The 72,089-nt window shown below is 42.0% G+C and overlaps 1 protein-coding gene and 1 long non-coding RNA gene across 2 annotated transcripts; one reads left to right on the top strand and one right to left on the bottom strand.

Annotated features, from left to right (window-relative positions):
* Positions 1-18,715: 18,715 nt before the first annotated feature.
* Positions 18,716-19,395, top strand: LOC311113071. Its single transcript, XR_014610955.1, has 4 exons — positions 18,716-18,808; positions 18,975-19,025; positions 19,130-19,213; positions 19,333-19,395. It is a non-coding gene; the product is annotated as an uncharacterized lncRNA (long non-coding RNA).
* Positions 19,396-28,236: 8,841 nt separating this feature from the next.
* On the bottom strand, positions 28,237-50,143 carry LOC311112649 (C-type lectin domain family 12 member B-like; the record flags this gene model as incomplete). Its single annotated transcript, XM_084155792.1, has 8 exons — positions 28,237-28,374; positions 28,650-28,819; positions 42,751-42,834; positions 44,113-44,175; positions 44,464-44,508; positions 44,751-44,897; positions 44,996-45,082; positions 50,059-50,143. The coding sequence occupies 8 exons, from the start codon at positions 50,141-50,143 to the stop codon at positions 28,237-28,239; spliced, it is 819 nt and encodes a 272-aa protein (XP_084011918.1).
* Between the last annotated feature and the right edge of the window lie 21,946 nt (positions 50,144-72,089).

Below are 72,089 nucleotides of genomic sequence, written 5' to 3'. Positions count from 1 at the left end.
AAGCAGTAGTGTGTGTGAAGAGAAGGGGTGAGGAGGGGGAAGGAGGTGGGGGTGAAGATGTCTATTTATGGGCAGTGGAACAACTGAGGTTAGCACCCTAGGCTTGCAGGGAGGCCTACACTCAGTAAGGGATATCTATCTATCTATCTATCTATCTATCTATCTATCTATCTATCTATCTATCTATCTATCTATCTATCTATCTATCTATCTATCTATCTATCTATCTATCTATCTATCTATCTATCTATCTATCTATCTATCTATCTATCTATCTATCTATCTATCTATCTATCTATCTATCTATCTATCTATCTATCTATCTATCTATCTATCTATCTATCTATCTATCTATCTATCTATCTATCTATCTATCTATCTATCTATCTATCTATCTATACATTGTGGGTGCAAAAATGAAACAACCATCTGCACATTCTGATATCTAACTACAAGCTCTGATCTCATCTCAGATCTCTATTCTTATTTCATCCTCCTTTTATCCAATAAAGAGGAAGGAACCAGTGTGAGGCCATGTAGCTAATCATAAGAGGTTGATCAGAAAATAAACACGCAAGCAACTGTTACTCTTTTTTTCTCACAGTCTTTGTACATGTCTGTAGAATATTTCTCTCTCTATTTCTCTGTGTGACGGTAAAGAGGCGTGAACTAATCGGTCTGTCATCTTATAGGAAGTAGAGGGGTTTGTCAGAAGAACTGTAGTTCAGAGATCGTTGGCAGGACAGAATGGAACACACCTTGCTCTGTGTGCTACTCTGTAAGTACTGAGTTAGTGTGTTTGTGTATCAACACTAATTACCTGATTTACTAAGGCTTTGATGGAACAAAGGAATTAGACAATCATGTAAATGAAGACACTTATTAGTAAATGGTACTAAAGTGGGATTGCAGGACATTGTACATCAGTGGCCATTTAAAGCTGCAGTCCGTAATTGAAACTACCACAAAATGGTCACCCTGCCACGTTGTGGTATACGGCTGAGGAACGGGTCCAGGGGAATTCATTCATGTATATTGTTTGTTTCTACTGACATTTTAAACAAGCATTGTCATAAAATAACAGTAGATTTTGTGTTATGATGGGATATGACAGTTGTACTACCCTTAAGGAAAAACGACATGAAATTCACATGATCACGTGTTTCACAGCTAAAAGTTAAACTGTTCAAGAAGTGATGGCTATTATTAATTTAAAAGCGCAAAAATCTATAAATCACAAATGCAATATTTTTTGGATGTGTCGTAGCATAAATGTGTTATTATGGTAAATGGCTGAGAGTTCCTTCGTTACAGTTAAAGTAAACTGTGCTAAGAGATTGAGTGTTGTTTTGATGTTTTTGGTCTCTGTACTCTCTCTCGATTGATTCACCGGTGTGTCAATCTAAGTTACATAACAAAAAAATCCCCATCAAAATCTGTCAATTTAAGCTAGAGATATCTGTGTCATACTTCCGTATCTGCGGTGAAAGGTGGCAGAGCTAGATCGGTGTTTGTCAGACCATGAGACATCCTGAAAATTGGTATTCTCACATAAACATCTGTAGTGTATGACCACTATGGAAAGGGGAGACTCTCATGAACATGATGGTGTTCTCCATTTTGCTCTTCGACCCCCACAAGTGCCTTGATACTCGTCTAAAGTCGGTACCGTCAATGTGCCAACTTCTGTTTGGTAGCGTACGAACCGTTTGGGCTAAAAACGTATGGGACCCCACTGTGGAAAGGGGAGATTCTCACAAACACGGTGGTGTTCTCCGTTTTGCTCTACGACCTCAACAATTGTCACGGGACTGGGCACTGGGCTTTAGTAGTAAAGGCCAAAATCAATATTTTTGGGATGTGTCGTAGTATAAAGTTTTGATTATTGTAAATGGCTGAGAGTTCCTTCGCTACAGTTATAGTAAACTGTGCCAAGAGATTATTGAGTGGTGTTTTGGTGTTTTTGGTCTCTGTACTCTCTCTGTGTGCAGAACATGGGAAGTCAGTGGACATTTACTAAAGCTTCAGTCTGTAATTCAAACTATCACAAAACGGACACCCTGCCACTTCTTGTGGTATAATGCTGAGGCATGGTGCAAGGGAAATTCATTCATCTACGATGTTTATAATAATTGTAATAAAATAGCCTTATATTTTGGGTTCTCTTTCAATTATTTATTTCGGTATCTCTAAATGGGAATTGATAGGAACACCTACTCTCAGAAAAACCTCAAGGGTCTGTTGGAGACAGACAGGTGGAGTGGCGAGTGAGGTGAGCCACTCAACTCCATAAAAGGAGCCACTCTCCCTCCCTCTGAGTTCTCACTTTTCCTCACGAAGAGTATTATTCTCAAGCTCTTCTCAGTTCGACTGGATCCCTGTTTCCTGCAACCCCCTAGAGTCGATTGACTCACCGGTGTGTCAATCTAAGTTACATAACAAAAATATCCTGATCAAAATCTGTCAATTTAAGCTAGACATATCCGGGGTTTTTTTGCATTGGATGCGTCTCAGTCCATTGCATCCGCCAGTGTCACACGTCCGCATCTGCGGTGAAAGGTGGCAGAGCTAGAGCGGTGTTTGTCAGACCAAGAGACATCCTGAAAATTGGTATTCTCACATAAACATCGGTAGTGTATGACCACTATGGAAAGGGGAGACTCTCATGAACATGATGGTGTTCTCCATTTTACTCTTTGACCCCCACAAGTGCCTTGATACTCGTCTAAAGTCGGTACCGTCAATGTGCCAACTTCTGTTTGGTAGCGTACGAACCGTTTGGGCTAAAAATGTATGGGACCCCACTGTGGAAAGGGGAGATTCTCACAAACACGGTGGTGTTCTCCGTTTTGCTCTACGACCTCAACAATTGTCACGGAACTGGGCACTGGGCTTTAGTAGTAAAGGCCAAAATCAATATTTCATCCCAAAAAAAGTTGTTGACATTTAAATTAAAAATCAAATCGCTAAATGATAAGTGGTAAAAGCATCTTAAAACTATTCCATATGTAATGTTAGCACTTAACCCTAATTGCTCTTGTAAGTCGCTCTGGATAAGAGTGTCTGCTAAATGACTAAAATGTTAATGTGTTAATGATATAGAAGCGTGCGTCAATCAACTCTTAAGAATTGACTAGACTGACTATCTCAGCCTCACAGCTCTTTCTGTCGCGTGGAGCACACTATCTGAAGGCTAATTCTGCCCCCACACGGTTTCCTTCAGCCAGCACTGAGCTAGCCGAGCAAGCTACCACCTTCAACACGAGGTAGCTGCTAGCTAGCTAGCTAACGCCCCAGACAAGCTAACCACACCAGCATTACTACCTGCAAGACAGTAATATTGTTAGCTTCCTTCTCTCGTCTAGTTTAACCTACGCTTATTTTTGTGTATTTCTATATTGACTGGCTAGCCTTACGGCTCTGCGGTTGTGGGAGAATACCTACCGGAAATCGAACTGCCCCCATGCGGTTCCCTTCAGCTAGCACTATGCCAGCTACAGCCACCGGATGTTGGTGGCACCTTAATTGGGGGAGAATGGGCTCGTGGTAATGACTTGAGCTGAATCAGTGGAATGGTATCAAATACATCAAACACATGGTTTCCAGGTGTTTCATTCCATTCCATGTATTATGAGCTGTCCTCCTCTCAGCAGCTTCCACTGGCTACAGTAATACCTAAGCTGCTTACCAGCTTACACGTTACTATGCTCACTAGCTAGCTTATGGTGGAAATCAAGCTAACCACACTAGCATTCCTACCTGCACATACAGTTGCATTAGCATGGCTAGATAAATCGGAAATGAGTTCCCTACCTGCCCAGACTGTATTATTGCTAGCTCCCTTCTCTCGTTTAATACAACTTACATTCACTTGTTTGTGATGACTAGGCTGACCGGTTTAGCCTCACGCATTACGGTCGTATGAGATTTTGAGTCCGAATTTGAACACTGCACCCACGCTGTTCCCTTCAGCTAGCACTGTGTTAGCTATAGCTTATCCTTACTCTCACGAGGTGGCTGAGAGCTAGCTAACGCTTACACTAGCCTCCCGGCTATAGCGTTCATAAACACTGCTTACTTCAGCTAGCCATTAGCCACAAGGCATCTAATGAGCTAGCTCATGCCTGTCAAGGCTAATTCACAGCAATGCTGAAAAGCTAGCTACTACTGGCCATCTTGCTCCTCTCATTTAGTACACCTAATGTTTACTAGTTTTCGTTGGCTAAACTAACCAGATACACCTAATAGTGCTATGGACAAAAGAGACTCTCAAGACTGAAGAAAACAATGTTATTCATATGGTTGTCTTCGGCTAACGTGGTACTATCTAGCTAGGCTATTAGCCAACTAGGTGAACACTAGCAAGCTAACAACAAAAGCTCACGGCTAAGCGTCGACTTGCACACGCAAAACCCGTCAAAGCAATGTGTTTCCCCCAGAGTTATTATTGGCCACTGTATGGTTTTGCAAGGTTTTACTGATTACCGGCCTGTGCTGAGATTAAGCCAGGTTTTACTAATAGCCGGCCTGTGCTGAGATTCAGCCACACTCCAAGTCCTCACGACTAATGCCAGATAGCTAACCACCGTCTGGGTATAACTATCTTAGCTCTTGTATTTAGTTCACTTTGCATTGAGTTGCTTTGTGCCTATTAACTGAACCAGCCCCACTTTGTGGTGATTCGGTCCACGTCAGTTATATAGCTAAAAGTGTCTCTGTTTGATGCCACCTCTTTGACGCAAATACCTCTAGTGAGCACGAGTCACCAGACTTGTGGACAACACTAACTCACAGCGGAGAATAGATGTGCGTGCGCAGTTACTCACTAAATGCTGTCCACTATTATGAGGGCATACAAGCTTCAGTTCGATATGAAATACCTTTTCTACTGGATTCTATTTTCAATAGCCAATGGCAACAACCAAAGTCTTGGCAATGCAGCAGAAGTGTGACATTCGCAAGAACAAAGGTGAAGCCTTCTACTGCTGCCTGCCCCACAGACCTGGGCCCAATGGCAGCCTTTTTGTTCTTTGTTCCTGCATCTCGCCCCAGCCTCACAGCTCGGAGGTAGCAAGAAGCTGGCCTTGGGGACTGAGGTCCCGGCGATGCAGAGGTCTGCTAATACTCAGGCTGAACCAGGCCAAACCTGTAGGGAAGCAGTCCTACGCTGCAGCCGCATCAAGGACCAGCCCCTCTAACTCTCCTAAGGGCGGTAAGAAGGGTCGGCCAACCTAGGCCCCAGTCCTGGCAGCTGAGTAGGATAGAGTGCAGAGCCTACGGCTCCCTGCCCTACACTTTCTCTTCGGGTTTAAATGTTTGCCACTCCTTCCCCTCTCTGAGTTTCACAGCAGTGGGATGGAAGGGCTGTGTTAAGACAAAACCCTATTCTCTGTGCAGCAGCTGACTTTAGTGGCTGTGCTGTGCTCACATCAGAAAATGTAGGAAACACACTTTTTGTTCCCCCGAGTGTCCCCCTCCCTCAGGCTTTCCCCCTGGAACTTTCTCATGTTTTCAGCCAGGGGTGGAAGTCAGCCCTCCCTCCTGTCTCTCTGACACACGGAACAGGATGGCAATATGTCTATCGCCATCCACAGTGGCCCTTTTTGCCTCTAACTGTTGGCGGAAGCAATCACAATCAATGGGCTGCCTAGTCAGTTGCAGAACTGAATGCATTAAACTGAAATGTGGCTTCTTCATTCAACCCAAATCCTCTGAATCAGAGCAGTGGGGAGGGCTGCGTTAATCGACATCCATGTCATCGGCGCCCGGGGAGCAGTTGTTTTGGGGGTTAACTGCCTTGCTCAAGGGTGGAACGCCACATTTTTCCACCTTGCCGGCACAGGGATTCAAACAACCAACCTTTCAGTTACTGTCACAACGCTCTAACCGCTAGGCTACCTGCCGCCCCTCATTTTTCTCATCAGAGGACGCTGCTACTCTATACTACAAGGCAGGGGAAATCTAACCATATTGGCTTCCTTGTTCTACAGTTTAACAGGTTTCCAGCGATCACTGTGAAAACCCCTCAGCCCTTTTAAGGATTATGGGATATTTTTTTGGCAAAGGCGACTTGACTCTGTTATGGATAACACTCTCCAGCTAGAGATCAGTCAGTATAGTAATTCCTTACTTTACTTTCTGGGTCTTAGGGAAGAAGTGTGGTGGGGGTTTGCTTCGCCCTCATCAGTCAGAGCCCCACACAGCTATCTGTAACTCCCAAGTCCACAAAGCTTCAGCTCTTCCTAGTCCATTTTTTACTGTGATTGGTTCACCCAGCCGGGCCACTGCCTGCTTTGCTTCCCCATCTTACAGGAGCGAGCGGCTGAGGAGATCTCTCTGCACTTGACTACCCTCCTCCATGGATCAGAGCAAGACCAATTACGTAGCTGTCCTACTGCAATAATTTCCTTCTTCCTCCGGCTATGTTGCCTGATGTCTTAAGTCATGGTACTGGCTGCTCTGTCCCCATAGAGGCCGCTTCCCGCATCTATCCAGACTGACTTGCTGCAACCTGGTAGAAGTGACAACCCCATGTGGGTCCTGGGAGACCCCATCCCGAATGCGACAAAATATTTTGCTGTGTGAAAATTAGTTTTATATTGGAAGCACTGTGCGACTAGGATAAAAATCTCCCAGATAATAACTTTTGTAATGATAAGGATTCCCTAGAGTGCGTTAGAGAAACAAGCGAGTGCAGACTTGTCAACATCATGGTTGTACCATTACTGCAGCGAGAACGGTTAGCTTCTAGCCCAACCAGGTCAAAAGATCTGACCCATATTACCGGCCCGACATTTTTATCTTCCAATAGCGGATCGCCGGAACCACATTTTATACTCATATATCATGTCATGAGCCGTTCTAAAACTACTCTCAAGTCATTAACCATTTGTTTACACTTTGTTCAGTCACCCGACGTTTTAAAGAGACAGTGTACAATTTTCTATGTAATGCATCTCAATAGGAAAATAGTGCCTTTACACAATGTAGAAACCTAATATTCCACCAATTACTGTAATTTCAATGACAGGTATTCGTATACACATTTTAGCTTTTATTATAAACTAATGTCTTTACAGTGTTACATATTAGTTTCTAGGGCACAACATATGCTTCAAAAGTAGCTAGAATTAATGTAGGCACAATATACACTGTATCTCAATCAATATAACAAATATTATTTTCTGGTGTTCCTACATTTCATGTGGTGCTCCTAACTTTAAATGTTGGGAGCACCAGTGTTACCAATGAGAAATGTTATTTTAGAGCCCTGCGATAGGTCCTGGCCGCTATCGTCATGCAGGGTTTATATCCTAGCCAACAAAGCAATTGTCTATCCTCACCCGGATGCTTTAGCCCTCGGGGCATAGCGGGGAGAGAGGGAACAGAAAAGAGAACAGAAAGAAGGGAAAGAGACAGGCCCTTGGAAAAGAGTGCCAGCCCCTTCTGCACGCTCTCTGTTTTACAGTTGTTTACTTCCTCTTGGAGAAGTGGTATGACTAAACAGCTTGTTCCTTCCTACTCTCTGTTTTCCATGGTCCTATGCTCCTTGCTGGATCTTTTGGACGGAGAGAAAGTTCACCGTTGTTAAGGTCCTTTAGTGAAAGACAAGTGCTAAGGGGGGCACGTTGCTTACACCCAGTCTTTAAGCCTTTACGTACGCTTGCAAGTATGCGTGTGTGTATGTGCGGGAGCGTGCATGTGTGTGTGTTTGTTAAGTGAGGGGGTGGCTGAAGTTGTTATATGTCCTTTGTGGGCAGTGGAACAACTGAGGTTAGCTGGCTAGGCTTGCTACCTGACAACTTAGCAAAGGGCCTACAAGCATCTATTCTAATCTCATTCCATCCTCCTTTCCTCCAATAAAGAGGAAGGAACCAGTGTGAGATTTTGCAGTGTGGGGCCATACAGAGAAGTTGGTCAGAAAATAAAAACGCCTTTAACCGCTACTATTTTTTTCTCACAGTCTTTGTACATGTCTGTAGAATGCTTCTCTCTCGTTTTCTCTGTGTGACGGTAAAGAGGCATGAACTAATCGGTCTGTCATCTTATAGGAAGTAGAGGGGTTTGTCAGAAGAACTGTAGTTAAGAGATCGTTGGCAGGACAGAATGGAACACACCTTGCTCTATGTGCTACTCTGTAAGTACTGAGTTAGTGTGTTTGTGTATCAACACTAATTACCTGATTTACTAAGGCTTTGATGGAACAAAGGAATGAGACAATCATGTAAATGAAGACAGTTTCAATGCTTTAGCTTGATTGCGTCTTTCATCCCTAATTGATAAAACAGTGCACATGCTTATTAGTAAATGGTACTAATGTGGGATTGCAGGACATGGTACGTCAGTGGCCATTTAAAGCTGCAGTCCGTAATTGAAACTACCACAAAATGGCCACCCTGCCACTTGTTGTGGTATACGGCTGAGGAATGGGGCTAGGGGAATTCATTAATGTTTGTTTACACTGACATTGTTAACAAACATTGTCATAAAATAACAGTAGATTTTGAGTTATGATGGGATATGACAGTTGTACTACCCTTACGGAAAAACGACTTGAATTTCACATGATAACGTGTTTCACAGCTAAAAGTTAAACTGTTCAAGAATGAATGGCTATTATTCAGTAACATGTATATGGCATGTTGTTATTAATTTTAAGCTAATATTGGTGCAATGTGACTTTCTTTGTTGTAGTGCTGAGTACACTCATCAACTCTGGACACTGTGAACATGATGATGGTAGATATTTGTTCACTTCATCAAGCCTCCATCTCTTAATGCTTCATTCTATTTCATAATTTGTGATTTTTAATGCTGCTTTTGGCTGGACATATTTTGCGTTTTTAATATCTCAAAATAACGTGTGTAAGTCAATTGTATCATGCTGGTTTGATTTTGATCAGGAGCGGCAAAGGCTGTTCTGACCATACACCCCAACAGCTCCCAGATATTCAGTGGAGAGTCTGTCACTCTCAGATGTGACGTACAGGGGGGAGTGACTGATTGGAAATACACATGGCACAATAATGGTAATTACGATTACTCCAGTTCCAAAAATGAACATACGATCAGTGCTGCTAAGATTTCTGACAGTGGTGACTACGAATGTCTGGGTACACATATTGAAGAGCAGCGATATTCTGAGTGGAGTGATGTAGTCACACTGACAGTGACAGGTAAGTCATCTTATCTCTCATTCACATCAATGCCTCCATACTAATAACCACTTCATTGGGCACAATTTTAAGGATGTTATTTAGTTGTTTTAAAAATGTCTGTTGTGTGTTTTTTCAGCTCTGCCCAAAGCTACACTGACAGCAGAGCCAAACCCTGTGTTCCCTGGAGAGACAGTTACTCTGACGTGTTCAGTAGGGTCTGACAGTAGCTGGAGCTATCAGTGGTACAAAGACAGGAATGATAATGTAGTATCCCAGTCTGTCAGACACACTATAACAGGAGACACCCTCACCATCAGTAGAGCTGGTATGTCTGACCAGGGTCAGTACTGGTGTGAAGGGAACACAGTGTCTAGACCCACATCTTCACTACCAAGTGATCCTGTCACTCTCACTGTAAAAGGTGAGTTACTTTGTGGGGTTTTTTGTCATACAGATGGCCACTATTTATATTGAGTCAATCATGGTCTGCGTGTCAGAATTCTTAGTTAAAGTATTGGGACAGAGACAAATTTTTTTGTTGTTCTGTTAAGTCTCCAAACTCCAAAGCAATAGCAAACATATTGTTAAATTAGTATAGTACAGAGCAATTGTTTATACACCTATTTCTATTGAGATGTGTCTGTCCCAAACACTGACTCCTAAACGTCATGTTTGAAACTAAAGGAAATAGAGCATTTATATAGAGGTTTCATCTTTGTATCTGTGCCATTATGGCGTCTGTTACAACACGGGCAGCACCATTGAGAATAACTACATTTTAAAGTTGCATGTGTCATGTTCTACCAACTGAGCTACAGAGGACCACCATGTGGGTAGTGGACAAGTGCACACTTCAGGAAAAAGTGTAGAGTATTGAGATGTATAGCTAACGGGGGGCTCCAACCCTCCAAGACCCCAAACATTGACATCTATTTGACCAAAACATTACTACTAATCTATTGTACTGTACCATACTCTACTGTACTGTACCCTACTCTATTGTACTGTACCCTACCCTACTCTACTGTACTGTACCCTACTCTACTGTACTTTACTGTACTGTACCCTACTCTACTGTACTGTACCCTACCCTACTCTACTGTACTGTACCCTACTCTACTGTACTGTACCCTACCCTACTCTACTGTACTGTACCCTACTCTACTGTACTGTACCCTACTCTACTGTACTGTACTGTACCCTACCCTACTCTACTGTACTGTACCCTACTCTACTGTACTGTACTGTACCCTACTCTACTGTACTGTACCCTACCCTACTCTACTGTACTGTACCCTACTCTACTGTACTGTACCCTACTCTACTGTACTGTACTGTACCCTACTCTACTGTACTGTACCCTACTCTACTGTACTGTACCCTACCCTACTCTACTGTACTGTACCCTACTCTACTGTACTGTACCCTACTCTACTGTACTGTACTGTACCCTACTCTACTGTACTGTACTCTACTCTATTGTACTGTGCTCTACTATACTGTACCCTACTCTACTGTACTGTACTCCCTTGTACTGTACCCTACTCTACTGTACTGTACCCTACTCTACTGTATTGTACCCTACTCTACTGTACTGTACTCTACTCTATTGTACTGTGCTCTACTATACTGTGCTCTACTCTACTGTACTCTACTTTAGTGTACTTTACTGTACTGTACCCTACCCTACTCTACTGTACTGTACCCTACTCTACTGTACTGTACCCTACTCTACTGTACTGTACTGTACCCTACTCTACTGTACTGTACCCTACTCTACTGTACTGTACCCTACCCTACTCTACTGTACTGTACCCTACTCTACTGTACTGTACCCTACTCTACTGTACTGTACTGTACCCTACTCTACTGTACTGTACTCTACTCTATTGTACTGTGCTCTACTATACTGTACCCTACTCTACTGTACTGTACTCCCTTGTACTGTACCCTACTCTACTGTACTGTACCCTACTCTACTGTATTGTACCCTACTCTACTGTACTGTACTCTACTCTATTGTACTGTGCTCTACTATACTGTGCTCTACTCTACTGTACTCTACTTTAGTGTACTTTACTGTGCTCTACTGTACTGTGTTCTACTGTACTGTACTGTACTCAAGTTTACTCTACTTGAGTTTCTTATCATTTAAGAAAGGTCCCATGAACTCTTAATCTAGTTGTCTTGTTCTTGAGACCACTCAAGACCACATACATTCGTCTTTAACTTATCATGGTCTCAACTCACTGGGTCTGGATCGTGGGACCAATGTTCTGGTATAAATCTTTGTCTTGGTTCCTGGATATTACCATAGTCTTTGGTTTACAAACCATAGGCAACCCATGGATTTATATAGACATCACATCATTGTATCTGTCCCATTATGAGAGCATGGGCAGGTTCATTGAGGCCAACTCCATATTGAAATAGTCAATTTTCTTCTTCTACTACTTCTATGAGTTGGTAAACAAACTGAAAGGGTACACACTGCCACCTAGTGTGTTGTTTGAACAGGTATAAAGACAAGGTTGGTGATTTACTGCCACCTGCAGTTATGAAATGTTTGCTCACAAGTATAATTTGTTGGCTGATCCCTCCTGATGACCTGGATGGAATTATGTGATCCCTTCCTTACCCATCGGGAGTCCAACCCAGTTGAATACTTAAAAATTGTGAAAGTCCTCAATGGTGCAGCCCATGGTAAAACAGGCTTTTGGGCACTAGAGTCCTCTATCTTTCTCTATGAGGCAACACAATTGGAAGAAGACAATACTCTCTGATCATTGGCTGATCACTCCCAAACCATAGGAATCCCCACCCAGTTGAATAGTTTTAAATGGTGGAAGCCCTCAATGGCAATGTTGACAGTAAAATTAGTTCTATCCATCTAGCGTTGTCTATTTATTTCTGTTATTGACACTTGACACCGAAACACCTGTTATTTTGCCAAAACAATGATAGGAAAAGTGATCATTTAAACATCTAACAACATAATTAATTACATGCATAAGTAATTAAATCAACAAGTTCCAGATTCATACAGTCAACATTGAACATTTTACAGAGAACAGTAGAGAATATGTTTTTCTAAATTCAATTTAAAGGTTTTGAAAATTGGTTAAAATCAAGTTTTTACTATTTTCTCTCAGCTCTGCCTGAAACTACAGTGACCGTAAATCCAAACCCTGTGTACACCGGAGAAACAGTCACTCTGAAGTGTTCAGCTGGGTCTTACAGTAGATGGAGTTATAAATGGTACAAAGACAACAGTGAGATTAGCTTGTACCAGTATAAATACCTTAATACTAGATACACCATCAGTAGTGCTGCTGAGTCTGACCAGGGTCTCTACTGGTGTCAGGGAGAGAGAAGATCCAGACCCACATCTTCATCCATCAGTGATGCTGTCACTGTTACTGTGAATGGTGAGTCATGTTGTTGTTGTTGTTGTTGTTGTTGTTGTGTTTGTTGTTGTTATCTTACCACTCAAACCTATTGAAATACCAACAGATTATCAGCCAACAGCCACACTGACTTTAGACCAAGCGAACGTATTCACAGGAGACAGTGTGACACTGACCTGTACAGTAGAGTCTTATGGATGGGAGTTTTACTGGTACAGACACAGACCAGACTCTACACCAGTAACTTCAACCTCTGGATACTCCTACACACTCAGCAGGGTCAGTGTCTCTGATGGGGGACAGTACTGGTGCAGAGCTGGGAGAGGAGACCCAGTCTACTACACCCTGTACAGTGACCCAGTCCAGATAAACATTACTGGTGAGTCTAAAACAGTTTTATGATAAATAGCTGCTATTTTATATGGACATAAAGTAATCTAGGGTAAAATATTTTGTCTGCTTACTGTATCATAACACTTGTAGCTAACTTGAATTTATAGTCATGAGTAGAAAATAAATAAATACATTCATAACTGTATATTCAGTTAGTTGTCTGTGTTCTGTCTCTGCAGAGAGACCTGTTGCTGTTCTGACCCTCCAACCCAACTGGACACAGATATTCATTAGAGAGACTGTCACTATGAGATGTGACATACAGGGAGGAGGAGACACTGAATGGCAGTATGAGTGGTATAAGAATGGTCATCCAGTCTACTCTAATACAAAGTCTGAGTACAGAATCAGTCCTGTCTACATGTCTATCAGTGATTCATATACCTGTAAGGGTGTAAAGGGAAGCAAGTTCTCCAAGACCAGTGATGCTGTACAACTGACTGTGTCTGGTGAGTCTAACTAATCATGTAAACATCTCCATGGCTATCAAGAATCATTGCTAAGACTGAAAGTTTCAAACCTGTCCTCTGCCTGATCACAGATCAACCCAAGGCTGTCCTGAGTATCTCTCCTCAGTGGCTGAACCCTGGAGACTCAGTAACTCTGAGCTGTGAAGTTGACAAGACGTCTACAGGCTGGAGGTTCTCCTGGTACAGGACTGTTCCAAATTTAACAGAGCAGTCCTACTCTTTTGAGCGTCTACCAGAAGCAGGCAAAGTGACTACTGAAGACTCCTACACTCTGATCCCTGCTGGTCCTAATCACACAGGAGGATATGTGTGTAGAGCTGGGAGAGGAGACCCAGTCTATGACACACTCTACAGTGAACCTCTGTTTCTCTGGTCAGGAGGTAACTAACTGCATTGAAACTGTATTGAATCATATTTAAGTCACCCTCATGTATATATAACTATAGGTTTGACTCTGTCTCTCTTTGTTTCAGATCTGCAGCCTTCAGTGTCTCTCAGAATAAGTCCCAACGCAACTCAACACTTTACATCAAAGTCTCTCTCACTGAGCTGTGAGGAGAAGGGGAACTCTACTGGATGGAGACTGATGAGCTACAGAGAGAGAGGAGTGAGGTCAGGGTGTGTCTCTAACTGGGGATCAATAACAGGGTCCACATGTACCATCAGCTACACATACACAGGGGACAGTGGAGTGTTCTGGTGTGAGTCTGGATCAGGAGAGTACAGTAATGCTGTCAACATCACAGTAAATGGTACATCTATTGTACAACCCTCACTAACATTTCTACATATATATGATGGGATGTTCAATTCTCTAACTGAATGATTGCATCTCATAAATGCAAGCTCATAAGATGTTGATGTATTGTGAGGGATGACTCCAGATTTACAGTATTATTTCTATATTATGTTACACAGATGGTGATGTGATCCTGGAGAGCCCTGTCCATCCCGTGACTGAAGGAGACTCTCTGACTCTGAGCTGTACATTTAGATATCAGGAAACAAATCTTAACCCCAAGGCTGATTTCTACAAAGATGGAGTACTCATCAAGAATGAGACCACAGGAGAGATGACCATCCCTACAGTATCCATGTCAGATGAAGGATTATATAAGTGCAAATCTGGTCAAGGAGAATCACCAGAGAGCTGGGTGACAGTGAGAGGTATGAAAATCTTTATGATCACAAGTTAGTTACCTTTTTATTATCTGTGTGAAAAACATGTGATTTAAGTGTTGATGTTAATATAGTTTTGGATTTGCACTCCCCTAGAAAATATGATCTCTCTACTAAATTGTCAAAAGATGGGCCATCCTACTTTCTTTTCATGCTCTATACTCTAAACCTATATAACCTCTATCAGAGTCTGTGTTCTCTCTCCAGTCTCTCCAGTCGTAGCTCCTGGATCCTCTACATCAGTCCTAGTAGGAGTGGTTGTGGGTCTGGTTGTTGCTGGTGTTCTACTGGTCATTCTCCTGGTCCTGCTGTGGAGATATCAAAACAGCAAAGGTGAGACTTTTACTATTCATCATCTAATACAAAACATTCTGTTACATGTTCAGGAGAGAAATGTCTAAATATATTATACAGTTGGGAAAAAAGTATTTAGTCAGCCACCAATTGTGCAAGTTCTTCCACTTAAAAAGATGAGAGAGGCCTGTAATTTTCATCATAGGTACACGTCAACTATGACAGACAAAATGAGAAGAAAAAAAATCCAGAAAATCACATTGTAGGATTTTTAATGAATTTATTTGCAAATTATGGTGGAAAATAAGTATTTGGTCAATAACAAAAGTTTCTCAATACTTTGTTATATACCCTTTGTTGGCAATGACACAGGTCAAACGTTTTCTGTATGTCTTCACAAGGTTTTCACACACTGTTGCTGGTATTTTGGCCCATTCCTCCATGCAGATCTCCTCTAGAGCAGTGATGTTTTGGGGCTGTCGCTGGGCAACACGGACTTTCAACTCCCTCCAAAGATTTTCTATGGGGTTGAGATCTGGAGACTGGCTAGGCCACTCCAGGACCTTGAAATGCTTCTTACGAAGCCACTCCTTCGTTGCCCGGGCTTTGTGTTTGGAATCATTGTCATGCTGAAAGACCCAGCCACGTTTCATCTTCAATGCCCTTGCTGATGGAAGGAGGTTTTCACTCAATCTCACGATACATGGCCCCATTCATTCTTTCCTTTACACGGATCAGTCGTCCTGGTCCCTTTGCAGAAAAACAGCCCCAAAGCATGATGTTTCCACCCCCATGCTTCACAGTAGGTATGGTGTTCTTTGGATGCAACTCAGCATTCTTTGTCCTCCAAACACGACGAGTTGAGTTTTTACCAAAAAGTTCTATTGTCACGACCATCAGGGAGAGAAGTAGACCAATGCGCAGCGTGTTGAACGAACATGTTAGACTTTATTTAATAAAGCACGAACAAAACAATAAACGACTCGTAACGTCCAACGGTAACAAATACCGACACAGAACAAAAACCCACAAAACCAAAGGGAAAACAGACAGTTTAAATATGGCTCCCAATCAGAGACAACCAGCCAACAGCTGACACTCGTTGCCTCTGATTGGGAGTCACTCAGGCAAAACATAGAAATAGACGAACTAGAACCCCCAACATAGAAACACACCACATAGAACAAACACACCCTGGCTCAACAACTAGAGTCCCATAGCCAGGGTGTGACAGTACCCCCCCCTAAAGGCGGACTGCGACCGCGCCTCAAAAAGAGCAAAACAGGGGAGGGCTGGGTGGGCATACCTCCTCGGCGGCGGTTCTGGCTCCGGGCTTGACCCCCACTCCTTCTCTAACCCCCCAAAGTACCCCTGGTCCGGTCTGGCCCTGCTGGCCGGAGCTGGACTGAACACTGGTGGAGCGGATTGCTCTAGCTCCGACGTGAAGCATCTGACCGGTGCCGGACCAGCCACCGGTGGAACAGGCACGGGCCGTGCCGGACTGACGACGCACACCACTGGCTTGGTGTGGGGAGCAGGAGCGGGCCGAGCCGGGCTGTCGAAGCGCACCCCTGACTTGGTGCGGGGAACAGGCACGGACCGTGCCGGACTGACGACGCACACTACTGGCTTGGTGTGGGGAGCAGGAGCGGGCCGAGCCGGGCTGTCGAAGCGCACCCCTGACTTGGTGCGGGGAACAGGCACGGACCGTGCCGGACTGACGACGCACACCACTGGCTTGGTGTGGGGAGCAGGAGCGGGCCGAGCCGGGCTGTCGAAGCGCACCCCTGACTTGGTGCGGGGAGCAGGAACGGGCCGAGCCGGGCTGACGAAACGCACCCCTGACTTGGTTCCGGGGAGCAGGAATGGGCCGGACCGGGCTGACGACGCGCACCCCTGGCTTGGTGCGGGGATCAGGAATGGGGCGGACCGGGCTGACGACGCGCACCACTGACTTGGTGCGGGGAGCAGGAATGGGCCGGACCGGGCTGACGAAGCGCATCACTGACTTGGTGCAAGTGGCAGGAACAGGCCGGACCGTACTGGGAACACACACCACTGGCCCTACGTGGGGATCAGGAACAGGCCGGACCGGACTGGCAACACACGCCAGTACCTCTCGCCGTGCCTCTACAACCTCCTTCCCCCTGGTGACCAGTGACTCCCGTAACCTGGCGTCCTCCTCTGCCAATCCGCTGGGCCGCTCTGCCGCGGTCTCCTGCTGGCCCGTCGTCCACGGCGTTAGCCCCCCCCTAAAAAATTTCTGGGCGTCTCCCCTACCCATGGACCAGGTCTCCATGTCCCTCGCCAGCCTTTCGCCCTTCTGCCACAAGGTCAAGCCCTTCTCTTCCTCACTCGGCTTGACCCAGTCGAGGAGGCGAAGGAGATCTGTTAGGGATCTCCCTGGCGATGGCTCCTGGACACGCTGCTTGGTCACGTCTTGGTGGGTTTTTCTGTCACAACCATCAGGGAGAGAAGTAGACCAATGCGCAGCGTGTTGAACGAACATGTTAGACTTCATTTAATAAAGCACGAACAAAACAATAAACGACTCGTAACGTCCAACGGTAACAAATACCGACACAGAACAAAAACCCACAAAACCAAAGGGAAAACAGACAGTTTAAATATGGCTCCCAATCAGAGACAACCAGCCAACAGCTGACACTCGTTGCCTCTGATTGGGAGTCACTCAGGCAAAACATAGAAATAGACGAACTAGAACCCCCAACATAGAAACACACCACATAGAACAAACACACCCTGGCTCAACAACTAGAGTCCCATAGCCAGGGTGTGACATCTATTTTGGTTTCATCTGACCATATGACATTCTCCCAATCCTCTTCTGGATCATCCAAATGCACTCTAGCAAACTTCAGACGGGCCTGGACATGTACTGGCTTAAGCAGGGGGACACGTCTGGCACTGCAGGATTTGAGTCCCTGGCGGCGTAGTGTGTTACTGATGGTAGGCTTTGTTACTTTGGTCCCAGCTCTCTGCAGGTAATTCACTAGGTCCCCCCGTGTGGTTCTGGGATTTTTGCTCACCGTTCTTGTGATCATTTTGACCCCACGGGGTGAGATCTTGCGTGGAGCCCCAGATCGAGGGAGATTATCAGTGGTCTTGTATGTCTTCCATTTCCTAATAATTGCTCCCACAGTTGATTTCTTCAAACCAAGCTGCTTACCTATTGCAGATTCAGTCTTCCCAGCCTGGTGCAGGTCTACAATTTTGTTTCTGGTGTCCTTTGACAGCTCTTTGGTCTTGGCAATAGTGGAGTTTGGAGTGTGACTGTTTGAGGTTGTGGACAGGTGTCTTTTATACTGATAACAAGTTCAAACAGGTGCCATTAATACAGGTAATGAGTGGAGGACAGAGGAGCCTCTTAAAGAAGAAGTTACAGGTCTGTGAGAGCCAGAAATCTTGCTTGTTTGTAGGTGACCAAATACTTATTTTCCACCATAATTTGCAAATAAATTCATAAAAAATCCTACAATGTGATTTTCTGGATTTTGTTTTCTCAATTTGTCTGTCATAGTTGACGTGTACCTATGATGAAAATGACAGGCCTCTCTCTCTTTTTAAGTGGGAGAACTTGCACAATTGGTGGCTGACTAAATACTTTTTTTCCCCACTGTAAATAGTTGAAGAAAGTTCAGTAATTAACACATTGTATTTGTCATTAAAGGTTCCTGTTTCAACAGAATATTCTGGTGAGTACACCTGTCTCTCAACTATATTGATTTGATACGTACAGTATAACATCTTCTCTGTGCTTCCTATGCTGAGTATCTCTCTCCCTGTAGGCCCCCTCAGCCCCAGAGCACCAACCAGGACCCCCAACAGGACCAAGGATCTACCCAGGGCCAGGCTCCTGATACTGGGTATACACATCAGCAGCATGGTCAGTCTCTCAGCCCAGACCTCTACCACTCTCCTCTCTCTGTAACCTTATACACTGGCTCATCAACATCCACTTTGTTTACAACATGTTATCATACTCTATGTTCATAGGCAAGCTCAGGAATAACCAAACTAACTAAGATTTCTCTCTCTTTTTTGACCAACAGGTGATGCTAACATCTACGATACGATCAATCCCTCAGACAACAATGATAATGGTAGTGTAATGTAATGTTTTCAGTACAAGACAAGCCTGCTTGTCTTCATTTAATATGACATGTAGGGTTTGACTAAGTGGAGGTGTTTGTGTATTATGTCTCAGATGCTGCTGGTGCTTCTGCTGCTGGACCAAGTCATGTGACTTACGCCCAGATTCAACTGAACAAGTTGGACAAGAAAAAGAAAGGTGACTCTCAACTGTGACATATATTGAGAAAACAAATGTAGCAGTGGATCTAAGATGAGTTACAATGTGTACATATATATAAATATATTTACAAATTCTCTGCTCTTCCTCCTCCTCAGTAAAGAGAGATTATCCCCCAAAAAATCCGGTCTACTCTGAGGTGAAGACAGGGAAACCCACAGGTAAGACCCATTCTACAGGTTGGCAGTCATTAAAACCTTAATTCGTAATTTCTGAGTTTGTGATGAAGAGGTAGAATATGCATTAAGCTAATTCCTTCATTTGTTGACTGGAAATGTCCATTGTCAGCAGCAGCTGGTCCTGCTGATGTGACCTATGCTGAGGTTGACCTCCAAAAGAAGGTCAAAGCCAAGAAGAAGAGAGGTATGACTAGACATCCCTCCCTCCATATTCCCCCTATCAGAACCTCACTCCTCTTTGACCCATATTAAAAGCTGTATTCTCTATGTAAGGGATCATCATGACCTCACACCTCTAACTGTGTGTTGTATAACTGTATATTATTCTGTATAACTGTAACATAATGCTGATGTTTTATCCTCACCCCCTATAGAAACAGCAACCCCACCTGAGGCAGAATCTGTCTATTCTTTAGTGAAGCCATACACAGCCCCCGGTAAGACTAAATCAACAATCTATTGAAAGGGTATGAAACTATATCTAAGTATGACCTAAGAAACTGGTGAGAAAATGTTTATGATCACATGTTACCTTTTAATCATCAGTGTGATGAACTATGGATTATAGTGTTGTTGTTAATATACGTTTGGATTTGCAAATTATCTCGTAAATATTGTCAAAACATTCAGGCCGGCCTGTTGGAATCTCTAAATTTCACTATTTTATTGTTATTCTCTCTACACCAGAATACTCCTGCAGAAAAAGGAAATGTGAATTATTGTGTGTATTATAATGCATGGAAATGTTTGTAGGGCTTCATACATTTGTAGTTAGGGAAAATCCAGTCTGAAATTCTAAAGTGGAAATTAAAAACTTTAGAAGCCTCTTTTGAACCTTGAATAAACTACACGTTTGCATTTCCTGTTGTGCAGGAAATGTCCTGCAACAACAGGGTGATCAAATTAAGACGCTACACCTGTATTTTACTAATGCTCTGTTATCAAAGTATACTGTACCTGTTTAAAGTATACCTCTAAGAAACGCTGTGTGATGACCTGTTGCAGGTCATTAAGGGAGATGGAGGGATAAATAACTTTGTGTGGTGATATGTTGAAAGTCCTTGAGGGAGATGGAGGGATACATAACCTTGTGTGGTGATATGTTGCAGGTCCTTGAGAGAGATGGAGGAATACATCACTTTGTGTGGTGATATGTTACAGGTCCTTGAGGGAGATGGAGGGATAAATAACTTTGTGTGGTGATATGTTACAGGTCCTTGAGGGAGATGGAGGGATAAATAACTTTGTGTGGTGATATGTTACAGGTCCTTGAGGGAGATGGAGGGATAAATAACTTTGTGTGGTGATCTGTTACAGGTCCTTGAGGGAGATGGCGGGACACACCATCAGAGGAGGAGCAGGAGAAACTCTGAACATGGATTATGCACACTCACACACACACACACACACAAAAACACACGCACACAATAACACATTGAAGATTAAGGATTTTTAAACAAAAAAACAAATATATTTGATTGAATTATGTTTTAATTGTGTATTACTGTAACAGCTTTTTAAACAATTATATGGTGTAATGATGATGGATCTTATCTACTGCAATTGTATCTGCTTTGTATTGTGTATTGAATTGTATTGTTTTTTGGTTAGTTTTTTAGTTTTGACATTTTAGTCATTTAGCAGACGCTCAAATCCAGAGTGATTTATAGGAGCAATTAGGGTTAAGTTCCTTGCTCAAAGGCACAGTCTGATTTTTTTATTTAATCGGTTCAGGGATTCGAACCAGCAACCTTTTGGTTGCTCCTAACCACTAGGCTACCTGTTGTCCTAGTTTAGTAGATAAAAAAAAAAAAAATGGCAGCTTAAAGCTGAATTGCTTATAAAAGAACAAACAGAACAATCTATACATTTTGAGAGTAATGGAACTGGACAAGATGATGGATGATCAGGGAAGCAGATCTGATGGCATTGAGAACTGAGGAAGCATTGATGGTCTGATGATCCTATGAGTGGAGGAGGGAGCCGGTCAGAGTAGAGAGACAGTCAGCAGCTGCCCCCCCCCATGTCCTCCGTGCTCTGGGTTGGTGAAAGTTAGCTTAGCTGGCTAGCCACTCCTCTCCACTAACTCCATGTAGCACCCACTTGGGTGATGCTATTATGCTGCCTCAAAGGCACTAGAAGCATAACATTATCAGTCAGAGTATCTTATCCACTAGTCCCAGCCATCTCCTCATGCAGTCCTCTCACTTCTTCTGCTTCTCTCCAAGCCGGTGTTGTGGTATTCTAACCCATTCACATCCAAACAGTCTCCAAGCTAGCTTGGTAGGTAGCAAGTGAGCCAAAACTGGCAAATTCAAACTTAAAACTCATTCCGGATTACCAATTAATTCTGAATTAGCTTTTAAAAAAACTAAAAGCTGATAGTAAAATGGCAATACTAAAAGACTTAAAGGCCCAGTGCAGTCAAAAACATGATTTTTCTGTGTTTTATATATACTGAGTATACCAGACATTAGGAACACCTACCTAATATTCAGTTTCCCCCTTCCCCTCAGACCACTCCCAGAGAGTCTTAGCTTAGAAACTATTTTTGTTTCTTTTTGGCCATTTTAATTGAAAACAATCACGGTAAGATAGTTAATTGTTACCAAGATTTGATATTGAGAATAAAATGGCTGCATTTAAAAACAACTAAATATGATTAAATGTACAAAACAATTATGGGATCGATGATCCATGGCTTCCATAGCGGCACCATCATGGCACTATTTTGTATTGATTGTTAATGTTATCAATGTCTGAAATGTATTATCTTTGATACATTATTTCTGTCATTCAGATGTTAGAATAAAATATTTTATGAATTTTACAGAATATTATACGTTTTATACATGTTTTCTTCTATTCAACTATACTTCTTGAATATCTTTGCTTTGTGCTTTTAAAAAATAAACTTTAGTTTTTCATCCGCAAGATGGCATTAGTGCTTTCTTACAGTAAATAGATGTTGTCATCATTGTCAACTCTTTCATACAACCTACTTTGGCCAGCCCTCCCTTCAGCCTAATAAAGTTATTGGGCTCGTCAATGTGTGAGTTAAAGGGTCAATCTGAGATTGGTACATCCATTTTGTGACTTTTAAATTAAAGACATGCCCCAGAAGTTTGAAGCAAAAGAATACTGGTAAATAATAAGTTAGACTGCAGGACAAGGACAACTACAGATACTGTAAATCCTAAATTGTAGTTATGTCCTGTGTTTTTTTCTTACTTCATGACAGAAGTCATTTTTTTCTAAGGGTTAATAACCTATATGTTTGTAGACTGCCCACCGCAGGCAAATAATGTATATATACAGAGGGATCCATAATTATTGACAGCCTTGATAAATATTAGCAAAAAAGATTGTATAATACTGAGCTAGTGGTTATTGTATGTTTAAAACATTTAGAAAAGTATGTTTTATACTAATTGCTCAAAGAAAGATATTTGTTTAGTAAGTAATAATACAAATAAAAAAAGATAGGGGTCAAAATTATTGCCACCCCTGTTTTCAATACTGTAACACCCTCCCATTGCGAGGATAACTACACTGAGCTTTTTTCTAAAATGTAAAACACATTGGGAGGGATCTCAGACCATTCCTTCATACAGAAACGTTCCAGGACCTTGATATCCTTCAACTGTACATACCCACTGTCAATTCAACGTCTATTCCACGTTGGTTCAATGTAATTTCATTCAAATGACGTGTAAACAACGTTGATTCAACCAGTGTGTGCCCAGTGTGTATGGACTGCCCTCTTCAATTAAAACCACAGGTTTTCAGTGTGGTTCAAGTCCGGATACTGAGATGGCATTGCAAAATGTTGATTTTGTGGTCAATTTACAATTTCTTCGTTGAATTTGATTTGTGCTTGGGGTTATTGTCTTGCTGGAAGATCCACTTGTGGCCTACTGTTTACACAGTAAACAAGTGTGGTGTTTGCATTTCCACATAGTTGATTTGACAGAACAAAAATGTAAAATAACGGTTAGGAGAAGGAATCATGAATCTAAATGTATGTAAATGAACACAGCTGCTTTTTTTTGTTGCCTTGTTTGTTTGTGGTATTTTATCCCTTGCTGAGAAAACATGTTCAAACCTTGCACCTAGTAAACCTGTTACTTCTCTCTTTAGGGACCTGGGCTGAAGACCCTCCAATAGACCAGTAAGGCTTGAACGGAGGTTCGGTGTGTCTGGCTGTTGCAGAACCCCCAGATCAATTCAAACAAATTAAATAGATGTTCCAAAATGATGTAATAGTTAATGATAAAGACATCTCTCCTAAATACAAGGAGAACGTGGATTATAACCCAGTGAACCACTATCTCTACACAAAGGCTGTGTTTATCCAGGCAGCCCAATTCTGATATTTTCTCCACTAATTGGTCTTTTGAACAATCACATCAGATCTTTTCAAATCAGATCTTTTCAGAGCTGATCTGCTTTGTCAAAATACCAATTAGTGAAAAAAAAGATCAGAATTAGGTTTAAAAAAATCTGACTGAAAAATACAGGGGAACTTGCATAGTAATTGTTGGAAAATGGACCGTATCAACTGATGGGTACAAAGTAACAATACAAGGTGAGTATTTTGCTGTGTGTGTGTGTGTGTGTGTGTGTGTGTGTGTGTATGTGTGTATGTATGTGTGTGTGTGTGTGTGTATGGACATGTTTACTATTCTTGTGGGGACCAGAAGTCCCCATAAGAATAGTAAACAAACAAACATTTGACCAACTGGGGACATTTTGTTAGTCCCCACAAGGTCAAATGCTATTTCTAGGGGGTTTAGGGTTATGGTTAGAATTAGTGTTAGGGTTAGTAGCTAGGGTTAGTTTTAGGGTTAGGGTTATGGTTAGGTTATTGGGTTAAGGTTAGGGTTAGGGTTAGGGAAAAAATGATTTTGAATGGGACTGAATAGTGTGTCCCCACAAGGTTAGCTGTACAAGACTGTGTGTGTGTTACCTCTCAGGTATTGGTGAGAAGGAGGGGGGAGCTTCAGCATCACAAGTTGGTACCATTGTGGGCAGTGTTATTGGGGTGTTCTTCTTCATTGGTGTGTTAGTTGTTGTAGGATGGATCATATCTGCCAAAACACCTTCATCCACTAAAGAAGAACAGCTACTGCAGATACCCTCTCTGACAATTATTTATTTATGTTTCCACAGGATTAAAAAAAAGTGATAATTTACCAGTTGTCATTTCTCATCTCCTAACAGGTTGTTGTTCCAGAAGTTGACAACCCAGTGAATGTTCCAGCAGGTGAGAGGATAGAACCACAGAGCCCTTCTGAGGCAGAGCCACATCAGTGTTCTATAGTATTGTGCAGCACCGTGCAGAAACCAGCTGCAACACACCGCCATCAAGTGGACAAAGACTGGAATAACTACAACAAAACAGACAGTTTACTGGACAACGGGAGATACATTACCCTTCCATACCTTTCCATAGCTAGGATTCCATTAATGTGTCCATTGATCTTTTGTTAACATTTATCAAGTTTGCATAGAAAATAGATGTGACAATAGAGGAGGTCCATTAAGATGGAGGCCTCGATGCACTTACCACACATTCTTTGTTTGGCTAAGTTCTGCGTATTTTACATTGCTCTCCGTTAATATTTCTTTGTATGTTCATTAGCACAATATACATATCAATTTTAGCTTCAAGACGCCGCCAATTTGAAAAGTAGATTGTGCTTTATTGGCACATTGAACCATGTCATGCACCATAATTTAAAAACTCAGTGGATAATACTAAAACAATGATGTCATATCTGAATTCTGCCATATTTATGCACGTGCGCCATTACCTGCTACGGTGCATTTCCATTGAACTGACTTGAGAAGTAATTGATTGAATTATTGAATTGGACCCAATTAATCAATCAACCAACCATTCCAGCAACCAACCAACCAACCAGTCATCTGAGTATATCATTATTTTTCTATAATATTTTTTCTAATATATACTGTATGTCTAATTATTAATAAGATAAGGCATATTAAAAAATCTCAATTTCAGTAACTGCTGTCACATCCAGATGGTTTTATGGAGAACTACAGAGGTAAGACAGTCAATTATAGCTAAAAGCAAAATAATTTAGGAATAATGTCAACAAACCAGACACAGTGTACTGCACAATAGGATATAAACTACCCTACTAAACTACCCTCCATCCCTCTCAGAGACCCCCTACTAAACTACCCTCCATCCCTATCAGAGACTCCTACTAAACTACCCTCCATCCCTCTCAGAGACCCCCTACTAAACTACCCTCCATCCCTCTCAGAGACCCCCTAATAAACTACCCTCCATCCCTCTCAGAGACCCCCTACTAAACTACCCTCCATCCCTCTCAGAGACCTCCTACTAAACTACCCTCCATCCCTCTCAGAGATCTCCTACTAAACTACCCTCCATCCCTCTAAGACCTCCTACTAAACTACCCTCCATCCCTCTCAGAGACCCCCACTAAACTACCCTCCATCCCTCTCAGAGACCCCCTACTAAACTACCCTCCATCCCTCTCAGAGACCCCCTACTAAACTACCCTCCATCCCTATCAGAGACCCCCTACTAAACTACCCTCCATCCTTCTCAGAGACCCCTACTAAACTACCCTCCATCCCTCTCAGAGACCCCCTACTAAACTACCCTCCATCCCTCTCAGAGACCCCCTACTAAACTACCCTCCATCCCTCTCAGAGACTCCGTAGTTACATTGACAAAGACTTGACATACTCTGATACCGAACCGCAAATAAAGAAAATTGCGAACATAAAACATTTAGATCTTGAAATGTTTATTTATTACTTCATGTCTAGACCTGCACATACAAATACATCTATAAAAACAGCTGAATTGCTGAATCCCATTGTTACAAATAAATCTATAAAAACAGCTGAATTGCTGAATCCCATTGTTACAAATAAATCTATAAAAACAGCTGAATAAATGAATCCCATTGTTAGAACCCATCTCCAACAAACAAGTTACATATTCCTGGAAAGAAGGTTGAGATAACAGGCTAAACCATACAGGATAAACCATGCATCCTAAACCATCCAGGCTAAACCAGTAAATAAGATCTTTACAATAATAATAATAATAATAATAATAATAATTTCTCTAGTACTACTGTATATCTAATTATTTCCTAAAATGCACTAACTGTAAGTCACTCTGGATAAGAGTGTCTGTTAAATGACTAAAATGTCAAATTTTAAATGTTACATGAGAAAGCATATTTACAAATATGAATAGAAAAGTTCAATTCAATTTAGCAGGATCGGTCACATCCAGCTGGTTATGTGGAGGAACTAATCAAAAGGTAACAATGGTGCTCTCCCAGAAGCTTGGCTGGTGTGTAAAACCCACGAATTCAGACAAACAAAAAGCTCTGAAGCTAGTCCTCTGCATTAACCCTAATGATACATTATGGCTCGGTTTCCTGGACACCGTGTCTAGGCAACTGGTCCTACATACTACCCAACAATGAGGTGTCTTGTGCTGGTTACTCATTCAATACACTACATTTTGCAATACTATGGTATGGCTGCATGACTCTCACAGATTCTGTTAGATGGTTTGGCACATGGAAAGTCAAACCAACAATTGTTATCTCTGTAACAGTGTTGACCAATTCGGACACAGTTTTCTATTTCACCATTAGGCCCACCGTTATTTGGTTCGTTGGAGTCCCAGTACCTAGAGACTGGATAAGGGAAACCATTACTCCATACAGTATGTCCCAGCAGAAGGAAAACATATATATTTAGAAAATAAAGACAAATGGCATGGACAAAATGATTAGCACCCTGGAGCTGGTACTTGGTAGCAGAGCTTTTCGCCAAGATAGCTCCCGACAAATGTTTCCTGTAGCCGTCAATGAACTTTCTGAACCTTTCTACTGGCAATTTGGCCCAATTTTTAGCAGAAAACTGCTCTAATTCTTCAATGTTTGAGGGGTGCCCTCCACCAACTGCTGTTTTCAGCTCTCGCCATAGATTATGGATGTGATTCAGATCTGGACTCTTCACTGGCCACAAACAAAACAAAATTGTATCTCTTTGGAAATACAGATCAGCACTGTGTTTACCGATGACCAAATGAAGCATTCAATTAAAAGAACACCATCCCTACAATCAAACATGGGGAGGTTTGATAATGCTGTGGGGTTGCTTTGCTGCCTCTAGTACTGGGGGCCTTGAACGTGCGCAAGACATCATGAAATCAGCAGATTGGAGTCCAGTGTTAAACCCAGTGTCCAAAAACTGTGTCTCCATTGAAGGTTGTGGGTCCTCCAGCAGGACAACAACCCCAAACACACATCAAAAAGCACCCAGGAACGGTTGAACAAGAAACACTGGACTGTTCTGGAGTGGGCAGTGATGAGTCCAGATCTGAATCACAGCCCAAATCAATGGTGAGATCTGAAAACAGCAGTTGGTGGAGGGCACCTCTCTAATATTGAAGAATTAGAGCAGATTGCTGCTAAAGACTGGGCCAAATTTACAGTAAAAAGTTGCTTAAGTTTACAAAAATGTAATTGGTTCTACAATGTTGAAAAGCCAATAGAAATGTGTGGATATCAAAAGTTTTTTTCTATTTCAACTTATTTGAGAAGAAATAGGGAATTATTTAATAAAAGTGGAAGAGTGCCAATATATTTGGCCACAACAGAACTATGTATACCATGTTTTAATTTTGAGTGTACAGCTGAGTTGTCTTTGTGTGTCTTTGTGTGTGTGTTTGTTTGAGCATAAGTGCTTATCTGTGTGTGTAGATGTGTGCAAATGTATGCCTTAAAAACATCCTTACTTGATGTTCTCATTAAGAGTTGTATTGTCCATCCAGACCCACACTTTCTCTTGCTTCTCATCTGTCAGTCCTATCCAGGGGCTGTGTTCATAAGGATCAATTCCCAGTGTTACCACTCTCTGTTTTATAAACTCCTATGGATGAAACCACACGTTAATCAACCAATGGACCAATGGTTCTCATCCTGAAGAAAGCTTTGATGGCTGAACGTTTATTTTTTTATACTATTCTAAATAAAGTATATTTTTAACTTGAAGAGCGAGAGCCCCGCCTGCTTTCCTCTAAGGTCAACCAATGGAGACAGACATGCAAAGCACAGAGAGACACTAACAGAAGGCTGTATCCTAACTTGAAGTCTGCCCTTTATGTGGGAGCCATTAGCAATTAATTACTGCACCTCCAACCTTACCTGCTCCTGACTACTCTCTATGATGACCAGGTGTCCTCCATCGCGGATGCAGGCGTACTGACTCTGTTCCCAGGTCAGTTTGTCTTTAGAGAAGTAGTAACATGATCCATTGTAGAACTCCCAGCCAGGAGAACATGGCTTCCTATCAGCATTACATTCCTTCTGATTCCCTAGAAGAGAGAAGAGATAACATATCATTGAAATTTGATTACTTTCAGTTCTACATCCTGTGATGTTCTTGTTAAATGTGTGTGTCCCTTTAAGAGAGCACAAGAGTTGTGGGCTAAGGGAGAGATAACCTGAAAGAGAAAGGACATCAATGGAATGTGAAACAATGACATACTGTGTTTACACTGTCAGCCCAATTCTGATATTTTGCTCAATTATTGGTCTATTGAGCAATCAGATCTTTTGACAATAATTGGGCAAATGATCAGCAAAAGAGCTGATCTGATTGGTCAAAAGCAGTGAAGGCTGCTGAGGGAAGGACGGCTCATAATAATGGCTAGAAGGGAGTAATTGGAATGGGATCAAGCACATGGAAACCATGTGTTTGATGTATTTGATACCATTCCACCAATTCCGCTCCAGCCATTACCTTGAGCCCGTCCTCCCCAATTACGGTGCCACCAACCTCCTATGGTCAAAATACTGTAGTGTATTAAAATTATGTCTTTGTTAAAGGTTTTTCAGGAAGAAATGGAAGGTTGATTATTGCTATCAAGAGGGAAGGTTTTAGCGTGACGTCACATATGACAAACAGGAAGTAGGTGGTAAGATACGGGGATTGAACAGTAGAGGGAGCTATTCAACTCTTGGAAGGCTATATAAAGGGGGGAGCGGTGACGAAGAGTTAGAATACAGCAAGATTTATTTGGGGTCTGGTTCTCCGGATATTGTGTCCGTACTTACGCTGGAACCTCGTGGTTTGAATAAAGGCCTTTGAACACGATCCAGCCTAAGCAGACTCCTTGATTGACGATAACACCTACGAATAACCTACACTACAAATGGAGGCTCCGCTGAGATATTGATTGCATCGTTGTTGGTCCCTTTCCTGGATTCGCGAGTTGACTACTGGCCAAGCCGGCTCTAAAGGTGAGAGATTACTCACAAAGAAATTTGGCCATTGGTTATCCCGCTGATTCATGAGAGGGCTTTGACGGTGTACAGTTAAAAGTACTTTTGGTCGTGGTTGATGTGGAGTGTTGTTGTCGATTAGGAGTCTGATAACAAATATTCTAAATTTGGTTGATGGGTAACGGGGAATAATAGCATGTTTAGGACAATGGATTGGTAGAGAATAAAGGTTGGAAGATGTCTGCATAGTTAGGGCACCGGGAATCTGGAAATGGGCCATAAAATCCTTGCAACGCGTTATGTGGTGTAGGGTTAATTCTGGGAATTATTAAGCTGGACGAATTATATGTATGTTATATACTCATCGTATGGTTGACGAACTATAATGCTTGGGGTAACCTCTCTATGATTATCCAGAACTTACGGCAACACAAAGTTAGAAGGAGATATTACTGATAGACAATGATTGGGCCACGGTGCGGGGTGTTCATTTGTATAGCTAGTAGGCCGCAGTTGGCTAGAGGCTGAAGCTAAGGCTGGGTTGTTTCAGGCCACGTGGTGCCTCGTGGCTAAGGCTTGATTGTATGGTTCGGGCCACGTGGTACATCGTGGTTAAATGCTAATGCTTAAGGCTAAATGCTAACTGGGTTTTGTGTCACAGTGTACCTCAGGCTAATGCTAACTGCTAATGCTAATTGTGTTGCATGCTACATGCTAACGGATATCCTTAGAGATTCCATTGCGATGGATTAAAGTCTCTTAAACTTGTCACTGTCTGTAAGTCAGGTTGTATGTTTTGTGAGCGCTGTTAAATGTTGTTTGACTAGGAGGGGAACGAAAGGTACAGCTGGACTGGTATCCGTTTCGTGGAGGTGAAAATGTGGTTTTGATTGGATGTGCGCATGCGGGTGATTTTACAGGGCGAGAGCTACGACATGCGGTCGTGCTGAGTCGACGGAACAAAATGGTGGCGTAAGGTCATATGATTGTTTGGGGTTTCCTTTTAGGGGTTTAATGGCTACCGGAAAAGAAAGGTGAACATGACTCTTTTAAAATCGTTAAAGTAACTGTTATGTGAACGTTAAACTATTTGTAGAGATGTAGTAAATTTATAAATTGAATATATGTTGACGAAGTATAATGCATTGATTTGAATGACGGATTAAAATATAATTAAAATGTTTTGAGCGATCTATTTATTCCTGGGGTCAGGTTTTAAAATGTTTTGAGCTATTTATTTCTTCCTGGGTTCGGGTTGGTAGCAGAATATATATATTGAATGTGAATAAATGCTTGTCTGTATTGTTTTCTTCCCTTGTTATATGAGGCTATAGAACGGAGCAAAGGAGAGAGAGGGGGGCTAACGTGTGCGTGACGTGACGTGACAAGGTGTGACGCAGGCAGAGGATCATTCAAAATCAGGCTAGTACTTTTTTGTCTACAAAATCTTTCCCTAGGATGTTGGATGCAATGATACTCTCTTACACGCTTGGCAACGGACTGATCAGGGAATAAAAGTTGCAGTTTTGGGTCTCTGTGCATTACTGGGCCTGACTGGGGGAGTCGGTTGGAAAGCAGGTACTGACATTATTCTGTGATATTGAAATATTTGGCTTCATATTAAACAATGGTTTATATTGGTGTGGTATTGTTGTAGATTGGAAGTATTTTATTCTGTGATATTAAAATACTTGGGTGCATATTGTTTTATTCTGTGATATTAAAATACTTGGGTGCATATTGTTTTATTCTGTGATAGTAAAATACTTGGGTGCATATTAAACAATGGAATTTATTGGGGTGATGGTGTTGTAGATTAGAATTCCATGTTGTTTGGAATGCTGTGGAAGTTGACTACTGGTATTCACTTTCCGGAGGGGTTAAGGTAAGTGGGTCCTAAATTGGTAAAATAGGTGTAGAAATAAAAATTGGTCTTAATTATTCATAATTATTCATGGTTGTTAATTAAAATTTTAATTGAATAATTTAATGGATTTTTTTAGGGGGGTTTATTTTTAATTAAAATTTTAATATTCATATTTTAATTTGTTTAATTATTCATATTTTTCAAAAAAAATTAATATTCATATTTTTTGGAAAAATTTTAAATTCAGATTTTTAGAATTTTTTTAATATTCATATTTTTTTATTTTTAATATTCAGATTTTTTAAATTTTTATTATTCATATTTTTTTTATTTTTTTTTCTCTCGGGTTGTTTAGGTTATATTAATAATTAAAGGGGGGAAAGCCATAGGCTATATAGGCTAAAATAAATAGTTCACAATAAAGAAAGATAAAAGAGGACTTACAATGGGGAGAAAGGATAGCAAGGCTATGAAAGTTATTACACCGGTTAATATAGTCGAACATAGTAATCCTTTAGTTAAGGGTATTGCGAGATTATCCGGCAAATGGAACAAACGTTGGCCTGACATTGAACAACCCTGGCCAGAGGAAGGGGCTCTTAATCCGGATGTTATCAACATCATGAGAGTACTTCTGTCAATTTACAAGGCAGATCAGAAGAAGGGAAAACAAAAGGAACGACGTAAAGAGAAGAGACAGAGGGAGCTGGGTGTTCTTAAATTGTTTGAAGAGGAAGGACAAAAACTGATGAAAGATACCAAAGACAAGGGAAGCAAAGGTATGGAGAAAAAGCTAAAGGAAGAGACGTCGACAGAGAAACTGAGGGTAGAGGTCGGTATACCTTTCTCACATACGGATTCAGCGAGAAGACCCCCACCGTATGAGAAGGAAGTTGAGCTTAGGGATGCTTATCCTCAGCTTCCAGTAATCCTCCAACAGGGGGATTATTACATCAGAGATGAAGATGAACAAATTATAGAGAGAGGACAAGCAGAAACGACCGTAAAATGCATCCAAGCACCAAAGGTGGAAAGAAAACGAGAAGTCTGAAAACTAAGGGTGGTATGAGGTTAAGTAGGATGGAATTGGAGAAGGACGATGATGATCAGAGTGATTTAGAGGGGATCATGGGTGGATATGATCCGGTCATCAAACGGAGGTTGGCCAGAACGGAGAGAAGGGGTAAGGAAGGTTTGAAGAAGAAGGATACAAGATATTACAGTGCTGAGGAAGGTTTGAAGAAGAAGGATACAAGATATTACAGTGCTGAGGAAGATTCGAAGAAGAAGGATACAATATATTCGAGTGCGGAGGGAAGCAAAGATGAAGACAGCGATAAAGAGAAGACTGAAGGTGCTGCGTATTCGAAAGGAGTTTCTCCGGCAAAGACTGTTGCAGAAGAAATAGATGGAGATATAGACCAATGCTTATCAGAACTGAAGAGTGCACGGACTGCAGGAGAAGTAAGAGAGTTACAGGAAGAACTTCAGACGCTGACCATACGGAAGGAGAGACAGCTGAGAAGAGAGTCTGAAAAAGATGAGACAAAATATGCATTAAGGTCAAGGAAAGATAGCACGAGCAAAATGGTACCAGTTATCATTCGAGGTCAAAACTTTGAATATAAGCCGTTGCAAAATACCGATATGTCGAACATACTTGAGAAGCTGCCTATTCTTCAGAATGGGGCCTATCCTTGGATTTCGAAATTGGAGGAAATTACGGTGGGAACACAGTCTGCCATAGGAGACGTTAAGAGACTGTTGGCTAATCTCATTGGGATTCCGGATATGGAAGAAGTCTTCCAGAGGGCTGGACTCATGAGATATGTTGGGACGGCAGTGAACGATCCTGAATTGTTGGCTGCAAGTAGGAATTGTCTGTGGAGAGCATTGAAAGATACATTTCCAACGAATGTGCATCCTGATAATATTCTGATTGATCCACTAGGACAACAAGAAAATCCGAGAGCCTATGTGTCAAGAGTTCATCAAGTGTGGAGAAATATTACTGGAAATGATCCAGATGTGAGTCAAATTGAGCAGTCAATTTTGAGAGCTAAACTGCAAATGGGACTGCCCGCACCAGTAAGAAACAAACTGGCAGAAGTGGTTGGACTTGGAAGCATGACAAAAGGTGTCTATACAGATCACATAGCGCATCAAGTGGATCTGTACAGGAAGAAGGAACTCAACCAGAAAGAGCAGGACGAGGAAACTCTCCGGAAACTTAATCTAATACAACTGGGAGAGAATAAAAAGGATAAGAAACAAGCTTTGGTTATGCAGAGTCCGTGTGCACCGAACCAACAAGCACTGCCACAGCTTCCACCAGAACAGTTCCAACCGCAATTGTACCAGCCACCAATGGCGGCACCAGTTAATTCATACCCACAGCCAATTTCTGGGCAGACACAGAATTGGAGAGGAAGAGGTAAGCCAGTCTTCCCGCCGTCTCCAGATGTGTGTTATAATTGTGGACAGGTTGGTCACTTTGCCCGTGAGTGTAATTGGTCAGGAGGAGACCTTAGAGGGAATTTCAGAGGAAGATACAGGGGCCAGTCAAAAGCATCGGGAGGACCGGTGAACCCCTACAGGGGTCCGGAGCCAGGATTCTAGAGGTGCCTAGATGATTCGAAAGGGGGGTGTCAGCTGGTAGCGTCAGGATCGGAAAGAGATCCAACAATTGAGGTGAAAATAAACAACCGACCATTGGAAGTAATGGCGGATAGCGGAGCTGCGTTCACCTGTGTTCGACCTGAAGATGCTACACATCTCCCTATGTCCAATCAACTCATTAGGACAATCGGATTTGAGGGAGTAAAACAGCTGATTCCTCTTACGGAACCAATTGAGCTCTGCTATAAAGATCACAAAATTAAAATACCCATACTGGTATCAGAACATACACCTGTTGCATTATTGGGAAGAGATGCCTTGTGTAAATTGAACTGTACAATCAGATGTACACCAGACGGCTGTCTGATAGAAATGCCAAAGGAAAGGGTTTACCAATTGTCGATGATGACGGAGATGGATTCGTCTTCAGTATTCTGGATTGGAAATCTCAGTGAAGATTTTATGAAGCAGGTTAAGATATGGGAAAGATTTATTGTTGCAAATATGCCGGATGCGAAGCTTCCGGAATATCCATTCCATTGTACGCTTAAGTATTTCAAGAAGGCTGCTCAACCACAATCAGAGGAATGGTTGAGTCATCAACCGAAGAATGTTCAACTTAGCTCAAGTTGCATTATTTTAGGACCACAAGGAGCAGCTATGAAGATAAACACCGATGATTATCTGAATAGAGAATTTGAGATTGAGAAGAGTGTGCCACATGTTACCTTGTTGGTTTCAGAAGGCTATGAGCAAAAGCAAATAGGAGAAATGATGACAGAAGCAGAGAAACTTACTTTCAGACCAACGAAAGAAAATTTGGCGATCTGGAGAAGTGAAGATCAACGATTTCTCAAAATAATGATTTCGGCTCAAGGACAAGGAGAGCCACAGGCTGTAGGAATGACACATGAATCTATTTGCAATATGAAGATTGATTCAGATCCTATGAAAGAGGAGATGTTGCAACAAGTCCCAGAAGGGTTGTGGTCTCAACATAGTACTGATATTGGACTTGTAAAATCAGCTCAACCTGTGAAGGTTGAACTTCGACCAGGAGCCAAACCTCCATGGAAAAATCAATATCCATTGACAGAGGAAGCAATCAAAGGGATTGAACCACAAATTGATGGACTTTCGACAGTAGGGGTTTTAAGGACAACAAAACACCCTCGGAGTAACACGCCTTTGTGGCCTGTAAAAAAACCAGATGGAAGTTATCGGGTAGCTCATGATTTGAGAGCAGTGAATGAAATAGTGATTGACTTTCCAGCAGACGTGCCAGATCCTCATACCTTGTTAGCTCAAGTTCCTCCAGATGCGACACATTTTACAGTACTGGACTTATGTGGAGCATTTTTCAGTGTTCCACTTAGTGTAGAGAGTCAGGATTTATTTGGGTTCACCTATAAGGGACAGTTCTATGAGTACAATAGAATGCCACAGGGGTACCGGCATTCACCGCATATCTTCAATAAAGTATTGAAGGAAGATTTGGTAGGGATAGATCAGATATTGCAAAGCACTGTCATTCAGTACGTGGATGATATAATGGTTTGCTCACAAAATAAGGAAACATGTCATAGGGACTCAATTAAATTACTACAGGTATTGGCAGAAAAGGGACACAAGGTGTTACAGAAAAAGTTGCAATATTGTCAGGAGAAAGTGGTATATTTAGGTCAAAACATAACTCATGGCCACAGAAACATTTCGGACAAGCAGGTGGAAACTATTCGTAAGGCTCCAAAACCTAGAACAGTCAGAGAAATGATGACATTTCTGGGTATTGCTGGTTATTCCTCCGCTTGGGTAGAGGATTATACTAGTTTGATGGCCCCATTGAGGGCTATGGTGAGGGGTACTGAGAGTGGTCAACTCCATAGCAATCTTTCCTGGACACAGGAAGGCCATGTGGCATTTTAAACTATCAAACAGAGGTTGCAGGAGGCACCTGCACTTGCACTACCAGATTATTCAAATAACTTTTTGCTATATGTGTCTACTTCTACTGGAGGTAGATATGCATGCGCGGTTCTTTGTCAACCGACAGGCATGGGGACGAATCCTCAGCCTATTTCCTACTACTCTACTGCTTATTCAGAGGTAGAACTAGGGTTACCACTGTGCTACAGAGCAATGGTGGGGGTGTATTCCATGTATGACAAAGCATCATCGGTCACGATGGGCTACCCCGTGACAATTCTTACCCATCATAGTCTCAGAAATCTTTTGAACTATGGGAAGTATACATTGACAATGCCTAGGCTCAGAGACTATCATAGACTCTTAGAGCAGGAGGATGTCACCCTTGTGAGATGTGATACAGTAAATCCAGCCGAGAGTTTACCAACTTCCGAGGATGGTGAGCCACATGATTGTGTCCAAGAAGCAGAGAGATATTCGAGGCTTCGATCAGATTTACAAGCCTTTCCATTACGTGAAGCAGACCTGGAGTATTGGACTGATGGGTCTTGCTATCGGGTGGGAGATAAGTTATGTGCTGGTTATGCAGTAGTTAGAGGCAGAGGGATGGGATTTGTTGTTGAAAAGGCTGAAGTAATACCACAGCCTGCGTCTGCACAACTTGCTGAACTTGTGGGGCTAACAGAAGCATGTTTGTTAGCGGAAGGTAAGCGAGTAACCATATACACTGATTCAGCATATGCACATAGTGTATGTCATTTGTTTGGGGCGGTATGGAAAGGTCGAGGGTTCAAAAAATCGGATGGTTCTCCGATACAACATCATGCACAAATCATGAAATTGTTGCATGCTATGATGAAACCTACAGAGATAGCGATAGCTAAGTGTGCAGCTCACAAGACAGATATGTCAAGAGTGACACAAGGGAACAAAGCTGCTGATGAAGCTGCAAAAGCCGTCGCAGGAGCGGATAAATTGGGAAAAGTTTTTCTGGTCACTCATGTAGTGGACTTGGAAGACAAAATTACGCTTCGAGATGTAATTTTGATGCAAGAAGCCGCTTCTATGATCGACAAACAGCTATGGCTAGACCGAGGAGCGGTCAAAGATGCTACTGGTCTGTGGAGAAACCATGAGGGGTTGATAGTAGCGCCTCTAGACCTTCTAGGTCTGATGATTCAAGAAGCACATGGCTTAGCTCATGTTGCGAGGGGGGAGGTTCACAGAAAGATCACAAAGGAATATGGTTTTTGGGCTCCATATTTGTTTGAACAAATTGATTATTTGATAGGAAGATGCACTATCTGTCTTAAAAATAATGTTCGAAGAGGGATACCTGTTCATCCAGGTTACATTCCTACACCCAGGGGTCCTATGCGTGAGTTGGTCATTGACTTTGTTGATATGATACAACCAGTTGATGGGAAAAGATACATGTTGGTGGTTGTAGATAGATTTTCACGATGGACGGAAGCTTGTCCAACCAAGCGTAAGGATGCTCAGTCAGTTGCCAAGTTCTTATGTAAAGAGGTCATAAGCAGGTGGGGATTACCCGATCGAATATCCTCAGACAATGGAAGAGAATTTGTGGATAAATCAGTAAAATTGATGTTGCAAAAATTGGGAATTAAGCAACGTCTTGGAGCAGTTTATCACCCACAAAGTCAGGGGATGTGTGAAAGAATGAACGGTGTCTTGAAGAACCGCATTGTGAAGATTTGTCAACATACAGGTCTAAACTGGATAGCGGCGCTTCCTTTAGCACTAATGGTGTGTCGCTCAAGTGAGTTACGTGATCTACGTATGACACCCCATGAGTTGGTAACAGGAAGAAGGATGCCAACGCCTTGTTTGCGAACAAGCGGAAAGGGTCCAAGCTTGGCCCTGTTGGAAGATGAAATGAGAGCGTACGTTACATATATGGCCAATTTTCATAAAAAGTTGTCCACATATGTTTCTGACAGGCAAAGACAAGAAGAGGTGCAGAAGGCGCCTGAGGAGGATAAGAGGAATACAGTACAACCGGGAGACAAAGTATTCGTAAAGATATTCAGAAGGAAGTGGTATAACGAACGTCGTGACGGACCATTTGAAGTGGTTCGTAGTACTGGAACAGCTGTCCAGGTTAAGGGGTCTCCTACGTGGTATCATTTGTCACATTGTGTTAAAGCGCCTACAGAAGAGGTGCCACGCGTAGAGAGAGAAGATGGAGATAGGGGAGAACAGGAAGAGGGAGAGATTGTCAATGTTGGGGTTAATATTGATAATGATGACACTTCTGATTATGCCAGAGATGACTATGCAGGGGATGGAAAGGAAGGAGGATTTGGAGAAATTGATTTCCAATACGTCCCAGAAGCAACAGGGAATATTTCAGTGGGATGTGAAGCAGCAGAGGCCACCAAGGGCAACTCTGTTAAAGGAGAAGCTAGTGATTCGGTTGGACAAAATAGGCCTAGACCAGTTAGGAGAAAAGTCAGACCAAAACGTTACGAAAACTAGGAATGAAGTAACAACAATAACACCAACACGTCAGTCTGTTAGAACAACAGTGGGAAGCAATTTAACTATTTCAACATTGACAGTTGGTAAAGCCATAAATATAGCGCATTCGATTACAAGGGATCCAATAGTGTCAGCACCAATGTTAGAACAAAAGACATTAACTAAATCAACTACTTTAATGGTGACTTTGGAAGGATTTGGGGGTACGACGGCAATAACAAATGTAGGAGGTATGATACCGACACCAACAACAACTTTTCTAAAAGTAAACGATGTAACTGAAATGACTCAGCAAGTAGTCATTGAAAACAATATAGGTTCATCTGAAATAGTACAGGATAATATCATGGAAGAACAGGATGGGTTTTTTGGGTTCAACTTAACATCAGAAGATACATCTGATCAATCCCGCTCGGTAGGGAAAAGAGACGCTAAATGGAAAGCATATGGATTTGATTCGGCGGTTTTGAAAATTAAAGATCAATGGGCAGGGAGAAATCTTTGGTTTCAGCAATTAACTCATGCTGTAAGATCAGTGAGGAATCTTGAGGGTCCATGTCTGTTGAGAATTCCAGCACCAGAGACGTGGGGTTCAATTTTACAGACGATTGCTCAACCATTGGCGGGTGGGTGTCAGGCCTATGCGTTGAGATGGCTGTTGTATCATCAACGAGTATTGACAGACAAAGACATGTCGTTGTCACACCATTTGTATAAGCCTAGTTATAAGTGTTCTTGGTTAAATGAATTTCCCTATGTGAATATGGTGGGTGGTAAAGAAAGTCAGGTTACAGTGATCCCTGAAGCATTTGAGGTGAGAGCAGTGAGAGCTAAAACTTGTATTTGTTCTAATAATACAGATGAGGTAAATGGTATGTTCATGGGAATATCAGATTGTGATGGGTATATGTTGACGTTCGGTAAACACGGACGAAAGGGTAAAGGTGACAAATATAATGTAACTTTTTATGCACCAGGTAGTAAGAAGGGCAGGACTTTGATGGTGATGGATCAATTTTTCCCTATCAATGCAACTATTGGGAATTTTAGAGATATTTGGTGGGTTTGTGGTGATAAAGCATATATATTTTTACCCTATGGATGGAAAGGGTGTTGTTACATGTCCACGTTGAAGCTTCCATATGAGGTTTTTACAATAAGAAGAGGAGTAGCACCGACCCCAGATCAATCTGAAACTACTGTTGAAAATAGGGTTAAACGAGACATGGCTAAATTTACTAATCTTGAAGCCTACCATTGGAGAATAAGTCTGGGAGAGAAGTGGGGACTTGGTCTTTTTCCATGGTATGGTGTAACATTCTTAGCAGATCATATTGATAATATTACATATACGTTGCAGGGCTTTGCAAATGAAACAATAAGAGGGTTTCACCTTCTGTCAAATGCTCAAAGAAGTCACAGACTGACGTTGTTGAAACATGACATGGCTCTTGATTATATTTTGGCAAGACAAGGTGGCTTATGTTTGGCTATGAATCTGACGGGGGATGATTGTTATACTTTGATCCCAGATAGTTCCGATAATATCACAAGTGTTATAGATGCTTTGAAGAATATCAGGGATGCATTTGGAAGATCTGAGAAAGCTGGATGGTCGGCGAAGTCTTGGTTGCAAGATCAGTTAGGCCCAATAGGAGCAGTGATGGTTCAGATTTTAGTCGCAGCTCTGATAGCGTTGTGTGTCATGTTTTGCTTTTGTACTTTGTTACTGACCTTTGCAAAAGCTATGATATTAAGATGGGTCGGTGTTGTGATGCCTGGAGACAACACTCAGATGCCGTTGTTGATTGTTCCTGATCTGGACGAAGATGGACGAGGGGGTCTAGATGGACTACTGATGGATAAATATCCTTTTTGATTATTTGATCATTTTACAATTTTTTTTCTTCAATATTAGTGTGATTTTTAGTATGATTTATGAATCAAGGGGGGAATGGGTTTATGTGATTCATGCATCATTTATATATCAGTTTTATAGTCTTAGTGGATAGTGATGTTTAATTTGAAAGTGTTTTTTTGGAAAAGATACTGTTTGGTCTTTTTCTTTTTCTTCCAGAGGCATTTGGGAGAACATGTGGAGATTGGAATACTCAAACAAAGACAATATGAAGGGACAATATGACTGGAGGAGATGAAACAAGGAGGGTGTGGCCGATTTCATCATTAACAAGTCCATTGGAAGTCGAGACTACGGAGGAGATGAAGTGTAGTGGACTACATTCCAGTGTCTGCAATGAAATATAGACATATTTGATGTGTAATACATAATTGTGTCATATTCTTAGGTATTGATTTTAGTAGAATGATGTTTGATGTTATTGAATGCAGATGAGGATCTTAGATGCTTTTGTTTATTTCGATGGGGTTTAGGGAAAGGACGTTTAGGCAGGGAGAGATTCCCTTTCAGGTCCTATGGGTTGACCAGCCTGAGAGTGGATGTTTCTGGATAGGATTTTGTTTACAGGGGCTTACATGTGTAGTTAATTGTATTATAGTTTCAAATGTATTTACATGGTTTATGAGGTTATCTGGAGTACCGAGGTGGTTGCCTGGGGCAGAGGGACCGTAAGAGAATTTTACTGTCTTGATTGATGGATGGATATCTGAAAAGATGGCTGCCAGACAGTTTTTCGCTCTTACACTCCATAGAGATTTCTTCATATGTCATAGTAATGTATTCATACTGCATAAACAGTTGTTCATATTTCATAGTAATGTATTTACACTCCATAAACAGTTATTTCATAGAAAGGTATTTACACTCTAGAGAAGAATGTTTTTGGTTTAAGGTTAAAGATACTCAATAAGATAAATTGTTACTGGTCATAATCCTATTGTTGTCGAGACTTTTTAGTTTTGTCTCGAAGGGGGGAATATGTAGTGTATTAAAATTATGTCTTTGTTAAAGGTTTTTCAGGAAGAAATGGAAGGTTGATTATTGCTATCAAGAGGGAAGGTTTTAGCGTGACGTCACATATGACAAACAGGAAGTGGGTGGTAAGATACGGGGATTGAACAGTAGAGGGAGCTATTCAACTCTTGGAAGGCTATATAAAGGGGGGAGCGGTGACGAAGAGTTAGAATACAGCAAGATTTATTTGGGGTCTGGTTCTCCGGATATTGTGTCCGTACTTACGCTGCAACCTCGTGGTTTGAATAAAGGCCTTTGAACACGATCCAGCCTAAGCAGACTCCTTGATTGACGATAACACCTACGAATAACCTACACTACAATACCAATTAGTGGGAAAAAAGATCAGAATTGGGCTGACTGGGTAACAAGTTGAAGAACAGCTCCACCACATATCCTATAATTGAACTACTGGCCATTGGACATCCACGCTCATTCTGTCATAGGTTAGAGTACATGGTTGTGACTAGATGGAGTACAGCTACGGACGAGATTCACCATTGAGCACTGCGAGAGTTTGGACTTGCGTTTGGAAGCCAGATGATGAGTCGGAGTCGGATATCACTTAGATTTTCTCAAAGTAAAAATGAATAGTTTCACTGGCGATCGTTTATTTTTGATGAAATATCAATGAACTGTTGCTTGTATGCGTAGACACTGCTTCACAATGCTAGCTAAATCAATATTGAGGTAAACAAACAGTGTATAATGCATTTAATCATATACATCCTATCCTATCATGTAATCGTGCTTGCCACATTCCGGTGGAGGTAGGAAATAAACTATAACGTTTCAAATAAATTGCCAGTGCAGAGATACAATATAACCAAGCCAATTTGTCCTGCTAAATGCCAATGCATCCTAAATGTGCTCTTTTCAAATTGAAACTCTGTACATATTGACCACCAGCTATCTGCACATTGCTGCCCTACCTCTAGCTAGCATCTAGCTATCTATCGCCATAGCAACAAAAAGTTATATCCTACTCTGAGTCGTTATCTGGCTTCAAAACTTATGTCCAAACTCTCGCAGTAGTTAAATGGTAAATCCATAGGTATAACAATTATTATATTCCATGAATCCATGATTCCATTCTTATTTGTATGGTAATCTCATTTGTAGCTGTAATCCATCTAGTCACAACCACAGTACATAGGGAGGATTGAACTGACCTTGGATGGTTGGCAGGAGATCTTTGACCCTAGTCAGGTTGGCCTCACAGTCTCGAAGACCTGAGGATAACAACTCTTTCTGGACTAAGAACAGAAGAGATTTACAACAAATTAGAATACAGTGTAGTTCTGTTGAATTAAGGCCATAATACAAAAGGTATGTAGTTGGCAAACAAAACATTTGAAGTATAAAATGACTTTCCAATGCACGTCACCACACTCATATGACTAAATTTCCATTAGGGCCAGGACTTTTCCCTGGTCAAGAAAAACCTTCCTCATATACAGTGCAATGATAGCATATACAATATTGAAACATGTTTTGGGGAAGCAATACTACTGCAGTGTAAATGTAATCCTAATCTTGATAACATGGAACTTTGTATTGAAATGAGAAGTTTTAGTTAAATTGGGTTCAACTTCCCCTTTACATTAGTATGTCAAATCAAATCAAGTGTTATTAGTCACATGCGCCGAATACAACTGGTGTAGACTTTACCGTGAAATTCTTGCTTATGAGCCCTTCCCTAAAATGCAGAGTTTAAAATAAAAACAAAATAGTAACACAAGAGGAATAAAATAAAATACAAAAGAATGGAGCTATATACAGGGAGTACCAGTATCAGATCAATATGCTGAGGTATTTGAGGTAGATATGTACATGAAGGCAGGGTAAAGTGACTAGGCATCAGGATGGATCATAATAAGAGTAAAATAAAGAACAGAGTAGCAGCAGCAGCAAATTATGAGTATAAAAGTGTGTGTGTGTAATGTGTATGTATGTATGTGTGTTTGTGTTTTGTCGGTCTGCGTGTGTGTGTTAAGTTTGTGTGTGTGTGTGTATGTAGTGTATGTTAATGTGGGTCAGTCGTGGGTGAACAGGGAGTACAGGAGGGGACTAAGCACACACCCCTGAGGTGCCCCCCGTGTTGAGGGTCAGCGTGGTGGAGGTGTTGTTGCCTACCCTCACCACCTGGGGCCGGCCTGTCAGGAAGTCCAGGATCCAGTTGCAGAGGGAGGTGTTCAGTCCCAGGGTCCTTAGCTTGGTAATGATATTGGAGGGGACTATGGTGTTGAACGCTGAGCTGTAGTCTATGTACAGCATTCTCACATAGTTATTTCACATCTTGTCCAGGTGGGAGAGGGCAGTGTGAAGTGCAATTGAGATTGCTTCATCTGTGCATCTGTAGTGTATGTGAATTGGTGTGGGTCTAGGCTGTCTGGGATGATGGTGTTAATGTGTGTCATGACCAGCCTTTAAAAGCAATAATTACAGATATGTTATGACAATATTGTGATATGAATAGGAGAACAGCAGCTAGTCAGTCCCATGTCAGTAGAGTCCTGCTCTAGACTACCTACCTGTTATGTTGTGGCTCTCATTCTGCAGTCTCTTATAGTTGTCTTGCAGTTCATGCAGTTTCCCTGTTATGAAAGAGCAAATAATATGGATGAATAACATTCATTTATGTACATATCTAACCACAAGGTAAGAAAGTAAGCCTTGTCCAAGCTAGAATTACCTATTATCTAACCACAGTCCTATTAAAATGAAACAATATGTTATTCATATATTACAGTGAAACGGCAGTATTTGAATCTGAGCCAGTCCCCCATTGACAAACTGCACCTTAATGATTTATATGGATTTTCTCAAACATTTATAGAAGGGGTTGATAATGGTAAAGACCTCTGGATCATTGATATTCTCACCTGTTAGATTCTCTTTCATCTGGGCAAAGCGAGCCTCCTTGAAGACTAGTCATGTTGGAAGAATCTGGAACAGAGACAAGGAGACAAGATGGAGGGTAATTGTTATTCTCTTGTGTATCACACTATCGTACCAACCTGAAATGTACTGGTCTGGGGTGGCTTGGATATTTTCTCTGCACATTGTCCTTTTCAGCAGAGTTCCAGGCCAACAACTACAGTGGATGCATAACCAGTTCGGTTCAGTAGTGTAAAAGGGTCAGGGTTCAGTTAAATGTTTCTATACTCACAGAGGACTCCCAGAGTGATAGCCAGACCCAGCAGTAGAACACAGAGACACGCCAGGGTCACCACGGGAACACTCCCAGACCCTCCCTCCGGGATTGCAGCCTTTGACCCCACTGGGGGAGAGGGGTCACTAGTGTCAGGGTCACTTCCTGGAAAAGGAGTGGATGTCAGAGGTTATAAGGTCATAAGGTTAAATAAGGGGTATTTAATGTAACCCTTAGCTAACTGTAACACAAACACACCTCACCTTTCCCAGGATCCTCCTGCTCTCTAGCTCTACCTCCTGGTCTTCTGACCTCAGAGTATGTGACATCCTCTTCACGTTCGGCTACTCCTATGGTTACAGAGATATGAAGAAAGAAATTGTTCTTTTTTTCATTTATTTTATATATATATTGCACCCCATGCGTGATTATATTATTTCCCTAAAACCAACCTCATGGTGATTACCCCCTATTAGAATTGTACCATTCTAGTTTCTCTCTCACATTCCACTATCACAACATTCTATTAGTATTGTACCATTCTAGTTTCTCTCACACATTCCACTATCTCAACATTCTATTAGTATTGTACCATTCTAGTTTCTCTCACACATTCCACTATCTCAACATTTTATTAGAAATGTACCATTCTAGTACCTCTCTAAGAATCCACTATATCAATATTATATTAGAAATGTATCGGTCTACACTGAAAATATATATAAACGCAACATCTAAGGTGTTGGTCCCATGTTTCATGAGCTGAAATAAAAGATCCCAGAAATGTTCCATTTGCACAAAAAGCTTATTGCGCTCAAATTATGTAGACAAATATGTTCACTTCCCTGTTAGTGAGAATTTCTCCTTTGCCAAGATAATCCATCCACCTGACAGGTGTGGGATATCAAGAAGCTGATTAAACAGCATGATCATTACACAGGTGCACCTTGTGCTGGGGACAATAAAGGCCACTCTAAAATGTGCAGTTTTGTCACACAACACAATGCCACAGATTAATTTCTCTACCATAAGCCACCTCAAACGTCGTTTTAGAGAATTTGGCAGTCCGTTCAACTGGCCTCAAAACCGTAGACCTTGTGTATGGTGTCGTGTGGGTGAGCAGTTTGCTGATGTCAACGTTGTGAACAGAGTGCCCCATGGTGGTGGTGGGGTTATGGTATGGGCAGTCATAAACTACGGACAACGTACACGATTGTATTTTATCGATTTGCAATTTGAATGCACAAAAATTCCGTAACGAGATCTTGAGGTCATTGTAAGGCCCATTTTTTTGTAGGTATCTATGACCAACATATGCATATCTGTATTCCCAGTCATGTGACATCCGTAGATTAGAGCCTAATTAATTAATTTCAATTGACTGATTTCCTTATATGAACTGTAACTCAGTAAAATCTTTTAAATTGTTGCTTGTGGCATTTATATTTTTGTTCAGTATAGTTTCTCTCTCACAATCAACTGTATCAACATTCTATTAGAAATGTACCATTTTAGTTCCTCTCTCTCACAATCCAATATCTCAACATTCTATTAGAAATGTACCATTCTATTTCCTCTCTCACGATCCACTATCTCAACATTCTATAAGAAATGTCCCATTCTAGTTCCTCTCTTACAATCCACTATCTCAATATTCTTTCCTTTGAGCTCTACTAGGTTAGAGTCCCCTGACTGGAAGGTCCAACATGCAAACCATTTTATTAACTGTTAGGGTAACTAACCAATCTAATATTCTAATTCAGCATATCTGAAGAAAAGCTAACTTATTGTCAAGAGAAATGAGGAAACACTTTTGGCCATGAACCAAATGTTACAGGTTGATGCTGTCTGTCTGTCTGTATGTCTGTCTGGAAGTTGGTTCACAGTGTGAAATCCAACAGACATGTCCAGAGTGTGACGAATAACATCTACTTTACATGGAACTGTCATCTTCTCATGCCCTTTACATTGCACTAAAACTGTACATATCCTTCAAAACAGGATTCTAAATGGAGAACCATTGTTGAGGCCCTATGGAATATATTCAAAAGGAAATGGACAAAAACTTTGCACTTTACATAATAATGCTATAGACATTCTAAAAGAGATGCCCAGTGACTCACACAATACCACATGTTAAACATTTAGTACTAATTCATATTTATCCTCAAGTACAGTTACAAACACACTTCAGAAAAGCTCATATTGATCCCAACCAAAATATGTCTTATTTTCCCTCTAGCCCCTGGGTTTACACAGTTTTGGTCTGACCCGTCCTTAAACGAACATGACAGAAGATCCCACCAAACACGGACCAAGCAGCGTGCCCAGGAGCAAACACCCTGGACACAGGTGGGGAAGATTTGGTCTTGGGAGGAGATATTTGCGGGGAAAGGACCCTGGGCGAAGAAGGAAGCCCAGGCAGGAGAGGAGCAACGGCAACACAGAAGGCGCCGGCCGAGGAGGAAGCCCGAGAGGCAGCCCCAATAAAAAAAATTTGGGGGGCTAAAGGAGTGGTCGGGGAGCGAGAGAGAAGAGCCCCGACCACTGCACCCGGTGGGTTTCCAGGTTGAGTCCCTACGACCATGGGGAAGAAGAGTGGGAACAGTTTTATACTGAGGAGTCGAAGGATGACGACGACGACGATGAGTTTCTGTTCCCTAACTCGTGGGGGCTCCCGGAGGAGTCCTCACTGGAGGAGGAGTGCCGAGAGAGAGAGAAGGATCGGATCTGCAGGGTAAGAGAGGAGGCCACCACATTACGGGGGCTGATAGCGAGAATAGAGCGGGAGAGCTCCATTCAAGAGGAGGCACTGCAGGAAGCTCGTAGGGAGAAGGAGGAAGTAGATTCACGGAGAGAGGAGCTGGTTAGGCAACATAAGGAGCGTGGGTTAATAGAGGAACCCAAGTATGCAGAGATACGCACTGTATCGCCAGTGCGCATGCACAGCCCAGTGCGTTCTGTGCCAGCGCCCCGCACGTATCGTGTGAAAGTGGGCAGCCAGCCAGGACGGGTAGTGCCGGCTCAACGCTCCTGGTCTCCAGTGCACCTCACCAGTCCTGTTCGGCCCGTATCTGCTCCTCGCACCAAGCCAGTGGTGTGTGTCCCCAGCCCGGCCCGGCCCGTTCCTGCTCCTCGCACCAAACCAGTGGTTCGTGTCTCCAGTCCGGCCCGGCCCATTCCTGCTTCTCGCACCAGACCTGTGGTGTGTCTCCCCAGTCCGGCCTGGCCCGTTCCTGTTCCTCGCACCAGGCCAGTGGTGCGTGTTCCCAGTCCGGTACGACCCGTGCCTGCTCCCAGCACCAAGCCAGTGGTGCGTGTTCCCAGTCCGGCCCGTTCCTGTTCCTCGCACCAAGCCAGTGGTGCGTGTTCCCAGTCCGGCCCGGCCCGTTCCTGCTCCCCGCACCAAGCCAGTGGTGCGTGTTCCCAGTCCGGTAAGGCCTGTCCCTGCTCCTCGCACCAAGCCAGTGGTGTGTGTTCCTAGTCCGGTCCGGCCCGTGCCTGCTCCCCGCACCAAGCCAATGGTGCGTGTCCCCAGTCCGGCCCGGCCCATTCCTGCTCCTCGCACCAGACCTGTGGTGTGTGTCTCCAGTCCAGCCCGGCCCGTTCCTGCTCCTCCCACCAGACCAGTGGTGCGTGTTCCCAGTCCGGCCCGGCCCGTGCCTGCTCCCCGCACCAAGCCAGTGTTGCGTGTCGCCAGTCCGGCCCGGCCCGTTCCTGCTCCTCGCACCAAGCCAGTGGTGCGTGTGTCCAGTCCGGCACGGCCCGTGCCCGTTCCACCAGTGCCGGCACCGGTCAGCTGCTCCACTCCGGAGCCAGAGCAGTCCGCTCCACCAGGATCCAGTCCAGCTCCGGTCAGCAGCTCCACTCCGGAGCCAGAGCAGTCCGCTCCACCGGTGCCCAGTCCAGCTCCGGTCAGCGGCTCCAGTCCGGAGCCAGAGCAGTTCGCTCCACCGGTGCCCAGTCCAACTCCGGTCAGCGGCTCCAGTCCAGACCCAGATGTCAGTCCCTCTCCAGGTTCGGGGTCTCCCACACCAGGGTCCAGACAGGGCTTGGTGCATCGTGGGAGGAAGGAGAGGGGAAGCAGCGTGCCGAGGTCCAGACCAGACCAGGGGCGTAACGGGGAGGCTGAGAGAATGTGGTCGTCACGCCCGGTGCCGGATCCGCCTCCGAGGTGGAATGCCCACCCGGACCCTACCCTGTTATGTAAGGTTTGTGCGGTCGGAGTCTGCACCTTTGGGGGGGAGGGATACTGTCACACCCTGACGTATGGGACTCTAGGATGTTGAGTCAGGGTGTGGAGTTCTATGTTGTATTTTCTATGTTCTCAGTCTAGGTGTTGTATTTCTATGTTTGGCCGGGTGTGATTCCCAATCAGAGACAGCTGTCGCTCGTTGTCTCTGATTGGGGATCATACTTAGGCAGCCTGTTTGCATTCAGTTGTTGTGGGATCTTGTTCCGTGTAGAGGCTTGTGTTGTGTTTAGCCTGTGGACTTCGCGTTACGTTGTTTTGTTCGTGTGTTTATCTTTAAAATAAACATGTATGCATTTCACGCTGCGCCTTGGTCTGACCCGTCCTTAAACGAACGTGACAATTAAATAAAAATATTCCTTATGATATTCCTTATGATTTGTTCTTTGACTGTCTATTTTTTGCCATTTTGAATGTGTTTTTCAATGTGTTTCTATGGGCTATAGTAGTAAAGGCCAAATTCAATATTTTATCAAATTATTAGAATATAATTTTTATACATACAGAGGCCTTTCAAGGTGTCGAAAGCGTTGCACAGGGATGCTGGCCGATGTTGACTCCAATGCTTCCCACAGCTGTGTCAAGTTGGCTGGATGTCCTTTTGGTGGTGGATCATTATTGTTGATGCACACGAGGAACTGTTGAGTGTAAAAACCGTTGCAGTTCTTGACACAAACCGGTGCGCCTGGCAACTACTACCATACCCCGTTCAAATCTTTTGTCTTGCCCATTCACCCTCTGAATGGCACACGTACACAATCCATGTCTCGATTGTCTCAAGGGGTAAAAATCCTTCTTTAACCCGTCTCCTACAGTGATTTAACATTTGATATCAATAATTGATCACAGCGTTCACCTGGTTTCACTTGGTCAGTGTATGTAATGGAAAGAGCAGGTGTTCTTCATGTTTTATACACTCAGTATATACAGCCTTCTTCTGTTACTAACTCCTTGTTGAATTATGACATTTCAACCCTCGCCCCCCAAGGTGATGAAATGTTGTATTGTAAACGTATGTTTGAAAACTAAAATAACGATATAAATGAGAGAGAATAAAGAGGAGGAGAGACTCACCTTTAGAAACTTCACTTTCTGCTCCAGCATCTTGGTTCTGATGCCGAGTGAATGTAACATCGGAGTAGACGATTTCACCAGACATCATCACTACTCTAAGTCCTCTCTCAGAGTGGAGACCAGAAGAGGAAGAAGTCCCTTAACATCACACATGCTCACTCATGAAAATTCCACAAACACTCACACACTCAAGCACACACACACACTAGTAGAACACAAACACAACTGTTACGGAATACACAGAATGTTATGCAAAGAACATGCACAGAGACACACACGCTTACAGGCACGGACACACGTCCCAGGAGAATGCTGAGTGGGGTGGTGAGTTAAAATACAGAACTCATATTCAGTTCCTATTTTCCGCTGGTCTTTATTTGAATATGTGGTAAACTAGAACTTAATTTAAATATGTTGTAAACTGGCAACCTAGTCAACGTACAGTAGACATACTGATGCCATCTCTAAAGGCAGAGCCAAGACAGTTGACTTGTCATGCTCATTCAAACATGGCCTGTAGAATTTACTGTAGATAGGATTCTAGCTAGCTGTAATTATACAGAGATATAACATATTATCTGTCAGTTAAGTATCATTCATGATAGATGGTTTGTCACGATCGTTGATGAACGATAAGGACCAAGGCGCAGCGTGATATGCCAACATGTTTATTTAACGAATAAACACAACGACAAAACAATAAACTAACAAGATCCCACCACTAACTAGTGCCAAAAGGCTGCCTAAGTATGGTCCCCAATCAGAGACAACGAGCGACAGCTGCCTCTGATTGGGAACCACACCGGCCAACATAGAAATAGACATACTAGAACATTAACATAGAAATATACAACATAGAACATACACACCCTGACTCAACATATACGAGTCCCTTGAGTCAGGGCGTGACATGGTTAAAGAGAGACAGCAGATAATACATTATTTCCATAATCCTAATATAATATATCACATCATATATCATCAAATAATGTTTTATAATAATCATTTCATAATGACAGCTCCTATCAATTTGACTATTTGTGTGGGCTCTCTTGAAGCACGATACTGACAGCTGTGGAAGCAACTGTTGTTTTCTGTGAATATATTTGTATAACCACTGACACTATGAAAGTGGTACTATTCTCATATTAACATACTGTCTCTGCTGACTGTTGTCCAAGACAGGTAAATGATGTGGTGAGGTGTGTTCAGATTAGGTATTAGTAATTTGGTCCTCTTTCATGGTTTTAAAATGACCAAATATGAATCAATATGAAATACTCAACAACAACAACAACAACAACAACAACAACAACTACTACTACTACTACTACTACTACTACTACTACTACTACTACTACTACTGTATCACTATGTCCTACATTACATTTTACAAGCATTACTATATCACTGTGTTATTCTAGCAGGACTCAACAAAAAGAGAGATGTTTATCAGTGCACCAATGTCATGGTATTGTTGTCAGATGAAAGAACTCTATAATGTGTTGCATGGAGAAGACATGTTGAGATCCAGAACCATCTTACTGAATGGATCACATTCTCAGTTGTCCACATTACATTCATATGATACTGTGTATACTGTAGTGTACATCCAATACATTCCACTAGGTGTCTCATCAGTCCCATTATTTACAATATTTACATCATCAACAGTGGTAGTAGCAGAGACGTAAGAGCAAGCGAGACATTTCACTTGCTCCTTTTTTGTGCTTCATATACAGTCAGTCAATGAATTAAGCAGATCAGATCCAGCTGCTATCACATTGGTGTTATCGTATCTGAAGATTATGCCTTTGTTAAATGTTTTTCATGACGAAATGGAATGTTGGTTGTTCAGGCCAAAGGGGGGATGTTTTATGATGTTATTTGAAATGTGCCGCTTGGAGGGTGACGCCCGAGGGGAGACTGGTGATTGGCCAGAAGAAGGGAGTAGGCCCTCCCTTTGCATTGTTTATAAATAGGGGGTAAACGATGAGACGGCAGAACGGCCATAACAATCTGGGAGGCGTTCTCCAGGCAACGCGTGTCTGTGAATTTATGCTGTAACCTCGTGGTATGAATAAAAACTTCTGACACGATGCAGCATAACGGACTTTTTGTTCATCAGCAATATTACCACCATTCATCATATACGACATAATGGCACCCAACGTTGGGCATGGGTTTGCGTCTCCTCTTTGTTTCAGTCAACCGCCGGCCTAACTCTCTCTGAAGCATGGCCGAAAAAGGGTGAGTGTGTTCTTACCGCTTCGGAGTTTGTTAGATTGGATATGACTTGTGTACATTGAAGGGATGTTCCATATGACCTGGCCTCAGGTGGTGTTTGTTGCTGGTCGACTGAAGTCTGCTAAATTTATTTCATCGGAAACGACAGTTAATTGGAATTTAGAGCATTAAACTGTAGGATTTAGAGTGATAAGTTTATATTTCATTGGTAACGGATGGCAATGATGGGTAAATTCAGATATGCGCATTCTTTAGAGCATTGCAGTGGTTTAGATAAGACCTCGTTACGAACGGGGCGACCAACAGGGTGGGCCAAAATCCTGGAAATGCATTAGGAGTTTCCAGGTCAGTCTGGGACTGGGGTTGGTGGGACATTTCTTGGGGATGGCTTACTCAACTTCTGTTCGACGGGATAGTTGCATTGGGGGGGATCGCTCACTGAAATAGCCATACCCACGGCAGAATAAATTTAGGGCAAAGGAAACAGTAATCAATTAAAGGTGCAATGCGGGATGTTCATTTGTGTAGTAGGTCGCAGTTGGCTAGAGGCTGAAGCTAGGGCTGGATTGGTTTAGGCTACGTGGTGCCTCGTTGCTATGGTGGCTGAGGTGGATGCTAATGTTACATGCTAATTGTGTGTTGTGTCAGTGTACCTTGGGCTAAGCTAGATGCTAATTGTGTTGCGTGCTACATGCTAACGGATATCCTTAGAGGTCCACTGCGATGGATTCAAGCCTCTTAAACTTGTTTGTATGTAGGTGGAACTGAAAGTTCGGCGTAAATGTGAGTTATGTTGTGTTATTGTCTGGCTATAAGTGTAAAATAGAGAAACTGAGGTAGGATGCTGGCGTTCTATTTTGTAGTAAGCATGGGCTTGAATGGTTGTGCGCATGCGTTTAATTTTGCGACACTACACTACAGAAAGGGGGAGTTTATGACACGAGATTAGGACACGCTTTGGTTTACGGCACTAAATCTACGACATGCGGTCGACGAAACAAAATGGTGGCGTTAGTAAATGTATGGGGATGTGTTTAATTTTAAAATGATATTTGCGCATGCGTGGGATTCTGCAAAACAACACATGGGGGCTGTAGGGAGACGGAGAAACACACAGACAGAGAGATTTTAGCACGAGTATTCTAGTTTAAAGATTGGTTAAAGATGAAACTTGTTTTGTAGCCTATTGAATTTATAAATTAGATATATGGTAGCGGATTATAATACATTTAATTAAATAATTAAATAACGGATTAAAATAAAATAAAAAGGTTTTTGGGCGATCTATAATTAGTCCTGAGTTAAAGTCTTACAGTGAATAATGTAGAACGAACGAATATTGAATGGTTGGAAATACTCAGTGACTGCATTAACGACTAAAATGTTATGTTGTGTCTTTGTTCTTCTGTCATATGAGAGGAACGCTAAGTGGGAGGAGCGAGGAGATACAGGAAGTGATCACGTCACGTGGCAGAGGATCAAGTAAAAAAAAAAAAGGTTTTGGTACTGATTATGGTTACAAAATCTTTCCCTAACAGGATATGTGATGTTATGACGATTTTACAAGGGGCTTGGCAAATTCTATTTCAATAAAAGTTACATTTTGGAGGCTATGTGCATCACTGGGCTGGATTACAGTTCGATTGGAAATCAGGTACTGACATTATTCTTTAAATTTATGATAATTAGGGGTTATAGAGCAAGGGGTTAAAGGCTTTGTTTAGGGGTATTTTAGTCTGAAGATGACTAACTTGCATTTACTTGCATTTGATGGGTTGTGGTAATATACTCAACACTAATTGATAAATTGGTGATATAGGAATAAAAAATTGGTTTTAAATTATTCATCATTTTTAATTGAGTTTTTAATGGGTTTTTATTTTTAATTAAAGGGTTTTTGAATAAGGCATTTAATTGAATGTTTTTAATATTCATATTTTATTTTATTTAATTTTTTTTGGAGGAGAAAAAAAAAAAAAAAAAATTTTATTTTTTTATTTTTTTGAAGGTTGTTAGGGTTATATTAATAATTTAAGGGGGGAAGCCTATATAACTTATACAGTCTAGAATAAGATAGTTCACAATAAAGGAATATAAAAGGGTGTTACAATGGGGAAAAAGATATCAGGACTATGAGAGTCATTTCACGGGTGGAAATAGGGGTAATCCTTTAATTAAAGTGTTGCTAGGTTATCCGGCAAGTGAAACAAAAGTTGCCCTTCATTCTCAAACAAAAATTGATAAAATATGTCAGCAATAAGATAGGTTTAAAAAGTAGAGCTTAGGGATGTTTATTCTCAGCTTACAATGATCATCTAGCAGGGTGATTATGGCATCAGAGATGAAGACGAATACGAGCAGAAACAACGATGAAGATGAATTCAGAAGACGGAAGAAAATGGGATGTCTGGGAACTTAAGGAGATGAGGAGGATGAAGATGAGTGATTGAGAGAGGTCATGGGTGGATATGACTCTGATCAGAAGGAAGTGGCAAGAGAGGAAAGAAGGATACTGGAGACTTGATCTCTGATGAAAGTTGAACGAAGGAGACAAGAGATTCGAGTTCTGATGAAGAAAGTGATGAAGATTTGGAGATTAAAGGTGTTGTATGTTCAAGAGGATTTTATCCTACAATGACTGGCAAAGAAGAAATAGGAGATATAGACCGAGGCGTATCAGGCCTGGAGGAAGAGACGACTTTGGGAGAGGTAAGGGAGCTAGAGGAACAGCTCGAGACGCTGAAGATATAGAAGAGACAAGGAGAAAACCTGCGGAGAACATTTTTAATCCCAAGAATTGAAGAAGAACACATTGAGGTCAAGAAGAGCCCACTAGTAAGAAGATGATGGAAGATGATGTTTCGAGGACAGAACTTGGAACTAAGGTTGAAGAATACTGATATGTCAACGATGAGAAGAACCGGACGAAGAAAACTCAAGCAAATACAACTTATAACTGGTGGTGGAGAAGAAGAAAATAAGTGTTGGTTATGAAGAATCAGAGTGAATCAAATCAACAATCACTGTTACAGCTTCAACTGAACAATATCAAAGGCAATTGTACCAGCCAAGGGGGGACCAGATGTTCCATATCGATCGCCAGTTTCTGGACAGACACAGAATTGGAGAGGGAGAAGAACAAAGAAGGAGGAATATTTCAGCTACACTTTCAGCAACTTTCAGAAGACTAGTATAATTATGGACAGATTGGGTACTTTACCTGTTCATGCAACAAGTTAGGAGGAAGAACAGAGAACATTTTTAAGGAAGATGAAGGAGGAAGTGAAGATCACCTGTTCTAGAAGAGATGAAGGGGGGTGCATTGCTGAGAGCATCGATTAGAGAAGAAGAGGAAATAGCTAACAGTTGAAACAACTGACCATTAGAAGTGATAGTGAATAGGGGAAAAACTTATCGGGGTTCAGTCTAAAAAGGTTAAACATATCACTCTGTAAAATAAACTAATTAGGTTAGGATAGGGATTGGAAGTAGTAAAATAGTTTAATTACTCTTAGGGAATCAATTGAGCTCTGCTATAAAAGTCAAAGAGGAAGTAAAAGAGACATACTAATATTAGAAGATGCTGTTATGGCAGTGTTGGGAAGAGATGCATGGTGTAAATTTAAGTGTTCAATCAGAGGCATACTGACTGTCTGGTAGAATATTTTAAGAAGTAGGGTTTTTTGGGAATCATTTGCTTAAAAGATAATATCATAGGAAGGATGATAATGTATTAGATTACATGTTAGACAATCTGTCTGGGAAAATAAACTTAATAGGGGTGACTGTTATTTTGGGTTACATTCTTACACTAAGAGATTTGAGGTTAGGCTAAAAGGTGTTTAGTCGGTTTTGCCAAGTCTGTGTGTAATGAGTCAGAAGCAGGTGGGGAACTTTTCCAATCACATATTCTAAAAATTTGGTGGTAAGAGATTTTGTCCATAAGTCAGGGGAAAAGGTTTTAAATGTTATGAGAGAAAAGATTAGATTAAAATAGGTTAGGAGAACTAGGGGTGAAGGAACTCTGAGACAGTAAGCTAAGGTTTAAAGTTAGTAGTGAGAGAGAACAGTAATGAATGACACTGTACAGTAGGGAGATCAAGGTCATTCTAGGTGTATTTTGTGTAATCAAAAGTTTAAAGTTTAGAGGTAGAACTGAAAGGGGAAAAAGTGACACTAGTGGGGATGGATGGAAGTACAAGGAAGGAGTTCAAAGTCTTATGGGAAAACTAGGAGTAAATAAGGACATTAACACTTCAATCTGTGATAACAACAGTGGGAAACAATTTAACTCTTTCAACATTGATAGGTATTAAAGTCATAAACATATTGCATTTGATTATAAGGGAACCAGTACAGCACCAATTTTAGGGGGAAAAATACTTATTAGGGTTTAAGATGGGGACGTTTCTCTCATATGGAGAGATAATTATGGAGAATAAGTATTGTTATCAGGACCAGGAGTAGAAGGAGGTATAGTTTGGAATAGGGTTAGGAGTGACTGTTCACTTATGTTGCGTAATATTATAGAGAAAGGTTAGGGAGAATATATGTGTACTTATTTAGGGCAAGCATTAGAATTTGTTTCGGTTAGGAATTATTGGTTAAAGGGCAATGTAATTCATAAAGTAACACTTATAATGGAAGATTTGAAGTCTGTAGAAGTTTTCACAGTCATTGAGGGAGTTCAGGAGGAGTAGAACTGAATGGACAGTAGTCACTCCAACAGTAGATAATACACAGAGGATAATGGGAAATTTTGCATTAGAAGTAATTAGGGTTGATACAGCAGCTAAATCAACTACTTTAATGGTAACTTTGGAAGGGATTAATGATACTATGGCAATAGCAAATATAGGAGTATGATACTGACAACAATTGTTCTGAAATTAAAGAGGTAGCAAGAGGGACTCAGGAGGTTATGGTACGAATGGGGTTAAAATAGAGCAGATAGAAACAATATAGATTAATCTGAAATGGAGAATAGAGATTCATCATGGAAGCTGCAGTATGGGGTCTTTTGATTTTGATGACAGAGGGGGGGGGCATCTGATCAGTGCTGCTCGTTCCTCTGTTGTGGAAATTAGAGATAGATTAACTCATTCTGTGGGGTCAGTGGGGAATCTTGAGGGTCCATGTCTGTTGGGAATTCCATCCCGAACCTGTTAGACGGTTGCGCAGCCTCTGTCGGGTGTGGGTCAGTTTTGAGCTTTGTCATGACTGTGGAATTGGCAACAGTCATTGACAGATAAAATAATGTTGTTGTCAAAACAGTAGGGTTTAAGTGTTCTTGGGTGAAGGGATTACCCTATGAGCATTGGTTAGAGAGAAAGTAAAATCAGGTAATTGCAAACTCTGAAGTATTCAGGTGAAATATTGAGGGCTAAAAGTTGTGTTTGTTCTAATAAAACATATGAGGTAAGGGGTATGTTTATGGAAAGATCAGATTGGGATGTTAGATGATAACTTTGGATAAGCATGACCTTAAGGGTAGTAATGACAAATAATAGGTTACTTTTTATATATCAGGTAGTAAGAAGAGCAGGACTTTGATGGTTAAAAGATTAGCTTTTGACTGACAATGTGACTATGGGAATTTTAGAGGATAAGGGGAAATTATGATAGAGTATATTCTTACCCTATGGGGGATAGGATGTTGTTACAGGCCAACGTTTAAGCTTCCATATGAGGTTTTACCATTATAAGAGGGATAGCATTGGACACAGCTAAATCTAGGGTTAGAAGGGTGACATTACATTTACATTTCAGTCATTTAGCAGACACATGGCGACATGTCATAGACTTCAAGTCTATCATTGAAGAATAAGTTTAAGGGAGAAGGGGGGACTTCATTCATGGTATGGTGTAACATTTGGGAAGATAATATTGATAAATATTAGTGTATTACTGTGAGTCCAGATAGTTCAGATAATATCACTGGGGTTATGGATGCATTGTAAGGGATGCATTTGAAAGGATTTGGTTGCAAAATCAATTAGGCCAGTAGGGGCAGTGATGGGTCAGATTCTAGTAGTTTAAGCTTTGATAACACTGTGTGATGTTTGTACTGACTTTTGAGAAAGTTATGAGATTGAGATAGGTTGGAGAAGTGGTGCCTGGAGACAACACTCAGATGCCGGTGTGGACTGTTCCTGATCTGGATAAAGATGGACAAGTGGAACTGAGGGATAAATATCATTTTGGATTATTTTATGATTTTTCAAATTGGTTTTTCAATATTAGTATGATTTTTTAGTGTGATTTATGAATCAAAGGGGGGAATGGATAATGTGATTCATGCATCATTTATGTATCATTTTTTTAAATTCTTAGGTGAAATGGAGGTTTAATTTGAAAGTGGTTGTTTTGCAAAGGATACTGTTTGGTCGTTTATTTTCTTGTCATTCCAGAAGCATGTGGGAGAACGTGGAGATTGGAATACTCAAACAAAGACAATATGACTGGAGGAGAGGAAACAAGGATGGTGTGGCTGATTCCATCATCAACAAGTCCATTGGAAGAGGACACTACAGGAAGAGGAAGTGTAGTGGACTACATTCCAGTGTCTGCAATGAAATATAGACATGTGTAATACATAATTGTGTCATATTCTTAGGTATTGATTTTAGTAGAATTATGTTTGATGTTATTGAATGCAGATGAGGATCGTAGATGCTTTTGTTTGTTTCGATGGGGTTAGGGACAGAAGGTTTAAGCAGGGAGAGATTCCCTTTCAGGTCCTATGGGTTGACCAGCCTGAGAGTGGATATTTATGGATAGGATTTTGTTTACATGGGTATTTAATTACATCATAGTTTCAAATGCATTTACATGAGTTATGAGGTTATCTGGAGTACCGACGGTGGTTGCCTGGGGCAGAGGGACGGTGAGAGAATTTTACTGTCTTGATTGATATGGATGGATGGCTGCTGGACAGTTTTTCGCTCTCACACTCCATAGAGATTTATTCATAATTCATAGTAATGTGTTCATACTTCATAAACAGTTGTTCATATGTCATAGTAATGTATTTACACTCCATAGAGATTTCTTCATAGGTCATAGTAATGTATTCACACTTCATAAACAGGTATTTCATAGAAAGGTATTTACACTCTAGAGGAGAATGTTTTTGGGTTTAAGGTTAAGAATATTCAATGAGATAAATGGTTAATAGTCATAATCTTATTCTGTTTGTTTTCGAGACGTTTATTTCGTCTCGAAAGGGGGGAATATCGTATCTGAAGATTATGCCTTTGTTAAATGTTTTTCATGACGAAATGGAATGTTGGTTGTTCAGGCCAAAGGGGGGATGTTTTATGATGTTATTTGAAATGTGCCGCTTGGAGGGTGACGCCCGAGGGGAGACTGGTGATTGGCCAGAAGAAGGGAGTAGGCCCTCCCTTTGCATTGTTTATAAATAGGGGGTAAACGATGAGACGGCAGAACGGCCATAACAATCTGGGAGGCGTTCTCCAGGCAACGCGTGTCTGTGAATTTATGCTGTAACCTCGTGGTATGAATAAAAACTTCTGACACGATGCAGCATAACGGACTTTTTGTTCATCAGCAATATTACCACCATTCATCATATACGACAGTGTCTATGGGAGAGCCACCCCTTTTAGCTTCAATATGCAACCTTTTGGGCAACCCGACCAAATTCACATAGAAATGTGAGTTATAGCTCTGTCATTCTCATTGGAAGCATATCTAAGATGTGGTAGATATGTTCTATGGGCGCTATTTCTATCCTCCCAGTTCTTAAGTTACGTTTTTTCTTTGTACACCAGCTTCAAACATCTGAAAATATAATATTTGTGGTTACTGAAAATATATTTCACAGTGGTTTAGATGGTTCAATTATTTTCTATTTCTATACTATACAGCGCTTGTTTTGTCACATATACTGAAATTAGGCAAAATATAACAACATTTGCAACCAGGAAATGGTGAAGCAATTTCTGAATATTGGACCTTTCAGTATTAAGCAGATTGGAACATAGATTAATTTTTTAATGGTACGCTTTTTGACCGTTCAAAACAAAGGCTGGACCACTTAAGTCAGTTGTTTGTGTGTATGCCTCTCAAGACACAAAATACTGTGCACAAAGGCTGAGAAACTTTACACTGGTTGTCATAGTTACCACAAACCAACAACCCTCCTCAACCAGAGACGAGTTGAGTGGTTATGGTTTGATCTCTTCCTCTTTAGCAGTGAGGGTTTGTCTGTGAAGTGGTCTTTTTCCATTGTGGGCAGAGAGAGACAAATAGAGAAATGGTTGTTGCTGATGATTAGGCCTATGCATGGGACAAGTGTGTGGGGCTTTTTTGCCAATGATATTTTAGAATACAGTATACTGTATTTCACTTGTCATATTCATTTCTCAAGCTCATCTACACACAGTTGACCTCCAAATAGCTACAGTGGGGTCCAAAATTATTGACACCCTTGATGAAGATGAGCAATAATGACTGTATAAAATAAATAATTCAAATACTGAGCTATATTGTAAGCAAAAAAAAGGGTGCAATTATATAATTTACCACTAATACAATTGCTCAGAGAAATACATTTGTTTAACAAGTAGTCTTTTCTCTCTAAAAGGTAGGGATCAAAATTATGGACACCGCTAAAGATTCTTATAAATAAAGTAGTCAAAAGTTTAGTGGGGTCCTATATTCCTAGCACGCAATGACTATATCAAGCTTGCGACTCTACAAACTTGTTGGATGCATTAGCAGTTAGTTTGGTTGTGTTTCAGATTATTTTGTGCCCAACAGAAATGAATGGTAAATAATATATTGTGTCATTTTGAAGTCAGTTTGATTATAAATAAGAATAGAATATGTTTCTAAACACTTCTATATTAATGTGGCTGCTAACATGATTAAGGATAATCCTGATTGAATTGTGAATAATGATGAGTGAGAAAGTTACAGAGTGTCAAAGATCATACCCCCGAGACATGCTAACCTCTCACAATTACCAAAAACAGGGGAGGTTCTTAATTACAGTAAAAGTGACTCCAAAAATACATTATTTACCATTAATTTCTACTGGGCACAAAATAATCTCAAACACAACCAAAATTAACTGCAAATGCATCCAACAAGTTTGTAGATTCACAAGCTTGATGTAGTTATTGAGTGCTAGGAAAATGGGACCAAATAATACACTTTTGACTGCTTTATTCATAAGAATCTTAGGGGTGTCAATCATTTTGACCCCTACCTTTTTGAGAATTTCTTGTATTACCTGTTAAACAAAATCTCTTTCTCTGAGCAATTGTATAAGTATAAAATAATTTCATTTCCCCATTTTTTGGGGTGCATACATTATAGCTCAGTATTTGAATTATTTATTTGATAAAGTCATTATTGCTCATCTTTATCAAGTGTGTCAATAATTTCAGACCCCACTTTACATCCTGAACAAAATGATAAATGTCACATGTGCCATGAAGTCAAACCTTTGACCCCTCTCCACCTCTCCTAGTGACACTACAGATTCTACTGAAAATGTAAACATGACCTGGTATGGTCAATGCAATATTGACTTTTGCACTAATTTGTTCCAGTAAATTCCTTCCTCAGATCTTTCCTTTTTATTATGTATTTTTTTTACTGAATATTTAAAACATACAATCTACTTTCAGTGAAGCCGCTCAACATCTACATCACATTAGTCATCTAACAGACTCCCACAGAAGCAACCAGGGTCAACGCCCTGCTCAAGGGCACATCGACAGATCTCCCATAAGGTCAAAAGTTTTGTTAGTTCTCTCTTCCACCCACAGAAAGACCACAATGTTGCTGTGTCCACTCCTTTTACAGAAAGAGGAAGTTGAGTCAAGGTGAACATGACATCAGATGCTCATTTACTCTGTTTTTCTTTAAGGATCTGTAACTTTCTAATTCTGACAAAGCCCAATTTGTGTCACAGCCACAGGAACTGTAGGGGTCCAGTCCGGAGGAAACGCTGGTGTCTTCAGTCCCTTACCAGAGGCTCAGAATGGAGCACACTTCACTTTATATGCTGCTCTGTGAGTATTACATAATGATGAATGTATTTATCTGTATTAATTGATGTTGTTAGCTAACTATTTGTTTCATTTATAGAATATGAAGTATGTTCATTTATAGAATATGAAGTATGTCATACATGCACAATAAATGTGGCCCAGATGAGGACGTTGTTTGGTTACACTATGTTTACTGTCAACAGAGGAATGGAGTTGCTGGCCATCGCAGCTTTTAATCAATCAGGTTATAGCATGAGCCCAAGAAACACTAGGAATCTATATAGTGTAATTTTATACCAAAAATATATTTTGATTCAATAACATTTTATAGTTTACCCTTTGCAAGTGATGTCATCCTACGTCATTTATCCAGTTCCTGTCCCATAATCTTTTGAATGGCTTGATGATTATATCATAAAATTCGTGAAAACAAGGTCATATATATCTTTATATATACAGTGGGGGAAAAAAGTATTTAGTCAGCCACCAATTGTGCAAGTTCTCCCACTTAAAAAGATGAGAGAGGCCTGTAATTGTCATCACAGGTACACGTCAACTATGACAGACAAAATGAGATTTTTTTTCTCCAGAAAATCACATTGTAGGATTTTTTATGAATTTATTTGCAAATGATGGTGAAAAATAAGTATTTGGTCAATAACCAAAGTTTCTCAATACTTTGTTATATACCCTTTGTTGGCAATGACACAGGTCAAACGTTTTCTGTAAGTCTTCACAAGGTTTTCACACACTGTTGCTGGTATTTTGGCCCATTCCTCCATGCAGATCTCCTCTAGAGCAGTGATGTTTTGGGGCTGTCGCTGGGCAACACGGACTTTCAACTCCCTCCAAAGATTTTCTATGGGGTTGAGATCTGGAGACTGGCTAGGCCACTCCAGGACCTTGAAATGCTTCTTACGAAGCCACTCCTTTGTTGCCCGGGCAGTGTGTTTGGGATCATTGTCATGCTGAAAGACCCAGCCACGTTTCATCTTCAATGCCCTTGCTGATGGAAGGAGGTTCTCACTCAAAATCTCACGATACATGGCCCAATTCATTCTTTCCTTTACACAGATCAGTCGTCCTGGTCCCTTTGCAGAAAAACAGCCCCAAAGCATGGTGTTTCCACCCCCATGCTTCACAGTAGGTATGGTGTTCTTTGGATGCAACTCAGAATTATTTGTCCTCCAAACACGACGAGTTGAGTTTTTACCAAAAAGTTCTATTTTGGTTTCATCTGACCATATGACATTCTCCCAATCCTCTTCTGGATCATCCAAATGCACTCTAGCAAACTTCAGACGGGCCTGGACATGTACTGGCTTAAGCAGGGGGACACGTCTGGTACTGCAGGATTTGAGTCCCTGGCGGCGTAGTGTGTTACTGATGGTAGGCTTTGTTACTTTGGTCCCAGCTCTCTGCAGGTCATTCACTAGGTCCCCCCGTGTGGTTCTGGGATTTTTGCTCACCGTTCTTGTGATCATTTTGACCCCACGGGGTGAGATCTTGCGTGGAGCCCCAGATCGAGGGAGATTATCAGTGGTCTTGTATGTCTTCCATTTCCTAATAATTGCTCCCACAGTTGATTTCTTCAAACCAAGCTGCTTACCTATTGCAGATTCAGTCTTCCCAGCCTGGTGCAGGTCTACAATTTTGTTTCTGGTGTCCTTTGACAGCTCTTTGGTCTTGGCCATAGTGGAGTTTGGAGTGTGACTGTTTGAGGTTGTGGACAGGTGTCTTTTATACTGATAACAATTTCAAACAGGTGCCATTAATACAGGTAACGAGTGGAGGACAGCGGAGCCTCTTAAAGAAGAAGTTACAGGTCTGTGAGAGCCAGAAATCTTGCTTGTTTGTAGGTGACCAAATACTTATTTTCCACCATAATTTGCAAATAAATTCATAAAAAATCCTACAATGTGATTTTCTGGATTTTTTTTCCTCAATTTGTCTGCCATAGTTGACGTGTACCTATGATGAAAATTACAGTCCTCTCTCATCTTTTTAAGTGGGAGAACTTGCACAATTGGTGGCTGACTAAATACTTTTGTGCAAGTTCTCCCACTTAAAAAGATGAGAGAGGCCTGTAATTTTCATCATAGGTACACGTCAACTATGACAGACAAATTGAGGGAAAAAAATCATTAATTCATTGTAATACATTTGAAGCAATAGCCTACCCGTGTGTGGTCAATTAGATTGGATTGGTTTCTGGCTGAGCAATTAGTGTGGTCATTTCAACACCGTTTTGATTGGGACAGCACCATCGCACTGCTAAATCTATCAATGTCAGATTTTTGTTTTCACTGAATCTCCATTTGGATATTGGTTAGGCCACAATTAGGCTGTGGAAATGTTAGCTAAGTTGAGGTGAGAGCTGCCCATGATCATCTTGTCTAGTTGGCTCATTTATTAGAACATTTTGCCAGCATGTTATGTAGCTTAACAAGTGTACCCTCCTCCTACTCCCGACCAAAAGCCTGTGACTTCACTGACTTGTCTCAATCAACGTGATTTTGTTTCACTGAATCTCCGTCTGTATGGCTATTTGGTTCATTGGTTTCTGGCTGGACAAATAAGGGAAGGTGGTATAGCTCATCTGTTCGTTTGCTCATCTATCACTGATCAGAAACATTAAGCATGCATGCAAAATATCACTTTTTTTATATGACAGCGGTTCCAAATGTTCCTGTGACACAAGTTAAATTTCATTATAATCATACTACAAAATATATGGGTGTTGACTGATCAGGGTAGGTGTGTCTTGTATGCTTAGTGAACAAAATAATGGACCTAACATAATTAAATTCTAAATATGCCATTCTATTGGTTTTAAAATACATTTATTACACCAATAGATCCTGTGTTAAAGCAGTCTCTCTCGCTCTCTCTCTCTCTCTCTCTCTCTCTCTCTCTCTCTCTCTCTCTCTCTCTCTCTCTCTCTCTCTCTCTCTCTCTCTCTCTCTCTCTCTCTCTCTCTCTCTCTCAGTGCTGAGTGCATTATTCATCTGTGGACACACTAAAGGTGAGTAAGTAATCAATACGTATTTGTCTGCATTTCATCACTCTAACCCGATACAAACACACTTGGTTCAAATAAACAGTAAGTAAAGCCTGATGTCTTTCCGGAATTCCTCCATTTTCTCATTCTCACTTAATGTAATAATTTAAGAATGATTGAGTATTTGTCTTCATTTAACTGTGTTTCTACAGCTCTGCCCAGAGCCTCAGTGAGTATCTCTCCACAGGGTCTCCTCTACCCTGGAGAGACAGTCACTCTGCAGTGTGTCATAAGAGACTACGCATACTGGACGTATCACTGGTTCAAAAACAACAAACGGCTTCCCTATGTGATGAGTAAAGCAATCAAAATAACCATCCCCATCACTCTTGACTGGTCTGGCTGGTCCGTACAGATGTGAGGGAAGGTGGGCACGTCGACCCAAGAGGTCACAACCTAGTGACTTCCTCTTCATCACTGTCACTGGTGAGTTCACTATTGATGCTCCATCACTAATTGGTTATTCCATAATCCTTTTTGAATTTTTTTAAATTGATAAGCATGTAACCAGTTTAGGTAATATGTCTAATCTGTATTTTCACAGGTCCGCCTAAAGCTACACTGACTGTGAAGCCAAACCCTGCATACACTGGAGAGACAGTTACTCTGACGTGTTCAGTAGGGTCTGACAGTAGCTGGAGCTATCAGTGGTACAAAGACAGGAATGATAATGTAGTATCCCAGTCTGTCAGACACACTATAACAGGAGACACCCTCACCATCAGTAGTGTTGCTGAGTCTGAACAGGGTCTCTACAGGTGTCAGGGAGAGATCTAGTGAGAACTTCAGCTTGTATAGCAGATGCTGTCACGCCCTGGCTCTGGGGACTCTTAAATGTTGAGCCAGGGTGTGTAGTGTCTATGTTGTATTTTCTATGTTGTAAAAAATGGTAAAAAAAATTTGGGGGGCACACGGCGTGGACGACGGGGCAGCAGGAGGCAGCGACAGGGCGTATCTGCAGACTAGGAGAGGAGGCCACCAGGTTACGGGGGCTATTGGTCCAGAGGGAGCAGGAGTTAATTGGTCAGAGCCAGTGGTGCGCGTCGCCAGCCCGGTCCGGCCCGTTCCTGCTCCCTGCACCAAGCCAGTGGTGTGCGTCGCCAGCCCGGTCCGGCCTGTTCCTGTCCCTCGCACTAAGCCAGTGGTGCGCTTCGTCAGCCCGGTCCGGCCCGTTCCTGCTCCCCGCACCAAGCCAGAGGTGCGCGTCGTCAGCCCGGTCCGGCCCGTTCCTGCTCCCCGCACCAAGCCAGTGGGGCCTTTGGGGGGGGGGGGGGGGGGTACTGTCACGCCCTGGCTCTGGGGACTCTTAAATGTTGAGCCAGGGTGTGTAGTGTCTATGTTGTATTTTCTATGTTGTTGATCTAGATCGTGTAGATCTATGTTGGCCAGGGTGGTTCCCAATCAGAGGCAGCTGTTTCTCGTTGTCTCTGATTGGAGACCATACTTAGGCAGCATGTTTGGCACTAGTCATTGTGGGATCTTGTTCCGTATGGTTTGTTTTGTTGTTAACCTAGGACTTCAGGTATCGTTTGGTTTGTTGTTTTTGTTTTTGTGTGTTAAGTACATTAATTAAATAAAATGTACGCTTACCACGCTGCGCCTTGGTCCGTCACTTCCTTGAACGATCGTGACAGATGCCATGCAGACCAGAGGGGCATTCTACAAAGCAAGACCAACTAGTTAGCCAGTTTACTTGAAAAAATATTCTGAAGTAACATACCATTTTTCCAGAAAGATTCGCTTGAAATGGGAATGGTCTAATTGACTTAAAAGGCAAAAGCACATATCTAAGTTTAGCTTTCTTAATGAACTAAAATCAATAGTTATTTCTGGTTGTTAAGCAAAGTTATCTGGCTAACTCATTGATCCTACTTTGTAGTATACCCCTCTGGTTAGTGTGGTGGTGTGCATTTAACTAGGTCACCACTCAGGAACTAAAGAGTAGCGTTGAATGTGAAATGCAATATTTTTTGGATGTGTCGTAGTATAAAGTTGTAAATATTGTAAATGGCTGAGAGTTCCTTTGCTACAGTTATTGTAAACTGTGCCAAGAGATTGAGTGTTGTTTTGGTGTTTTTGGTCTCTGTACTCTGAGTGCAGAAAATGGGAAGTCAGTGCACATTTACTAAAGCTTCAGTCCGTAATTCAAACTATCACAAAACCGTCACCCTGCCACTTGTTGTGGAATACGGCTGAGGCATGGGGCTAGGGAAATTCATTCATCTACGATGTTTACAATAATTGTAATAAAATAACCATATATTTTGGGTTCTCTTTCAATTATTTGTTTCAGTATCTGTAAATGGGAATTGATAGGAAAACCTACTCTCAGAAGAACCTATCAAGGGTCTATTGGAGACAGACGGATGGAGTGGCGAGTGAGGTGAGTCACTCACCTCCATAAAAGGAGCCAATGATTATTCTCACTTTTCCTCACGAAGAGTATTACTCTCAAGCTCTCCTCAGATTGACTGGTCCCTGTTTCCTGCAATCCCCTAGAGTCGATTGACTCACCGGTGCGTCAATCTAAGTTACATAACAAAAATATCCAGAACAAAATCTGTCAATTTAAGCTAGATAAATCTGGGGTTTGTTTGCATTGGATGCGTCTCAATCCATTGCATCCGCCAGTGTCACACTTCCGCATCTGCGGTGAAAGGCGGCAAAGCTAGAGACCGAACATTGGTCTTCTCACATAAACATCTGTAGCGTATGACCACTATGGAAAGGGGAGACTCTCATGAACACGGTGGTGTTCTCCGTTTTGCTCTACGACCCCAACAATTGTCACGGGACTCGGCACTGAGCTTTAGTAATAAAGGCCAAAATTAATATTTTATCCCCAAAAAAAGTTGTTGACATATGATACCTAAAGGGGTCCTAAAATTCAAAATCAAATCACTAAATGATAAATGGTATGAGCATCTTAAAACTATTCCATATGTCATTTTAGCACGTAACACTAATTGCTATTGTAAGTCGCTCTGGATAAGAGTGTCTGATAAATGACTAAAATGTTCATGTGTTAATGATATAGAAGCGTGCATCAATCAACTCTTAAGAATCCCGGGAGCACACTATCTAAAGGCTAACTCTGCCCCCACACGGTTTCCTTCAGCCAGCACTGAGCTAGCCGAGAAAGCTAACGCCCCAGACAAACTAACCACACCAGCATTACTACCTGCAAGACAGTAATATTGTTAGCTTCCTTCTCTCGTCTAGTTAACCTACGCTTATTTGTGTGTATTGTTATATTGACTGGCTAGCCTCACGGCCTACCCGAAATTGAACTGCCCCCATGCGGTTCCCTTCAGCTAGCACCATGCTAGCTACAGCCACCGCAGGTTGGTGGCACATTCATTGGAGGAGAACGGGCTCGTGGTAATGACTGGAGCGGAATCAGTGGAATGGTATCAAATACATCAAACACATGGCTTCCAGTTGTTTCATGTAATTCCATTTATTATGAGCTGTTCTCTCCTCAGAAGCTTCAGCATACCTAAGCTGCTTACCAGCTTACATGTTACTATACAGTTGCATTAGCATGGCTAGATACATCGGAAACGAGTTCCCTATCTGCCCAGACAGTAGTATTGCTAGCTCCCTTCTCTCGTTTAGTACAACTTACATTCACTTGTTTGTGATGACTAGGCTGACCGGTTTACCCTCATGACATTACAGTCGTCTGAGATTTTGAGTCCGAATTTGAACACTGCACCCACGCTGTTCCCTTCGGCTAGCACTCTGCTAGCTATAGCTTATCCTTACCCTCACAAGGTGGCTGATAGCTAGCTAACGCTTACACTAGCCTCACGGCTGTCCTCCTGAGTGGCGCAGTGGTCTAAGGCAGTGTTAGCTGAGTCACTAGAGATCCTGGTTCGAATCCAGGCTCTGTCGTAGCCGGCCGCGACCGGGAGACCCATGGGGCGGTGCACAATTGGCCCAGCGTTTTCCAGGTTAGGTGAGGGAATGGCCGGCAGGGATGTAGAGCATGGCGTTTGCAACGCCAGGGTTGTGGGTTTGATTCCCACGGGGGGCCAGTATGAAAATAAATACATAATAATAATCATGTATGCACTCACTAACTGTAAGTCACTCTGGATAAGAGCGTCTGCTAAATGAATAAAATGTAAATGGCTATAGCATTCATAAACACTGCTTACTTCAGCTAGCCATTAGCCACAAGACATATAATGAGCTAGCTCATGCCTGTCAAGGCTAATTCAAAGCAATGCTGAGAAGCCAGCTACTACTGGCCATCTTGCCCCTCTCATTTAGTACACCTAATGTTTACTCGTTTTCATTGGCTAAACTGACCAGCTACACCTAATAGTTCTATGGACAAAAGAGACTCTCAAGACTGAAAAAAACAATACTATTCATATGGTTGTCTTTGGCTAACGTGGTACTATCTAGCTAGGCTATTAGCCAACTAGGTGAACACTAGCAAGCTAACAACAAAAGCTCACAGCTAAGCGTCGACTTGCACACGCAAAACACGGTTAAGCAATGCTTCCCCCCCAGAGTTAAAAACACGGTTAAGCAATGCTTCTCCCCCAGAGTTATTATGGGCCACTGTATGGTTTTGAAAGGTTTTACTGATTACCGGCCAGTGCTGAGATTAAGCCACACTCCTAGTCCTCACGACTAATGACAGATAGCTAACCACCGTCTGGGTATAACTATCTTAGCTCTTGTATATAGTTCACCTTGCATTGAGTTGCTACTAACTGAGCCAGCCCCACTTTGTGGTGATTCAGTCCATGTCAGTTATATAGTTAAAAGTGTCTCTGTTTGATGCCACCTCTTTGACACAACTACCTCTAGTGAGCACGAGTCAACAGACTTGTGGACAGCACATTCTCACAGCGGAAAATAGATGCTCGTGCGCAGTTACTCACTAAATGCTGTCCACTATTACAAGGGCATACAAGCTTCAGTTCGATATGAAATACATTTTCTACTTGGTTCTATTTTCAATAGCCAACAGCAACAACAAAAGTCTCGGCCATGCAGCAGAAGTGTGACATTCGCAAGAAAGAAGGTGAAGCCTTCATCTTCTGCCTGCCCCACAGACCCGGGCCCCATGGCAGCCTTTTTGTTCTTTGTTCCTGCATCTCGCCCCAGCCTCACAGCTCGGAGGTAGCAAGAAGCTGGCCTTGGGGACTGAGGTCCCGGCGATGCAGAAGTCTGCCAATACTCAGGCTGAACCAGTTCAAACCTGTAGGGAAGCTGTCCTACGCTTCAGCTGCAGCAAGGACCAGCCCCTCTAACTCTCCTAAGGGAGTAAGAAGGGTCGGCCAACCTAGGGCACAGCTCTGGCGTCTGAAGAGAATGGAGTGCAGAGCATACGGCTCCCTGCCCTACACTTTCTCTTTTTAATGTCTACCACTTCTTCCCCTCTCTGAGTTTCACAGCAGTGGGAAGGCAGGGCTGTGTTAAGACAAAACCCTATTCTCTGTGCAGCAGCTGACTTTAGTGGCTGTGCTGTGCTCACATCAGAGAATGTAGGAAACACACTTTTTGTTCCCCCGAGTGTCCCCCTCCCTCAGGCTTTCCCCCTGGAACTTTCTCATGTTTTCAGCCAGGGGTGGAAGTCAGCATGTCAGCCCTCCCTCCAGTCTCAGGACGGAAATATGTATTTCGCCATCCACAGTGGCCCTTTTTGCCTCTAACTTGGTGCAATCAATCACAATCAATGGGCTACCTAGTCAGTTAGAGAACTTCATGCATTCAACCGAAATGTGGCTTCCCCATTTAACCCAAATCCTCTGAATCAGAGCGGTGCAGAGGGCTGAGTTAATCAACATCCATGTCATCGGCGCCCAGGGAGCAGTTGTTTTGGGGGTTAAATGCCTTGCTCAAGGGCAGAATGGCAGATTTTTCCACCTTGCCGGCACAGGGATTCAAACAACCAACCTTTCAGTTACTGTCACAACGCTCTAACCGCTAGGCTACCTGTCTCCCCTCATTTTTCTCATCAGAGGACGCTGCTACTCTATACTACAAGGCAGGGGAAATCTAACCATATTGGCTTCCTTGTTCTACAGTTTAACAGGTTTCCAGCGATCACTGTGAAAACCCCTCAGCCCTTTTAAGGATTCTGGGAGATTTTTTTGGCAAAGGCTACTTGACTCTGTTACGGATAACCCTCTCCAGCTAGAGATCAGTCAGTATAGTAATTCCTTACTTTACTTTCTGGGTCTTAGGGAAGAAGGGGGTGGGGGTTTGCTTCACCCTCACCAGGCATCAGAGCCCCACACAGCTATCTGTTACTCCCAAGTCCACAAAGCTTCAGCTTTTCCTAGTCCATTTTTTACTGTGATTGGTTCACCCAGCCGGGCCACTGCCTGCTTTGCTTCCCCATCTTACAGGAGCGAGCGGCTGAGGAGATCTCTCTGCACTTGACTACCCTCCTCCATGGAGCAGGGCCAAGACCAGTTACGTAGCTGTCCTACTGCAATCATTTCCTTCTTCCTTCTTCTATGTTGCCTGACGTCTTAAGTCATGGTACTGGCTGCTCTGTCCCCATAGAGGCCGCTTCCCGCATCTATCCAGACTGACTTGCTGCAACCTGGTAGAAGCGACAACCCCATGTGGGTCCTGGGAGACCCCATCCCGAATGCGACAAAATATTTTGCTCTGCGACAAGGAGTTTTATTTTGGAAGCACTGTGTGACTAGGAAAAAATCTCCCAG

The sequence above is a fragment of the Coregonus lavaretus genome, assembly GCF_964263955.1.
Source record: "Coregonus lavaretus genome assembly, chromosome: 39".
Lineage (NCBI taxonomy): Eukaryota > Metazoa > Chordata > Actinopteri > Salmoniformes > Salmonidae > Coregonus > Coregonus lavaretus.
This window is presented reverse-complemented; position numbering and strand designations above follow the sequence as displayed.